A 72089-nucleotide genomic window follows, 5' to 3' on the forward strand; every position below is an offset into this window, starting at 1 on the left:
TACATACGTTGAGCTTTCTTGGCAAAGATGATGAACTCTCTATGGGTCTCGTCCTTAGACCTAAGAAGAAAGACCCAAGAGTATCTCGAGTAATCATCAACAATGACAAGTCCATACTTGCTTCCTCCAAGAGTATCATAATGTGATGGCCCAAAGAGATCCAAATGAAGGAGCTCCAAAGGCCTAGATGTGGTGACAATACTCTTGATAGGATGCTTCTTCTTGAGTTGCTTTCCGGCTACACATGCACTACAAACATGATCTTTCTCAAACGAAATGCCGGTTAGCCCCACAATGTGCTCACCCTTTAGGAGTTGTTTAAGATTTCTCATGTTAACATGACCAAGGCGGCGATGCCACAACCAACCTTCGTCATGCTTGGCCGCCATTAGGCATGTGGAGAGAGAGGGGCTCTCTTTCGAGAGGTCAACCACGTAAAGGTTGTTCTCTACATATCCAACAAGGACCAATTTGATATTGTCACTCCTAAAGACTTTCACACAATACTTAGTGAAATACGAATTGTAACCGGCATCAGCAAGATGATATATAGAAAGTAAGTTATAGCCTAGGGATTCAACAAGCATAACCGTCTCAAGGCACAAGTCCTTAGAGATTGCTACCTTGCCATACCCAAGTACCTTTCCCTTTGAGTTGTCACCAAAGGTGATGCTTGACTTCTTGTTGATATCTTCAATGAATTGATCAAGCACACCTCTTCCTCCGGTCATATGATTGGTGCATCCACTATCAAACACCCATTTTGGACCACCGGAGGAATACCCCTACAAAATCAAGTAGAGGATTTAGGAACCCATCGATTAATGGGTTCCCTTGCAATGGCAACAATATCTTTCGGTACCCAAATTGAGTACTCTCTATAAGCATAGCCATTAGGTGGGCCAACATAGTTAGCATAGACATCACCATAATAATCAACAAATAATGCATAGTGATCGTTTGGCCCCGTGCGGTCACCACTAGTGGCTTTGCCCTTAGAGGCTTTGCCATTATTAGTGACCTTCTTGTTCTTATCTTGAGCGGGTTTCTCCTTCTTGTAGTTGTTCTTCTTGTGGGACTTGGGAACATATCCAAGTCCAAACTTTTGATTGTTTGACCTTTGCTTACTCAAGAGGTCATCCAATCCCATCTTGTTCTTGGCGGTGGTGAACTTTGCAAGTTCCTTTGTTAACCTAACATTCTCCTCAAGAATAGATGCTTGCTCACAAGAAGATTCATTAGGGTGATAGTCGAGACCATATTTGGTCACCAAGGATTCAAGATATGCATTGGTCTCAACATGCAAAAAAAGTTCCTCTTGTAAACGAACATGTTCCTCAACAAGTTTAGCATGCTCACTAGTAAAGGAAGTGGAGAGACAAGGAAGCTTTTCAACATCAATGGGATCCTTCATTGATCCAAGAGCCCTTTTGTAGGATTCTTGGAGTAGATCATGGTTCTCTCCAAGTTTCTTGAGCTCATCCTTGACAAGCTTGTTAGCCTTTTCAAGGTGGTCAAGATCCCTAGTGAGAGAAGCATGAGCAACTTCAAGCTCCTCCTTTGAGGCATTGAGCTCTTGGGTCAATGATTGAGCCCTATCAATAGTTTCTAGGTCCTTAACTTTATCAAGTTCATAAGTTTCAATTTGTTGCTTAAGGCCTTGAGATATGCACCTTTCGGTTTTTAGCTCTTGTCTTAGGAGATTGAATCTCCGTTCCTTCTCATTCAAATGATATTCTAATTCCTCAATGGACTCATCCTTTTCTTTGAGTGAGTCCATCATGAAATCAAACTTGACAAGAGCTTCACCACAAAGGGTGCATCTAACATCATAGAGTTCCTTAAGCACAATTAATTCATCTTGATTTTCGTTTTCATCATCAAGAACACTAGATAGGGAAGGTGGAGGTTCCATTACCTTGGTTTCCCTTGCCATAAGACAAGAACCAACGATTGTAGATGAGGTAGAGTCATCGGAGTCATCATCTTGAGTTATCCTTGCCATGAAGGAAGATCCAACATCATTCTCCGTGGAGTAGTCCTTGGAGTAGTCATAGGTGAAGAGTGACCCGGGCTTAGAGAAAGCCAAACCGGCCACCCCGGCCTCTTCCTCATCTTCCTCTTCATCATCGGACAAGTACTCGGCTCCGACAAAGGCTCTTCCTTTGTTCTTCTTGTATCGATCATTGATTGGGTTTGGCTTCAATCTTGGCTTGACCCCTTTGATGAATCTTGGCTTGTCCACCCTTTTCTCATAAGGGCACTCATTTGCAAAGTGGCTATCTTCATCACAATTGTAGAAAGTTCTCTTCTTCTTCTTGTCATTGAGGAGCATAGGGAACTTTGCCTTGTACTTCTTGGCAAAGAAAGCAAAGTCGGTAGCCATGTCACTAGTTGAAGTCATCTCTTCATGTTCTTCTATTTCATAGTCTTCTTTGCTTCCATGATTGGCCCTAGCTTTGAGAGCAAGGTTGTGTGGCGCTTCATGGTTGTGTGAGGCTTCATCAACACGGTTCATTGCCATGAGCCTCTTTCCCGCTTTGGCCATGTTTTCATTGGCGGCCACATAGGAGACTAGATCATCGGAGTTGAGGTCGGCACTCTTGGTCATGATTTGCAAGTTGAGTGCAAGATTGGTGTCTTCTTGTTTGACGGCAATCATAGCAATGACCTTGGACTTTATGAATGCTTCATTCATCTCGAAGCCGTCATTGTACTTCTCAACACCAAGTCCCTTGACCCTTACTCTAAGAGCACCAAGTCTTGCATAAGCATCGGCCACGGACTCTCCTTCTCGAATCATGAATTGATGGGCCTCTTGCTTTGCGGTCTCATAAAGAGCGGATTGGATCAAATCGTTTCCCTCTTGGAGTACTATGATTCGATCCCACAACTCTTTAGCGGAGTCTATGTCATTGACTTGATCAAGGAGCTTGCGGTTGATGCCACTCCTAATCTTGTCACGTGCGGAGGCGTTGAGTTGACGGTTGTAGAATTCGGTGGAGGTCAACCGAATGGGATCTTGTGGCTCCCGGTATCCATGAACAATGATCTCCCACAACTCCACGCTGCAGCTGCGAATATGAGATTCCATAGAGGATTTCCAAAAAGGAAAGTGAGTTCCATCAAAATGGGGAACATTCCCACTATGGTTTATATGAGGCATGGGTGAAGTGTTTTTGGGATAGTCATGGTTGACTTCGCGATAGCTCCCTAGGGAGGCCGAAGCCATACTAGAAGGCCCACTAGTCAAGTTCTTAAGCATGGCAGACATCTCTGCCATTTGGCTTTGTAGCTCATCCTCCTTTTTCTTCTTCTCGGCATCATATGCCAAGAATCTAGATTTCATCTCTTTAACCGAAAGGTTAGAGTCTTCATCTAGACCCTCGAATAGTTTATCCATCTCACTCTTAAGGCGGTGAAGCCCTTAACAAGAGTCCAGGCTCTGATACCAATTGAAAGTATAGAGATGGTAAACCTAGAGGGGGGTGAATAGGTTTCTACAAATTTTAATTCTTTCTTTGCAATATTAGGCTTTGCGGAATATAAAGGTGAGCCTAATTCAAACTAGGTGAAGCAACCTATATGAGGATACAACTAACTCGAGCACGAAGGCTCTCTCAGGCAGTTAAATCACAAGTAAGGAGTTCGGTTAGAGATAACCGATAGCACGCGGAGACGAGGATGTATTCCCGTGTTCCCTTCCTTTGCAAGAAGGTACATCACGTTTGGAGGGGTGGAGGTCCCACGAAGGATTCCCCACGCCACGAAGGCTCACCCTATTCTCCGGAGCCTATCCCACGAAGGAATAGCTCACTCACTTGTGGTAGACTTTGAGGTAGCCTCCAAACCTTCACAATCTTGCCCGGAGCAAATCCACAGCCCGGATGCTTCCGGACTCCTCTTGCCCACCTAGGGTTTCCAAGGAACCCTAGGAAGAAAGCTTCTCGATGAATACAAGGGGGAATGAGATTTGGCTTGGTAGAACAGTAAATCGGGTCCTCCTCGAGTAATTCCCCGGAGGGATTTGAGTTTGGGTGGAGGAGGAGGGAGATCGGAGGCTTTTGGTGTTTCTAGAAATGGAGTAAGAGAGAGAGAGCTCAAGAACAGCTTGTAATGTAGTGCCTAAGTGTTCTGAGGTAGGAGAAGGTCTATTTATAGTGTACTTCGAAATATGGCCGTTGGTCACTTGCCACCTCAGCTTTCTTCTTGTCAAACCCGGTCAACCGGACCAGTGACCGGACTGTCCGGTCTGTCGTCCGGTCCGACTGGACCAGTGATCGGACCAGTCAGTTGTGACCGGATGCTGGGCCGGATCCTCCTTTTCTTCGTCCAGGGGCTCCTCCGGTTGGCGCCCGGTTGGCGCCCGGTCGACCGGACCGTACGCCGGACTCGCCGGTCTGGAGGCCGGCTGACCGGGCGGCAAACCGGATTCTTCCGTGTTGATTTGCAGCCCGGTTGGCGCCCGGTCGACCGGACCGTGCGCCGGACCAGCCGGTCTGTGGCCCGGTCCAACCGGGTGACCGACCGGATTTCTTCTGTAGACCCCTTTTCGATTGTTGTTGAAGTGGGGGGTCTCCTTTAGCCTTCTTGTTCCTTTGATACACCATTTATGCCTCATTGCCTAATACCTGAGATAATCCTTACAAACGTATTAGGTCAAATACTCTAGCACGGTGTCATTGTTACCAAAATAATGGATAAGGGTAAAATACCCTTACAGATCATCCTAGAGGTTTGTTAGCAAAGCTCCAAAGATAATCTAAGTATATGTCTAACCCTAGCAAATGAGGATACGTGGGCACATATAGCCAGATTCAAGTCAAGGATAGTTTGGGTAAATAGCTACTTAAGTTACAACCACATATCCGAGGATCAACAGCTCAGATTCGGAGAGGCTCAAGGGCGAGCGGAGGTAGCGCTCGAGGTACCGGGGAGAGGCAGCAATTTGGACGCAGCATTACTGGGGGTCGGGGCCTCTGAGCGGTACCACGGCCGGAGGTACCGGCCAGAGGTACCGGTAAGATGAAGTTTGCATCCAGGGGCCTTGGACCCCTCAGTAGTTCTTCGGTCTGGCCATTCCCCGCGCGGTCGAAATGGTGCCGCTGAGCACTGGCCGGTAGTACCGGCCAGGAGGGGCCGGTACTACCGGTCTCCCCTCCACGCGCGCGGCCAGTGCTGGCGCTGGCCTCCTCTTCCTTTCTTCTTCTTCTCTTCTCTTCCTTTCTTCTTCTCCTTTTCTCTTCCTTTCTTCTTCTTTCCTCTTTCTTCTTCTCTCTTCCTCTCTTCTAGTTCCTTGCACCATGGGAGTTCCTCCTCTCCGGCTACTTGACGAGTCTTGTACCTAATAACGCAAAGCACATCGGCATGAGGTAGCATTCCATCCAAGGGGTATTGGTTGTGATTTGGCGGAACATACCGTGGAGCTGGGTACGGTTGCGTGTTATATAGTAGGGCACAAAAGCCGTATAGTACATGATAGGTATCCGTATACAAAGCCATACGGTATACACAACTAACATCTAACACTCCCCCTTAATCTACACCTTTTGAAAGGCTGAGATTACGCTTAAACTCATCTAACCTCTTTACAGGGAGAGCTTTTGTGAAACCATCAACAACCTGATCCTTACTAGAGATAAACCTGATACCTAGAAGATTTTTAGCAACTCTCTCTCTTACAAAATGAAAATCAATCTCAATGTGTTTGGTTCTAGCATGAAACACTGGATTTACAGACAAATAGGTAGCACCTAAGTTGTCACACCAAAGGCATGGTTTTTCCCTTAACTTAACACCAAATTCAGCAAGAAGAGCTTCCACCCAAATTAACTCAGCAGTGGCATTGGCCAGTGCCTTATATTCAGCTTCAGTACTTGATCTAGACACAGTGTCTTGTTTTCTAGCACTCCAAGAAACTAAGTTTGGCCCAACAAATATAGCAAAACCTCATGTGGATCTCCTATCATCAAGAGAACCTGCCCAATCTGCATCTGAAAAGGCACTGAGAAATGTGGAGGAAGACCTTGCAAATGTAGTTCCAACTTTCAATGTATCAAACACATATCTAAGTATACGCTTAACTGCTGTCCAATGATCTGTAGTTGGAGCATGAAGAAACTGACATACTTTGTTAACAGAGAAAGCCAAATCCCGATCGTGTTAGAGTCAAATATTGCAAAGCTCCAACAATACTTCTATATTGTGTACTATCTTCAGGGCCTAGAGGCGTACCATCATAAAGAGATAGTTGTTCTGTAGAGGACAGAGGTGTAGGTGTAGCCTTGCATCCATTCATTCCCACTTTTGCAACTAAGTCACTTGCATATTTTTCTTGTGTCAAAATCAAACCATTAGGAGTTCGTTTTACTTCAATACCAAGAAAATAGTGTAGATCACCTAAGTCCTTGATAGCAAAATTCTCATTTAAATCTCGAAGCAAACAAGTAATAGCATGATCTGAGGAGCTTGTTACTATGATGTCATCAACATAAATAAGCATGTAGATGATGATACCTGACTTGTTGTAAAGAAACAATGAAGTATCAGCCTTTGAGGGAACAAACCCAAGAGCACACAACTTAGAACTGAGTCTTGAATACCATGCTCGAGGTGCTTGCTTCAACCCATAGAGAGCCTTGTCAAGTTTGCATATGTAGTGTGGTACAGAAGAACTTTCAAAACCTGGAGGTTGTTTCATATAAACTTCCTCTTCCAGAACACCATGAAGAAACGCGTTCTTGACATCTAGCTGCCGTAGACTCCATCCACGAGAAACATATATAGACAGAACAATTCTGATAGTAGCAATTTTGACTACAGGGCTGAAAGTATCTTCATAATCAATGCCATACCTCTGTTTGAAACCTTTTGCAACAAGACGTGCCTTATACCTATCAATAGTACCATCTGCCTTTTTCTTGATACGATACACCCATTTGCAATCAATTAAATTTCTGCTTTTACTTGGAGGAACAAGGTGCCAGGTCTTGTTGTCAATCAAAGCATCATATTCATCTTGCATTGCTTGTCGCCAATTGGGATCATTGAGAGCTTCCACAAGAGTGCATGGCTCACCTGTAGAAGACAACATGCCATATCTAACAGTTCCATCAGTATACTTTTTGGGATTTCTTATACCTTTCTGAAGACGAGTGCGTGGTTCAGCAGGTGGTGCAGTAATAATGGTCTCCCCCTGGCTGCAGCCACAGAAGATCCAGAGACAGCCCCAGATTCTGTGGCAGAGCCGCAGAGGAGACAGAAGGAGCAGTGCTGGCAGCGCCAGATGGCGAGACAGAACTGGTCGGGGGCGTGTGTTGGCCACGCGCTGACAGAGACAGCGGCGGGGACCGCTCTGGCGCTGCAGGCAAGGCGCCAGGTGGCGGGCTAGCAGAGGACGGAGGTGTGGCGGGAGAATCCTCCTCGGGATCGGAGTCCTCGGGATCAGAGGACGTCAGAGAATGTTCCTTTGCATTGTTTTCAGTGTCAGTTTCGTCATCTTCTGGCAGATCTTCATCTTCAATTTCTAAGCTGATTTCAGCTCCATTTTCAGCAGGATTTTCAGCAGTGCCTTCCGCATCCTGTAGAATATGAACAATAGGCACAATAGGAGACATATGGTTATCAAAATTACGTGCACCCTCATGCGATGATGATGAATCAATGGTGGATGGAAGGAGTAAAATTTCCTTTTTGAGAAGAGCACCGGCATTGGGATGTAGTGAGGCAAAAGAGAACACATTTTCATCAAAGACAACATCACGAGAGATGCAGATGCGACCAGTTGACACATCTAGACACTTAATGTCGTTGCTTAATCGACGGTACCTCGGAGGAGGGATCCTCACGAGGGGGAGAAGAAGTAGGGGCCATAGGGCGGAGTGCTCTCGGGACGGTGGTACGCGATTTACCCAGCTTCGGAACACCTGCACGATGACAGGGCCTACTGCTGCTTGTCTGGAATTATCTGGGCGCTTTCGCGTTGTTACAATGAGTTGTGGTTGTGCCTCTAGGGCTCCCAGGATCCGGCTTATATAGGCGCACGGATCTAGGGTTTACATGGAGAGTCCTAAACGGAATACAAGTTACCTAACTACGGTACAATATCTTGCCGTGTACGTCAAGGATCCGCCTTCCTTCTAGGCCGTGCTGGATCCGGATACTATATGGGCCTCCACGGATCCGGCCTCCTTCGTAGGTCGGTTAAGATCCGGCTCCTCGTTCCTGGGCTGGACTTCATCCTTCACGATCAACAGCAACTGGGCCGCCCGATGGGCCACATGCCTCACCACCAACTATGGGCCACCTGGGCTTGCCGGATCTAGGCCATGTCGTTGATATACCCATAAAGTATACCCACAACACTTAACACCCTTGTGAAGAGAACTGTAACCAAGAAAAACACATTGCTTGGAGCGGAAAGCAAGTTTGCGTTTGTTATAAGGGCGAAGATTTGGCCAGCAAGCACAACCAAAAACTCGGAGAGCATCATAATTTGGTGTAACATGAAGAAGACGTTCTGTGGGAGTCTCAAAGTTTAGAACTTTACTAGGGAGTAAATTAATGAGAAAGGTGGCAGTGAGAAAAGCTTCATCCCAAAACTTAAGAGGTAAAGCAAGACCAACTTCAACAATATGATGATGTTTTATTTTAGCGGAGCCATTTTGTTGATGGGCATGAGGACAGGAAACATGATGGGTAATGCCAACTTGCTGAAAAAATCCATTCAGTTTCTCATATTCACCACCCCAATCTGTTTGCATAGTAACTATTTTCCTATCAAACTTGCGCTCAACAAGCTGTTGATAATTGAGGAAAGCTTGATAAACATCAGAACGCTTCTTAAGCAAATATATCCAAGTAAATTTACTAAAATCATCAATAAAGCTTACATAGTATGCATGTTTGCCCACAGAGAGAGGAGCAGGACCCCATACATCAGAGAAAACTTGTTCTAGAGGAGCAGTGGAGACACTAGTAGATATAGAATATGGCAACTGATGACTCTTAGCTAACTGACAAGAATCACAAATATATGGGGTACTCTCATGGGTGTAAGCTATTTATTTTTCCTAAGAACTTGTTGAACCACAAAGGAAGATGGATGACCTAAACGACGATGCCATGTAGAGGATGAAGGCTTTATTGCGGCGAAGGCAAGCTTGGAGGTCTCATGAAACATAGGCACCAAGGGATAGAGACCACCATAGCAGGGGCCCCTAAACAGAATTCTTCGAGTTTCCTGGTCCTTGATTAAGAAGAAGAAAGGGTGAAACTCAATAAAGACATGATTATCAAGAGTGAACTTATGCACAGACAAAAGATTTTTGGATGCATTAGGGACATGGAGGATGTTGTTAAGACCAAAAGAACCATGAGGGGTACGCAAAATTGAATTACCAATATGACTAATGGGCATGCCGTTACCTTCAGCAGTGCGAACCCGATCTTGTCCATTGTACTTGTTGGCGATGTGAAGCTTGTTCAATTCACTGGTGATATGATCGGTGGCACCTGTATCAGTATACCAGCTTGTGTCCACTCCATAGGATGCAAGGTGTGCACCCTTATCTCCTTTTTCTCCCTTGTCTTTCTTGTCATCAGAGTAGTGCCACCAACAGTCCGAGGCAGGGTGACCATGGATCTTGCAAATTTGACATTCAGTATCAACATAAGGAGTGGGGGCACGGTCACGGCGTCCACCCCCGTCGCGACGCTTGTCGCGTCTATCATCACGGCGATCACGGTCGCCACGGCGGTCATCACTACGCCAGGATCCGCGATCATCACCACGTGCAGAGTAGCGGTCATCATCTCTAGGGTGGCGGTAGCCACCACCACCACTGCACCCGCCACGGTGAGGGCCACGGTCAGGGCTACGACCACGCGGAGAAGAGTAGCGGCGCTGAGGAGAGGTCCGGCCACGGAAGCGTTGCTCACGGTCACGACGGGCCAGATTTGCAGAGGATACAAAGGTGCCATTTTCTTCAACGCCATTACGCATGTCATAGGAGGACAGCTGATCATAAAATTCATCCAGGGTGGTGCCATGATTTCCATTGACTGTGGTGATGAGAGAATTGTACTCAGTCTTGTCAAGACCATGGAGTAGATAGCCAAGGAACTCATCGTCCTCAATGGGCTTTCCAAGAGCAGTAAGTTCAGATGCAAACCCTCTCATCTTTGTGTAGTACTGATCCGCAGTCATGGTGAGCTTCTTGGTGTCATTGAGCTGTTCGCGCAGGTGTTGGGCTTTGGTGCGGGAGGCAGTTTTGAACATGGCGTTGATGGTGGTCCAAGCTTCAGCGGTGGATTCAACGCCAAGAAGATGGGAGAGGATATCCGGGGACACCGTGTTCAAGAGAAACCGGAGAACCCGTTGATCCTTGGCCATCCAGGTGACATAGGCCGGGTTCTCCACGGTGACCTTCTTGTTGTCAGTATCGTCGACTTTAATGACCTTCGGTGGGGCGCGATCTGTCCCCTCGAGGAGAGACATCACATTGGCACCACGGAACGCGGGAAGGACAAGTGCCTTCCACAGCAGAAAATTGCCCCGAGTAAGTTGTTGTGCCGGAGGGGCTCCAAGGGCGGCGGCAAGACCGAGGGTTGTTGATGACGAACTCATGGCGGCGGCGGCAGATGGCAACGTCGACGCGGTGGGCTAGGGTTTTGGACTATTTTTGGTCGTGGGTTTTCTTGAGATCGGCGACGGGTAGGTGTATAGCGGCGGCCTGATTTGTTGTCGTAGGGCGGTGGCGGTGGCTTTAGGGTTAGCACACGGCGGCGGCAGGTTTTTTTTGGTGTAGGTTTTGATCGCGGTGACCGTAGGGAGAGAACTACGGCGACGGCGAGATGTAGAGGAGGCGGCGGCGGCTCGAGAGAGGAGCGGCGGCGGCGGCGGGTTTTGGATCGGCAGCTAGGTCAGGGAAGAGCCTGCTCTGATACCATATTGGTTGTGATTTGGCGGAACGTACCGTGGAGCTGGGTACGGTTGTGTGTTATATAGTAGGGCACAAAAGTCGTATAGTACATGATAGGTATCCGTATACAAAGCCATACGGTATACACAACTAACATCTAACAGGGGGTACCAAGGTCAAGTGTAGAGAGGATTGGGTTCACCTTGTCATGTATAGCTTTCACTCGGGCTCGTATCATCGGTCCACGTGGGGGACTATTTGATCTTGGTGTAGTGTCGCCCATGAACGGGGATACATCAGAAACGTAGGTCAATCGATCGCGGTCGCAACATCATAGCCCATGTCGCCCTTGCATGCTTTTCATTCCGTGATCATGACAAACTGATAACCACCATCTTTATGTTTTAGTACTACCATGAACTTCATCTTCTTATGCGGCAAGTGGACAATGGTAATCCCGATTGGTGCAGTGATGTCATGCATTGCACAATGGCACATTATTTCTGACCAACACTAGGAATGTGCAATCACATGTTTGATCGATTGCTCGTGAGAGATAGATTTAATTTAGCAATGCTATAAAATTTGTGCTGTTCAAAAATTACTCTGCTTATTATGAAAGGTAGCTCTCAGAAAATAAAAAAACCTAATTATATTTCTCGCTTCTCTGAAGATTTGTTGAATGCACGGAGGCAAACAGCGAGAGGCTAACGTAGGAATCTGATATTTGGTCATGAATCATTGCAGTTCTACTGCATATACGAAGAGTTGCATATATGAAAAGTCCAGTCTCCTAAATCGCACGCACCATGCTGTTGATTCGTGAAGAGCCAGATTGTATGGACTTTTATGTTCACGGGCCGTGGGCTGAACGACTGGAAGTTCAAATGCCCTTCAGAGGAGAGGTCTACTGAGGTCTTAGGGGTGCTAATGTGCTATGGGCCGATCTGGTCGGCACAGACCAAACGCCGCAAACCCCCAGTCAGATGTTTGGGCTGGCCCAGTCCTCCCACCTTTTTTATTGTTTTTGTTTTTCTTTTCTTGTTTTCTCTTTTGCTTTTCTGTTTTTTCCTTTTTACAATTTTCAAAAGCTGAAATATTTTTAAATTCAATTTTTATAAATGAGAGAATTTATATATTTGTTTTTCTAAAAAAACATCCGAATTTTTAAAATATCGATTTTTTTCTAAATATTTTAAAAAATTGAACATTTTTTCAATTTTCAAAATTTCTTTTTTTAAAATTTGTAATTTTTTTGAATATAAACATTTTATGAATATAAACACTTTTAAAATTTGAATATTTTTACATTTGAACATTTTTCAGATTTGTACTAATTTCAAATTTAAAATTTTCCAATTTTGAACAAATATAAAACAAAAAATAAAAATAAAAGAAAAACATACAAAAGAGAAAGAAAAAAAGAACCATAAAACCAAAAGAAATAAAACGGTGGTGCTTTGGCTTCTCGGTTGATGTATGTCTTGCCATCCACTTCCACGATGTTTGTTTTTTCCGAAAGAACTATGTGGCGCTTTGGCTCATCGGTTGATGTATTCTTTTGTTGATTTTTTTCTCGGTTTGCTAGACATGTCCTTCACGTAGAAAACTTGAGCCACATCGTTGGCTAGGATGAATGGCTCGTCCATGTACGCAAGATTGTTGAGATCCACTATTGTCATACCGTACTTATCGTCTACCTGTACCCCGATGAGTTTCACCCATTTGCACCGAAACAAACGAACCTTAAAAGTAGGTCCATAGTAAAGTTCTCTTATCTCCTCTATGTATCCATAATATGTGGTGGTCTGGCCATTCTCGTCTTTTGCATTAAAGCGAACACCACTGTTTTGGTTGGTGCTCTTTTTATCTTAGGCGATCGTGTAAAATGTATTCCTATTTATCTCGTACCTTTGGAATGTACATATGTTCGAAGATGGTAACCTGGCCAACAAGTACATCTGCTCTCCAATAGTGGTGTTACTCATGAGATGTGTCTGCAACCAACTGCCGAAGGTCTTCATGTGTTGACATGTAATCAAACACTCGGGCTGGCCCGGGTTTAGTTCTCGTACAATATTCTTGTGTTTCTCGATGTACGGAGCCACCAAGCTGGAATTGTATAGAACTGTGTAGTGTGCTTGATTGAAAGAAAACTTATCCCCGTTGCTTTCCTTCCTAGTGTGCCTTTCCAGTCAGTCTCCCCTCATACCGAAATTCAGGAACTCCAATCGGCTTAAGGTCAGGAAGAAAGTCAACACAAAACTCAATTACCTTCTATGTTCCATAGAGCTTTGAGATGCTTCCTTCTGGCCTAGCGTGATTATGAACATATTTCTTTAAAACTCCCATGAACCTCTTGAAGGGGAAGATATTGTGTAGAAATACAGGACCGAGAATTCTAATCTCATCGACTAGGTGAACTAGGAGGTGCGTCATAATATTGAAGAAGGATGTTGGGAACAACAACTCGAAGTTGACAAGACATTCGACCACATCAAGCTGTAACCCTGACAAACTTTCTGGATACATTAGCTTCTGAGAAATTGCATTCAGGAATGCACATACCTTCACAATAGCTTGTCGAACATTTTCTGGTAGAAGTCCCCTCAATGCAACCAGAAGCAATTGTGTCATAAGCACGTGGAAGTCATGAGAGTTCAGGTTCTTGAATTTTTTCTCTTTCATATTTGCTATACCCTTCATATTCGATTAGAAACCAGACGGAACCTTGATACTGAATATGGCTTCAAAAAATATTTCCTTCTCTTCTTTGGTAAGAGCGCAGCTGGCAGGCCTTCGAAACTGCCCTAGTTGATTGTTGTCTCGTCCTTTATGACGTTGCTGGTCCTCCCGTGCTTCTGATGTATCTTTCGTCTTCCTATACATGTCCAAGAAACCTAGAATAGTCACACAAAGATTCTTCGTCAGGTGCATCACGTCAATTGTAGAGCGGACTTCCAGGACTTTCCAATATTCTAGCTCCCAAAATATAGATATCTTCTTCCACATGGGCGCGTGTCCGTCAGCGTCATTCGGAACAGGTCGTCCGCTTGTACCCTTTCCAAAGATTACATTTAAATCCTTGACCAACTCAAATACATCAGCACCACTACGGAGAACAGGCTTCGAACGGGGTTCTTCCTCGCCATTGAAATGCTTGCCTGCGCGAAAGAAAATGGTGATTGTACGGGTACACATTTTTCTACATTTTTCCAAATATTTAATTTCAGTCTCATCTAAACTTTGTGTGCATGCATTGTATCCCTTGTTCTTTTATCCTGAAATATTAATAAGAGCAGGCAACTCATTGATGATTACGAATAGCAACGCTCGTAGGTCAAATTCTTGTTAGGTGTGCTCATCCCACACACGTACACCTGGTTCAACCCACAAGTCGAAAAGTTCATCAACTAAAGGCCTTAGGTACACATCAATGTCGTTGCCGGTTTGCTTTGGGCCTTGGATAAGCACTGACAACATGATGAACTTCCGCTTCATGCACAACCAAGGAGGAAGATTGTAGATACATAGAGTCACGGGCCAGGTGATGTGACTGCAGCTCTGCTCCCCAAAAAGATTCATGCCATCTGTACTTAGACCAAACCATAAGTTCCTTACCTCACTTGCAAAATCCGGAAACTCTCTCTCGATATTTCACCACTGTCGATCATTAGCGGGGTGCCTCAACATCGTGTCTTTCTTACGTTCTTCCATTTGCCATCACAACTGAAGGAGATATGCCCTAGAGGCAATAATAAAGTGGTTATTATTTATATCTTTATGTTTATGATAAATGTTTATATATCATGCTATAATTGTATTAACCGAAACATTAGTACATGTGTGATATGTAGACAACAAGAAGTCCCTAGTATGCCTCTTAAACTGGCTTGTTGATTAATGGATGATTAGTTTCATAATCATGAACATTGGATGTTATTAATAACAAGGTTATATCATTATATGAATGATGTAATGGACACACCCAATTAAGCGTAGCATAAGATCTCGTCATTAAGTTATTTGCTATAAGCTTTCGATACATAGTTACCTAGTCCTTATGACCATGAGATCATGTAAATCACTTATACCGGAAAGGTACTTTGATTACACCAAACGCCACTGCGTAAATGGGTGGTTATAAAGGTGGGATTAAGTATCCGGAAAGTATGAGTTGAGGCATATGGATCAACAGTGGGATTTGTCCATCCCGATGACGGATAGATATACTCTGGGCCCTCTCAGTGGAATGTCGTCTAATGTCTTGCAAGCATATGAATAAGTTCATAAGAGACCACATACCACGGTACGAGTAAAGAGTACTTGTCAGGAGACGAGGTTGAACAAGGTATAGAGTGATACCGAAGATCAAACCTCGGACAAGTAAAATATCGCGTGACAAAGGGAATTGGTATTGTATGTGAATGGTTCATTCGATCACTAAAGTCATCATTGAATATGTGGGAGCCATTATGGATCTCCAGATCCCGCTATTGGTTATTGGTCGGAGTGAGTACTCAACCATGTCCGCATAGTTCGCGAACCGTAGGGTGACACACTTAAAGTTGGATGTTGAAATGGTAGAACTTGAATATGGAATGGAGTTCGAATATTTGTTGGAAGTCCCGGATGAGATCCCGGACATCACGAGGAGTTCCGGAATGGTCCGGAGAATAAGATTCATATATAGGATGTCATTTTATGTGAATTAAAATGATGCGGAAGGTTCTATGGAAGGTTCTAGAAGGTTCTAGAAAAGTCCGGAAGAAACCACCAAGGAAGGTGGAGTCATATAATGAGGGACAAGGGGAGGGGGCCGGCCACCTCAAGAACCACCAAGGTGGCCGCACCCCTTAGTGGCCGGCGCCCCCTCTCCCCAAACCCTAGCCGCCCCGCTCCTCCACTTCCCGCACGCTTAGCGAAGCTCCGCCGGACTTCTCCACCACCACCGACACCACGCCGTCGTGCTGTCGGATTCAAGAGGAGCTACTACTTCCGCTGCCCGCTGGAATGGGGAGGTGGACGTCGTCTTCATCAACAACCGAACGTGTGACCGAGTACGGAGGTGCTGCCCGTTCGTGGCCGTGGAGGATCGTGATCAAGATCTTCTACGCGCTTTTGCAAGCGGCAAGTGAACGTCTACCGCAGCAACAAGAGCCTCATCTTGTAGGCTTTGGAATCTCTTCAAGGGTGAGACTCGATAATCCCCTCGTTGCTACCGTCTTCTAGATTGCATCTTGGCTTGGATTGCGTGTTCGCGGTAGGAAATTTTTTGTTTTCTATGCAATGTTATCCTACAGTGGTATCAGAGCCGTGTCTATGCATAGATGGTTGCACGAGTAGAACACAATGGTTTTGTGGGCGTTGATGCTCTTGTTATCTTTAGTTTGAGTACTTTGCATCTTTGTGGCATAGTGGGATGAAGCGGCTCGGACTAACTTTACATGACCGCGTTCATGAGACTTGTTCCTCGTTCGACATGCAACTTGTATTGCATAAGAGGCTTTGCGGGTGTCTGTCTCCCCTACTATAGTGAAGATTCAATTTACTCTTCTATTGAAAATATTAGTATCAATGTTGTGGTTCATGTTCGTAGGTAGATTAGATCTCTCTCGAAAACCCTAAACCACGTAAAATATGCAAACCAAATTAGAGACGTCTAACTTGTTTTTGCAGGGTTTGGTGATGTGATATGGCCATAATGTGATGATGAATATGTATGAGATGATCATTATTGTATTGTGGCAACCGGCAGGAGCCTTATGGTTGTCTTTAAATTTCATGTTGAGTAGTATTTCAAAGTAGTTGTAATAGTTGCTACATGGAGGACAATCATGAAGACGGCGCCATTGACCTTGACGCTACGCCGACGATGATGGAGATCATGCCCGAAGATGATGGAGATCATGTCCGTGCTTTGGAGATGAAGATCAAAGGCGCAAAGACAAAAGGGCCATATCATATCACATATGAACTGCATGTGATGTTAATCCTTTTATGCATCTTATTTTGCTTAGATCGCGACGGTAGCATTATAAGATGATCCCTCACTAAAATCTCAAGATAATAAAGTGTTCATCCTTAGTAGCACCGTTACCAAGTCTTGTCGGTTCGAAGCATCTCGTGATGATCGGGTGTGATAGAATCAACAAGTACATACAACGGGTGCAAGACAGTTTTGCACATGCGGATACTAAGGTGGCCTTGACGAGCCTAGCATGTACAGACATGGTCTCGGAACACGTGATACCGAAAGGTAGAACATGAATCATATGGTTGATATGATGAACACTTTGAGTGTTCGCCATTGAAATCACATCTTGTCTCGTGATGATCGGACTTAGGTGCGGTGGATTTGGTTCGTGTGATCACTAAGACAATGCGAGGGATATTGTTTTGAGTGGGAGTTCACCTAGATTTTTAATTATGTTGAATTAAAATTTGAACTCAATTTGTCATAAACTTAGTCTAAACTTTTGCAAATATAAGTTGTAGAGATGGCGCCCCCAATCAATTTTAACCAGTTCTTAGAGAAAGAAAAACTTAAGAGCAACGGTAGCAACTTCACCGACTGGTTCCGTCATGTGAGGATCTTCCTCTCTGGCGGAAATCTGCAATATGTGTTTGATGCACCGCTAGGTGACCCTCCTGCAGAAACTGAAACCGATGAAGTAAAAGCTGTTTACGAGACTCGGAAAATTCGGTACTCTCAAGTTCAGTGTGCCATCCTGTGCGATCTGGAATCCGATCTGCAACAACGTTGTGAGCACCACGATCCTCATGAGTTGATGAAAGAGCTGAAAGCTATTTTTGAGACTCATGCGGCCGTGGAATGCTATGAAGCATCGAAACAATTCTTCAGCTGCATGATGGAAGAAGGCAGCTCCGTTAGTGAGCACATGCTCGCCATGACCGGGCATGCGAAGAAACTCAGTGACTTGGGAATAGTGATTCCTAACAGGTAGGGATTAATCGTGTCCTTCAATCACTGCCACCAAGTTACAAGAACTTTGTGATGAACTACAATATGCAGAACATGAACAAGGAGTTACCTGAACTCTTTGGCATGCTAAAAGCTGCTGAGATTGAGATCAAGAAAGAGCACCAAGTGTTGATGGTCAACAAGACCACCAGTTTCAAGAAACAGGGCAAGTCTAAGGGAAAATTCAAGAAGGGTGGCAAGAAAGCTGCCACGCCTCCTGTGAAACCTAAGAACGGCCCTAAGCACGATCTTGAGTGCTATTATTGCAAGGAGAAGGGACAACTGGAAGCGTAATTGCTCCAAGTATCTCGGCTGATCTGAAGAGCGGCCTTGTCAAGAAGAAGAAAGAAGGTATATCGATATACATGTTATAGATGTTTATCTCTTTGGTTCTCGTTCTAGTACACGGGTTTTTGATCTTTAGTTCGGTTGCTCATATTTGTAACTCGAAACAAGAACTAAAGAATAAACGACAACTACTGAAAGATGAAGTGACGATGCGCGTTGGAAACGGATCCAAGGTCAATGTGATCGCTGTCGGCACACTTCCTCTACATCTACCTTCGGGATTAGTTTTAAGCCTAAATAATTGTTATTATGTACCTGCGTTGAGCATGAACATTATATCTGGATCTTGTTTAATGCAAGACGGTTATTCATTCAAGTCTGAGAATAATGGTTGTTCTATTTTTATGAATAATATCTTTTATGGTCGAGCACCACAAAAGAATGGCTTATTTCTGTTAGATCTCGATAGTAGTGATACGCATATACATAACGTTGATGCTAAGCGAATTAAATTGAATGATAATTCTACTTATATGTGGCACTGTCGTCTTGGTCATATTGGAGTGAAACGCATGAAGAAACTCCATACTGATGGATTACTTGAATCACTTGACTTTGAGTCACTTGATAGATGCGAAGCATGTCTAATGGGTAAAATGACTAAGACTCCATTTTCTGGTATGATGGAGCGAGCTACTGACTTATTGGAAATTATACATACCGATGTGTGCGGACCAATGAGCGTAGCATCGCGCGGTGGTTATCGTTATGTTCTAACCTTCACAGATGATCTAAGTAGATATGGGTATATCTATTTCATGAAACATAAATCCGAAACTTTCGAGAAGTTTAAGGAATTTCAAAGTGAAGTAGAAAATCAACGTAACAAGAAGATTAAATTTTTACGATCTGATCGTGGAGGTGAATATCTGAGTTATGAGTTTGGCATGCATTTAAAGAAATGCGGAATACTTTCACAATTGACACCGCCGGGAACACCACAACGAAACGGTGTGTCCGAACGTCATAATCGAACTCTCTTAGATATGGTTCGTTCTATGATGTCTCTTACTGATTTGCCGTTATCATTTTGGAGTTATGCATTAGAAACAGCCGCATTCACTTCAAATAGAGCACCATCAAAATCCGTAGAAACGACACCGTATGAATTATGGTTTAATAAGAAACCTAAGCTGTCGTTCCTAAAAGTTTGGGGTTGCGAAGCCTATGTAAAGAAGTTACAACCGGACAAGCTAGAACCCAAAGCGGATAAATGCGTCTTCATAGGATACCCTAAGGAAACTATAGGGTACACTTTCTATCACAGATCCGAAGGCAAAATCTTTGTTGCTAAGAACGGAACCTTTCTTGAGAAAGAATTTCTCACTAAAGAAGTGACTGGAAGAAAAGTAGAACTTGATGAGATTGATGAATCTATACTCGTTGATCAGAGTAGCGCAGTACCAGAAGTTGTACCTGTCAGCCTACTACAGCAACGAGAGGAAGCTAATGATAATGATCATGAAACTTCGAACGAGGAAACTCTTGAACCTCGCAGATCGACAAGGGAACGTGCCACTCGATTGGTACGATCCTTGTCCAAATGTCATGATTGTGGATAACAATGATGAGGACCTGCGACGTATGAAGAAGCGATGATGAGCCCGATTCCAACAAATGGCAAGAAGCCATGAAATCCGAAATGGGATCCATGTATGATAACAAAGTATGGACTTTGGTAGACTTACCTGATAGCCGAAAGGCTGTCGAGAATAAATGGATCTTCAAGAGAAAAACATATGCTGATGGTAATACTACTGTCTATAAAGCTCGACTTGTCGCAAAGAGTTTCCGACAAATTCAAGGAGTTGACTACGATGAGACTTTCTCACCTGTAGCGAAGCTAAAATCTGTGAGGATTTTGTTAGCAATAGCTGCATTTTTCGATTATGAGATTTGGCAGATGGATGTCAAAACGGCGTTCCTTAATGGAGACATTGAGGAAGAGTTGTATATGGTACAACCCAAAGGTTTTGTCGATCCTAAAAATGCTGACAAAGTATGCAAACTTCAGCGTTCAATCTATGGTGAAGCAAGCATCAAGAAGTTGGAACCGACGCTTTGATAAGGTGATCAAAGACTTCGGGTTTATACAGTGTCATGGAGAGGCCTGTATTTACAAGAAAGTGAGTGGGAGCTCTGTAGCATTCCTGATATTATATGTAGATGACATATTATTGATCGGGAATGATATAGAACTATTAAGCAGTGTTAAAGGTTATTTGAATAATAGTTTTTCAATGAAAGACCTTGGTGAAGCATAGTATATATTAGGCATCAAGATTTATAGAGATAGATCAAGACGCCTAATAGGGCTATCACAGAGTACATATCTGGACAAGATTCTAAAGAAGTTTAGAATGGACGAAAGTAAGAAAGGGTTCTTACCTATGTTACCAGGCAAGGTCTTGAGTAAGACTCAAGGACCGGCTACGGCAGAAGAAGAAAGAGAAAGGATGAGTAATATCCCTATGCCTCGGCGATGGGATCTATCATGTATGCCATGCTATGTACTAGACCGGATATAGCACATGCTGTTAGTTTGACTAGCAGATATCAAAGTGATCCAGGAATGGAACACTGGACAGCGGTCAAGAATATCCTGAAGTACTTGAAAAGAACTAAGGATATGTTTCTTTGTTATGGAGGTGACCAAGAGCTCGTTGTAAGTGGTTACACCGATGCAAGTTGGAACACTGATCCTGATGACTCTAAGTCACAATCTGGGTACGTGTTTATATTGAATGGTGCTGCGATGGCTGGGCAAGCTCGAAGCGGTTGCACGGTGGCGAAGTCTTCAACAGAATCAGAGTACATAGCGGCTTCAGAGGCTTCATCAGAAGCGTATGGATGAAGAGGTTCATTGTAGAGCTCGGTGTGGTTCCTAGTGCATTGGACCCATTAATCATATACTGTGATAACATGGGTGCCATCGCCAATGCACAAGAGCCAAGGTCACACAAGAGGCTGAAGCATATCAAGCTGCGTTACCACTCGATTCGCGAGTACATCGAAGATGGAGAAGTAAAGATTTGCAAAGTACACACTGATCTGAATGTAGCAGATCCGTTGACTAAAGCTCTCCCTAGGGCAAAGCATGACCAACACCAGAATGCCATGTGTGTTAGGTATATTACAATGTAATCTAGATTATTGACTCTAGTGCAAGTGGGAGACTGAAGGAGATATGCCCTAGAGGCAATAATAAAGTGGTTATTATTTATATCTTTATGTTTATGATAAATGTTTATATATCATGCTATAATTGTATTAACCGAAACATTAGTACATGTGTGATATGTAGACAACAAGAAGTCCCTAGTATGCCTCTTAAACTAGCTTGTTGATTAATGGATGATTAGTTTCATAATCATGAACATTGGATGTTATTAATAACAAGGTTATATCATTATATGAGTGATGTAATGGACACACCCAATTAAGCGTAGCATAAGATCTCGTCATTAAGTTATTTGCTATAAGCTTTCGATACATAGTTACCTAGTCCTTATGACCATGAGATCATGTAAATCACTTATACCGGAAAGGTACTTTGATTACACCAAACGTCACTGCGTAAATGGGTGGTTATAAAGGTGGGATTAAGTATCCGGAAAGTATGAGTTGAGGCATATGGATCAACAGTGGGATTTGTCCATCCCGATGACGGATAGATATACTCTGGGCCCTCTCGGTGGAATGTCGTCTAATGTCTTGCAAGCATATGAATAAGTTCATAAGAGACCACATACCCCGGTACGAGTAAAGAGTACTTGTCAGGAGACGAGGTTGAACAAGGTATAGAGTGATACCGAAGATCAAACCTCGGACAAGTAAAATATCGCGTGACAAAGGGAATTGGTATTGTATGTGAATGGTTCATTCGATCACTAAAGTCATCGTTGAATATGTGGGAGCCATTATGGATCTCCAGATCCCGCTATTGGTTATTGGTCGGAGTGAGTACTCAACCATGTCCGCATAGTTCGCGAACCGTAGGGTGACACACTTAAAGTTGGATGTTGAAATGGTAGAACTTGAATATGGAATGGAGTTCGAATATTTGTTGGAAGTCCCGGATGAGATCCCGGACATCACGAGGAGTTCCGGAATGGTCCGGAGAATAAGATTCATATATAGTATGTCATTTTATGTGAATTAAAATGATGCGGAAGGTTCTATGGAAGGTTCTAGAAGGTTCAAGAAAAGTCCGGAAGAAACCACCAAGGAAGGTGGAGTCCCGGAGGGACTCCACCTCCATGGCCGGCCAACCCTAGAGGGGGAGGAGTCCCAAGTGGACTCCCCCAAAGGGGGCCGGCCACCCCCTCCATGGAAGGTGGAACTCCCACCTCTAGTGGGAGTCCTAGCTTGGGTAGGTTTCCCTATCATATGGAAGGTTTTGGGTTCGGGTCTTATTCGGAGACTTGTAGTCCAACCCTTGGGGCTTCCACCTTTATAATGAGGGACAAGGGGAGGGGGCCGGCCACCTCAAGAACCACCAAGGTGGCCGCACCCCTTAGTGGCCGGCGCCCCCCTCTCCCCAAACCCTAGCCGCCCCGCTCCTCCACTTCCCGCACGCTTAGCGAAGCTCCGCCGGACTTCTCCACCACCACCGACACCACGCCGTCGTGCTGTCGGATTCAAGAGGAGCTACTACTTCCGCTGCCCGCTGGAACGGGGAGGTGGACGTCGTCTTCATCAACAACCGAACGTGTGACCGAGTACGGAGGTGCTGCCCGTTCGTGGCGCCGGAGGGATCGTGATCAAGATCTTCTACGCGCTTTTGCAAGCGGCAAGTGAACGTCTACCGCAGCAACAAGAGCCTCATCTTGTAGGCTTTGAATCTCTTCAAGGGTGAGACTCGATAATCCCCTCGTTGCTACCGTCTTCTAGATTGCATCTTGGCTTGGATTGCGTGTTTGCGGTAGGAAATTTTTTGTTTTCTATGCAACGTTATCCTACAACAACTTGGCATGCTCTTTGTTTCTGAAAAAACGTTTCAACCGTGGTATTATGGGAGCATACCACATCACCTTCGCAGGAACCCTCTTCCTGGGTGGCTCGCCCTCAACATCACCAGGGCCATCTCTTCTGATCTTATACCGCAATGCACCTCATATCGGGTATTTAGTCTCATTCTCGTATTTCTCACTCTAGTAGAGGATGCAGTCATTAGGACATGCATGTATCTTCTGCACATCTAATCCTAGAGGGTAGACAAGGTTCTTTGCTTCATACGTACTAGCAGGCAATTCATTCTTTCTTGGAAGCAGCTTCTTTAATATTATCAACAACTTTTCAAATCCCGAGTCAGTCACACCGGCCTCTGCTTTCTATTTCAGCAATTCCAATATGCTACCCAGCTTTTTCTGCCCATCTTCGCAACTTGGGTACAACAATTTTTGGTGGTCCTCTAACATCTTGTCGAACTGCAACCTCTCTTTATCTGTGCCACACTCTCTCATTGCATAAGAAATGGCCCGATGAAGATCATCATCACCAGGCTCATCTGGTGCCCGTTCTTCACCTCCTCCTTCTTCTTCATTGCCTTCCAATGTGGTATCACCGTATTCAGGGAACATAGATCGGTAGTTGTCATTGTTATCTTCTTCATTGCCGTCTTCCATCATAACCCCTTCTTCCCCGTGCTTAGTCCAAACATTATAGCCGGACATGAATTCGTGCTGAAGCAGGTGGCTCTGAATGTCTCTTGAGCAAGAGTAATCCTTCTCATTCCAACATTTCAGACATGGACAACAAATAAGACCTTCCTTCCCCTTGTTGCTCCAGACTGGGCCGGGACAAAAGGCCTGGACGGAAGGTCCGTTTTCTACTAGTGTCGACTCATCAGTAGATATGGATGGTGTGCTTGGCTCCAACAAAGTGTGTATAGATATTGATCAACTGCTCGATTAGCTAGTAAGAGACGGTGTTCTTAAGTGATGTGCCTAACATGATCCAGGACACCAACATACATACTCGCGAACTTCCCAGAGATGAACGAATAGCAAATACTACCTCCATGAAGAACTGTAAGATGTTTTAGTCCCTTTATAGGTTCAATCATTTTTGTTTGTGTCTAGTCTATTTTTAATGTGTAGGTTAGCCTATTTGAAAATTATCTAAAACATCTTACATTAGTGCACGGAGGGAGTATATAGCATGACACTTTCTCCGGTTCCTGTTTACGACCAGTTTCTTTACAGTGGTGTTTGGTGTCTTTGCTAAAATAGGAGTGATTTTTTCTGCCACCCAAAGTTAGGATGTCATTTTTGAAACCATTTGTGAAGAAGTAATACAAGTATGTGCTTTTGGAATTTGATTCACCCTTACTGTCAATCCATCAGGTTGACGTCTAGCTGATATATACCACTTGCATGGCATGGCACCACCATCATAACCTTTGCACTTGGCATAGAATTTCTTTGTATCTGTCCATAAAGTCTTGGTTTCAAACTCACATTTAACTGCATAAGTCCTGAAACACATCCTGAACTCATCCGTGCTTGGAAATAATCTACCTACTTCAATAAATGGATTTTCTTTGTCATAAACACATATAAGATCATCATCATGTCCATCACCCACTTCAATTGAGCATCATGCATCAACTTTGAATCTATATCTGCATTTGCAGTCCTTGAATGTATGTTACCATCATCTGCAGCTTGATCTTTCTCCTTTTCCTTGTCTTTCTCATCTATAGGAATACCAAACATAGTTGCCATTTGAATGTCAGACATTGGAGCAATGACCAAATTTGTTCGGTCACTTATGTCAGTTGTATTCCAATCAATAGATACAACCTCCTCAACATGATTATCTGCCTCTTCTGCACCTGCCTGCCCTGATAACAGTGCCAATTCAGTAACTAAAGGAATTACCTGCATTTGTGTAGCCCAATCATCCTCAACAATCTAACAAGCCAACTTCGATGCCACATATCAAACCCTAGATGTAGGGTTCAGATCAGTGAGTTGTGCCAAAAACAGAACACTTCTGCTTGTCCAGCTGTCTCGCCGATCGATTTCTTCTACCGTTTCTTCCCCTGTTTCAATCCTAACATACTTTTGCTTTCAAACATCAAACGCTAACAAAGATACTTCTTGCTATGGCCCCCAAACCACACTCTCCCCAATTTTGTCCACCACTTTCCTCACCGCCTCCTCTTCCATTCTTTCTAGTTCTTGTGGATCAAAGTCTTCAATAGGTACATCCCATTCAACCAACATGTCTCTCTCAATCACCCGCATGCTTCCATCAATTAACAATGCCTTGGAGGGAAAGATGATGCAAATTTTAAATGTATCCCTTCCCCTATTTTTGGCAGGCAATGTGAGCTACGATTCGAGGAAGTAAGCAAATAGAATGGAAATTGAGTTTCCACATGGGATGAATTACCGATTACTTGTCCCCTCTACCGCCTACATATCGTTCCCCTCCCGCAGCAGGGCGCCGCCGGCCACAAACTAAGCTCAGCCCAATCCAGCCCTCAGATCTAATGGGGTGAGAATGATGGAAGAGGAATTAGGGTTTCGAATGGCACTCACCACGTCCACAGTAGAACGAAAGCGCCGCCGTCCTCTGAGCAAGCTCCGCCGCCATCGATAAGGATGGTGAGCTCCGCCGCTGCCGCCAGAAAATGTGCGCGCGCTCGGTCGGAAGGGTGCGGTTTGGTTGGTTGGTTTGACTTGGGCCAACACTAACTTAACCTAACCGTTAACTAACCTAACTGTCTCCTTAACGCGTTTTATGGCACGGGTGACCCTGAACCATTTCCACGAACAACGTCGCTTCTCATCCAATTCCATGCAAAAAAAAACATACTTAGCGGTTCATGAGATTTGAACTCACTACCTCTTTTCCATGTGAGTAGAACATAACCAGTACAACACGTAACTAGTTGTGTAGAACTCACAAATATTGGTTATACATTTTATCAATTTTAATTTCATTTTTTTCCACTCCTTTCTACATTTTTATTTTTATTTTCACTTCAGAAGGTTATCGTCCACATCACAGTTTCTAACTCCTATCGGTACGAACCGATCGCCGAATACACCGGCTCACACGATAGACGACTAGGAAGCCTGGGCTTCCGTCATGGCCTCTTTTCTCTTCTTGGTGGCTTGGGCGTCGGTGTATGCGTCGCAGGAGTAGGAGTCCAGGCGAGGCCTGAAAGGAAGAGCTAGCACGAGGGTGACAGCTTTCTGGTTGCTGAACTTCTCACGGAGGAAGCCGAGAGCCAGCACCTTGGTCACCGGGATGAAGGCAGCGATGATGATGCCCATGAGGAGAGTGAGGAACTTCTAGAAATTGTCCATTGTTTAATAGATTAAAGTGTTCCACATCATAGAAAAATTCGCGATCCAAGAAATACATTCGTTCATGTCAACTAACATGTCTAATCATATCAAATAAAATCTTACGTAACTTCGGGAAAAAATCAAAATAAAATAATGCTATATCAGAAAAGTAGAATTTTATCTCACCGTGTATATATTATGTTTATCTGGGTTGTGTTTTCTCACATAAATATATGTTATCAAAAGGAAATGTATACACCGGTAAAGAAAAAAATGAAAAGGAAAAAAAGGAAAATGCGCCCAAAACTGCCAATGGCCGGCTTGTCAAATAAGAGAGTAGGTGTTTTGGGAGATTTCTTGGCTCCCGCGATGAGATGGAGCTACCCAAACTAGTTGCACCTGTTATCAAATTGCGGCCTAACTAACAGTGTATTTCTTTTTTTCGCTTGGTTCATTTCAGATTTCTAGAAAAGTAGAGAATCGTCATAGCAATCTACATCAGCTACAAATATAGATGAACTGTAGCGCATCCCCTGTCTTCTATGTCTCGAGCTACCTCTATCTTCCCAGCTGGATCGTGATTAATTCGTCACCATGAGATAAGATAAGATCTCCGCTATATTCTAGGGGAATGGAGTTTGATTCTGATCGTGTCATATTTACATGCATATCGAAGGTATAGAAGGAATATATGCTAGGAGCCTAGTTAGAACTAGGAAGAGCCTGGGGTTCGGACGAGGTCGTTTTCTTCTTGTTGGCCTGGGCGTCGACATACTCGCCGTAGGAGTAGGAGGCGAGGCCCCAGAGGGAGAGCACGAGGGCGATGGCCTTCTCGCTGCTGAACTTCTCGTGGAGGAAGACAACGGCGAGCACCTCGGTGACGGGGATGAAGGCGGCGATGATGATCCCGGTGAGAAGGGTGTGGACGCAGAAGATGACGCCAACGCTGCCGAGGAAGTAGAACTGCCACAGGATGGCGCTCCACACCAGCACCGTGTAGTAGCGCGCCTCCCCCAGCTCGAACGCCCGCGCCTCCCGTGCGATCGCCTGCACCCAGCAAACACATCCATCCATAAGTGATCAGTCGATGTTGCTCTATGCATAGTGTTGTAGGCGTGGTCTGCGACGTACAGAAATAAGGAGAAAAAGTAGAAAAGCGTGCGACCGAAAGCATGATCTGAATCTTGCTACCAGTGTATCTTGTGTCGCTGGTGCTTGTTACTGTGTGAGCTACTAGCTTGTGAGTGCCTTGGTAGGATGGAAGAGTCAAAGATGACGATCGAGAAAGTAGGAGCACGGTGACACACTTCTCTACCTCTATCTATCTCTTTGTGCTTAAAAAGCCTAATCTGCCTCTCCATCCAAAGACGAATCCACGACTGTTTTTCACGCATGCGCAAGGTGGGGTTAAATCCTTTTTCTTATGGTTAGTGACGGGGCACATTTTGGGTGCCGAATTGTGCCGTCCAGAAACCATGTGATCATGCTGCCCCTAGCTTCGCAGTACCACGGTACTCCTACCTTAAGCAGCCAAATAAGGCTTCTTTCTAAATGGGCCTAGACGGCTAGGGAAAGAAAGTCCATGGGCAGAAGCCATCGAGCGCTGCCCACACCCATTCCATTGTAGTGCATTTTCTTCACTGAAAATCCTGTGTTTCCACTTAAGGAAAATGCCATTTGCCAAATGCATCGCATCATACAAGGGGATAACGTGTCTAGGAATCTAGGTCTCTAGCTAGGAGGTTCGGTGGTGGCTGACGATGGTTTTCATGCATGAATGATCGATCATGGGAGCAAGCAAGGAAACTTGGCAAGGAGGAGGAGGCTGACTCACAAGCAGGCCTGTCCCGGGCGGGGGAAGAAGAGAAAGAAGGAAATGTGGTCCTGCACTCCTGCAGCCTGCAGCTACGCGTTGGAAGCTGCCTCCATTTTATTCCCGCGGGTCGCAGCAGATATTTCATCACGGTTTTGCTAATTTTCAGCTTTAGCTTAGGGCTCAGTCACATCTTTCCACCGTTAGATCAATGTGTCATGATTCGTGCAGTGGCTATTTCCCCGAAGCACCTGTCTAGCATGGAGGCGGTCGATGGGAGCAAATAAACTTATAGTGGGGTCAGCGTGCCACGGCTTCTGAGAGGATATAAGAGCATCTCCACCAACGCCCCGATAACGACCTCGATAGTAATTTAGGGGCCATGAGCGAAAATGGGCTCGCACCGGTGCGCGCCATACGGCGCCGGCCAATTTTAGAGTCCAATAGAATCGCCGGCAACCCCGTGCCGGTCCCTTCGCCAAGAGTGCGAATCGGGCGCGCCGGCGCCTCGCGAGGCTGAAATTTTTGGGTGTGGGAGCCGCCTGTCAGCCACACATCCCAAAAGTCGACGCTAGCGGGGAGTGGCGGGGCCGACGCGTCAGCGGCTCATTCAATTTTAACCTAATTGTCGCCTACCTCGCGACGGGAGTTATTGGGGCGCAGCGGCGGTGCAGTTTCCGCAGACGCGCAGCGAACCGTCCCGTCGCGCGCGCCTTGCTCTTCGTGCCGCTGTTAATGAGCGTCGCCGCTCCCCCGCCTCCCTCCGGCCTATAAAAAGGGCAGCCTCTCATCGTTCCTCCCACACACAAACCCTAGCGCCTCTCTCCCCAACCCTAGCCGCCACCATCTAAAAAGACGACGCCATGTCTGGTCGAGGCGGAGGTCGCGGCCGTGGTCGTGGCCGTGGCCGCGGCAGAGGTGCACGCACGCCATCGCCTGCGACGTCGTCGTCTTCATCGTCGGAGATGGACGTGGAGGGGCCCGTGCTGTTCGAGTTCGTCCTTGTCCTCAAGGGCGACCCACGTGGCATCCAGAGGCTGCCGGACACCTTCGCCTACTTCATCGCCGGCGACGACCACCCAGGCACGCTGCATCTGCGGGAGGATTCATGCGGCTACTACCGGTGGATCGTGGACGTGATCTACGACGCGCGCGGCAAGATGTACCTCCACATCGGCTGGAAGAAGTTCGCGCGCCACCACAGCTTCCAAGCCGGCTTCGTGCTCGTGTTCTCCTACTTTGACAAAAGGGACATGAGCGTCAAGGTCTTCGACGAGACGCGTTGCCACCGGAACTACCACGTAGACAGCGCCGAGGAGGACGACGACTGACGAGTGTTGTTTCTTCGCAGCGAATATCGGCTCGCATGTTTTTGGATGTTCTTCCTCGAAAGAACCAACAAGGGTACCCTCGGCAGCTGGATTTTCCAGTTTGGGTGACTGGGTGTGCCCTTGAGTGTTCTTTCTTGGCAGCGAACACACGAAACCTGCGATGACCGGCCTAGTTAGGTTTAGTTTTGTTTGCAATGTTTTATATTTGTGTCAACCATGGTTCAAACTATGTATTAGTTTGTGGAAAACTATGTTCCAAACTATATCTTCATGTGAACCACATTCCCAATTATGTATTAGTTTGTGGAATAAAATATTTCTTATTCAATTTTCTATGCATTTATTTATGATTTTAATTCAAAACATCTATCGGGGCCGCCGTTTTGGGGACGCTGGTGTGGCAACAGCTCCCCCAACTAGAGGCTGCAGTGTCGGCGCCCCCAAACAAGGTGCCAACGCCCCTACCGACGTCTATTTAGGGGCTACCGGTGGAGATGCTCTAACCACTCACTGGACTTAGAGGGATGGCCGGTACGGTGCTTGACCGACGGAGGGAAGCTTGGGGCAAAGGTGGAGCGCCGTGATTCATGTATTTCGCTCCCTCTCTCCACACACACACACATGTATACCAGCGTGTCTTCTAAGCTGCACAAAACTTGTGCAGATTTGGATTTTACCACGGCCGTGAGGTTGAAATGGTCGCGGCACCATTATCATCGTTTGGACGGTACAGAGACGATCACACAAAAGTGTGAACCGAGTCGACCCCACCGCAAGTGGGCAATATTCTAAATTCGTTATCTTTGGGCTGCTCGCCTCGTCTAGGCTTGGATCTTTGTTGACATGCAGAGGAGCAAGGAGATTTGACGTCCCATGCCACTGTTGCCACAATTGCACCGACCCGGCAAATACAGTACGCGCGAGAAAATGGCAGTTGGCGCCCACTCCACGCAAACGCTACGACAACACCGCTAGCTAGCTAGCTAGCTAGCTAACGTCGACGCAAGCTAATTGGATGTGCTCGAGCCCCCATCTTTTCACCATCATGTTTGTTGAGACCTGACATCATCTCTTTAATCGTGATGTTTGTTGAGATCTCAAATCATCACCAGCGGCCTCTCCTAAACTGCGCATGGCAAAAGCGGAAAATTGCTCGAATGAGGGAGCCCGCGCTTGTTGCCCCGTTTGGAGACGACCCTCGCAGCCTCATCCCCCATATGAATTTACAAAAAAAATCAATTCAATTTTTCAAATTTGGAGATATTTTGTATAGTTTGAACAGAATTTGAACTAAATCTAAACCTAATCATCGTCATGACTGTCCTCCCGGCGCGTGCCACCAGAACCGCTCATAGTCCTCCTCGTTTGACTCCCCCTCCTTGACTGCGTAGGTGCTCATTCCTTCTCCATCGATCAGTGCCGATAGGACCTGCTTCACTGCCGCCCGTGAGGTCGAAGAAGCAGCCGATGTCGCACATTGGTGGGTCATGTCAACGAGCAGGGCCTTGGGCAGCCACGATTACTGGTGGATCTGAGCGTTGGTTGCGTCTGACATGCGCCCGCCATCAGCGGCTGCTTCTTCGGGCAGCGAAGGTACAACTTTTCGTGAGGCGGTTGCAAAAATGTCTGTCGCATAGGTTGTCAGAAGAGAATGTCATCGCCTCGCACAGTCAAGCGCTTCCTTGGTGGCAAGGAAGACTTCACCTCGACCTCGCCCTTTCCAGCAAGGTGGCCCAAGGAGCAGCGAGGCCGCTAGACAACGGAAGTGAGGAGTAGACCGCGAGGACGACGATCGCGACATCATCCTTAGTTCCCGCCATGGTGGTGGTGACGGTGGTGGCATCTGCAGGCACAATCGCCCCACTCGATGTGGACGAGGACGTTGCCCATGTTGCCCATGTCGCAGCCTGACACAGCCTAGCTAGAAGCATTCCCACCGAAACTAGTTCTTGTACGCTGGGGTCACGATATCGTCTTCGCCTCTCACAACGTGTTTGGTAGCTCGGGCTCGTGGAGAAAAACGAGTTGTGGGTTCGTTTGGTAGCTCGGGCTGGATGTGGTGGTTTTTGAAAAGATTCTGTGTTGGGTGTTCAGTTGTGGATGTGTCATGCATGCCACGGGAGACACAACACCACATTAAAAAAATAAGGAAAATCTTCAAGGACTCGGGTGCCACACACTTCCTGAAAACCAAAGATGATCAAATTTGTAATCGTAAAAAAAAGTTTAGAAAATAAATAATTTCCATGGTTTTCAGGGCAACAAAAAAAATTATGACGAATATAAAGTGAATAGTACCTAATTATGGGGTGTTTCGAGTTTGTTTTTTTACCCAGAATACAATGAAAGTATTTCCTAGAGAAACATTTTATACAGATACAATACCTGATCATCTTTGATTTAAAAAAAATCATTTTTTTAACCTTTTTTTCACTTTTCTAGTATAGTGGTGTGTGGCACCCGAGAGCCACTCTGCATTTCCCAAATCTTGAAAAGAACAAGCGAATCTTTAGTAGAAGTGGAGCCTACCAAAAAAATTGGACCCCCATTATTTAGTAGCCCTTAAGAGCATCTCCACCCGCGTCCCCCAAAACGTCCCCCAAACCGCGCCGAATTGAATGTTTGGGGGACGTGTTTTGTTCGTGCCGCCTTTGGGGGACGTCGCTCCCCAGCCGCGTCCCCCAAACGCCGCCCCCAATCAAGAATTTAAATTTTGCATTCAAAAGAGATCGTTCCCGCCGATCAGAGTAGCGGCGATCAGAGTAGCGCGATCAGAGTAGCGGCGATCATATTACAGACCATATAGTGCATGCTAAATTAGAAGAAGGAGTTGATCGACGGCGACGTATACTGAGTCGACGCAGGCCCGTCGATCACGACGACCTCGTCGCGATCTGCCTGGTGCTGTGCATACTCCGTCTCCTCCGCCGCCGTCGCGTAGGCCGACGATGGTGTAGCAGTCGAAGACGCTGCAGCCGGCTCTTGCGCCGCAGTTGCTGCCGCTGCCGCTTCCTGGGCTGCCGCGTCGGCCGCCGCCATTTTGGCTTCGATGTCGTCGAGGATCTGGCCTTTGAAGAAGTTGTGCGCTGCCCGCGTCCGGGGAGACATTCCCTCTGTCGACGCTCTCAGCAGGGACATGTCGTCCCTGCGTTTCTTGAGCTCCAACTTCTCCTCTTGCCTCTTGAGCAGCTCCACCCACCTTTCGTCGTTCTTTTTGGCGCGGGAGTGATCGATGCCTGCGTCTTCTCACCCGACGCGGCGTCGGCCAAGGCGGCCTTGGCAGCCTTGTTGCCAGTAGGACGCCCTGCCGATGTTGCCGACGTCGCGTCCAGATCATTGGCGTCCTTCCCCTTGGACAGCGACAGGCGCGTCAACCGCCATTTCTCATTCCCTTTGAGCTTGCTATAGCAATGCATCAGCGCGAACGGCTTATGCCCATCCGAGTTCCTCGCGTAAACCTCCATGGCCCTATCAAACTAGCCAAAGGAAGCGGAATCATTTCATCGAACACAATGTAGGCGCTACAGATTATGGAAGAAAGAGGCGTACCATTTGGGAGAGGTCGGCGCCGCTCTCGGCTCTGGTCAGTAATTCCTGATGGTATCCATGGAAGGAGTTCACCGACGCCTGGATGATGGCCCATCGCGTCGACATTGCCTTTTGGCTCCTCTTCATTGTCACTTTCTTGTACTCGCTGTTGATGAGCTTGCGCTCATCGAACTCGGCCTTGATTCTCGTCCAATACTTCCCGTGTTTTTGGTTGGCGCCGATGATGGAGTCATGGCTCACCGTTGCCCACGACTCGCACAGACAAAGATCCTCCAAAGCCGTCCACTTGGGGCCTCGTGTGCTCGACGCCTTCTTCTTCTTTTTCTTCGTCACGCCGTCCACGTCGACCTCCACGAGATCATCGTCACCGGCACCCTCCTCGTCTTCTTCCTCGCCGTCCTCGTCGTCGTCCTCGTCCTCCACCCCGTCCTCTTCATCGTCCTCCTCTTCCTCAGCACCCTCAGCACCGGCGCCCTCGAATTCGAGCGGCCCCCAGCGGCCAGTGAAAGGGTCGCCGTCCGCACCGGGTCCTGGCTCGCGCTGCTCGTACGCCGGGGAGTAGAGGTTGTTGGGGTTGAAGCCGTCGTGCGGCAGCGCATCCTGGTAGTGCGGCGACAAGTTAGGCGTCACGCACCCGGGAGTGGGGGCGTCGTTGTAGAAGGCGGATGACGACGGAGAGAAGACTCCCGGAACGTACACCGGCACGTTCATACTATATGGGCTCGCGTTGGTGGCGGCGATACACCCGGCCATTGTGTGGTGGTGCTGGCGCGCCGCCAGAGCCTTCTTCTCCTGCTCCGCCGCCCTCCGCCCTTTCCGCTCCGCCGTCGACATCTTCCGGCGCAGACAGTTTTCATGCCACTGATCATCGGTCCATCCTTCCGGCTTCTTCTTCGGTGCAGGCGCCTTCCGCGGCTTCGCGAACGGCGCTTTCGCCCCTTTCGTCGCATTGCCCGGTGGCTTCTTGGCCGCTTTCTTGGCCATCTTCTTGGGGGCTACCGGCGGCGTCATGGAATGGGGAGAAGGTAGCGGCGGCGGGTGGACGGCGGGAGGGAGAAACGAATTGGCGGGGGAAAGGAGAAATGAATCGGCGGCGGGGAAAGGATAAATGAATTGGCGGCGGGGGAGGCCAGAAATGTGCGGCGGGATAGGCGCGATATGGCGGGAGGGGCGGGATTTGGCGGGAGTGGGAGACGATTTTTCACTGAGCCGCTGACGAGTCGGCCCCGCCACTCCCCGCCTCGCTTTTCGTTGTGTCCGGCGTCCCCGGTGCGTCTCCTGTGGGACGGGGACGGGCTCGGGGCGCCGGACACTGTATCGGGCCGCGCCGGACAAAAATGGGCTTTGGGGGACGCGGCTGGAACGCATTTTTTGTCCGGCGCGCCCCAAATCCCTTTGGGGGACGCTTTGGGGGACGCGGTTGGAGATGCTCTAACAAATGCATATTTATCAGCTCATACTCTATGTCGTGCGAGATACCAAACACGCCCTATTGTTGTTGATGTGGTTGCCGTCCCACAGCTCAAGCTCTAGTAAACCAGGGAGAGAGACGGAACGAGGGCGGTTCACGCCACCACAAAGATATGCATGTTGGAGAAAGAGATCCTCTTGCTCGCCCTTGACCTCTTCTTCCTTTACAGAATCCCCGGTGCCTCCTCTCCTCTTCTCCGCCGGCTTTGCCGGCCGGAGTGGGATTGGAGAGGGGCCCGGCACCGCCTCCCCCTGTGAATATAGTCTCATGACGTGTCCTGGTGTTGCAGCGTGGTCTGCTTCATAGTAGCCAGGTTCGGGGTCGGTGCCCCGTTCCACGATCCAGGATCGATCGATCCGGAACGGGATCGGGAACGTCGAGTGGAACGACCTGGTTTAGCGCGGGATCACGATCCCGTTTCCTTGTTGCTGCCTTCCAAATTAAAACCTAAAAGTATGGAAATTGCTTTTAAAGACAAACTTAAAAAGGTAATTCCAGGAGGTTATATCTGGGCTAATTAATAGGCTTGATTCCAGGCCTCTTCGTCTCTTCTTTCCTAAAAAACACGGATATAATTCTCAGCTTATTCGTCTCTACTTCGATCCAGAATAAAGTGGATCGCGATTCCCGACCCAAAATTCCGTACCAAAGATGTATACCCCTCATCGATCCCTGTTCGCTGAGATTCCGATCCTCGACCCTCGATCCCGTACCTCAAACCGCACGACCCAGAATTCTGGCAACTATGGTCTGCTTTCCCTTTTCAGAGCCTAACGTCAGTGGATCTGGGTGCCCATCGGCGCGCCGTTCGCCTGCTTGCTTTACTTGTCGTGTCTATCGGCCTGCTGGTCGTTGGATTCTGCGGTAAGCAGCAACCGCCCGGCCGCTCCACCAATAATCCCATGGCAAATCCCCTTCGCAAGGTTGATTTTGCCCCCTTTTGTCTCCTAATAAATCACTGTCTTCTAGTGCTTATCTCGCCGGATTTTCTTGCCCAAATCTTTCTATTCCGGCGAATTGATTTCAATCCTCTCTCTTGGAGTCTTGAGCGGATCGGTTTGGGGTGTCTGCATGTTTTCTTGGTTGTTTTAATGGCGGTGCCCTTGGCTTTTCCCAGTGATGTTTTCTTCCATATCCATGCACTAGGATTAGGCCGATCTACAGCTGGTTCTTGGCCTCCATGTGCCTTCCCTTTACCTCCTGTTGGAGGCCCGCTTGCGGTCCCGGGAAGGGCTTATCGATGGCATGTTTCTTGCTGGTGCGTACGTCTCCGGTGGGGGAGCTCTGCCCGAGTCAGCGGGCATGACTCGTCGGCGATTCAATCTCTCCAGTTTTTGCTGCGCCGACGATGACCTGTTTTTTTCCTGTGCCTTGTTGTTGGACTGGTTTCATCTGCTCCACCGGTGACTTGGTGTCGTTTGCGAGGCGAGCGGAGGTTCAGCGGCGTCTCCTCCCTGGTGGCAGCTGGACTGGCTGACCGTCGGTGAGTCAACTCCTGTTCAGCGGAGGAGACATGTGGAGACAACACATGATGTCGACGATGCAACCCAGAAGCGGTCAGACATGTGGAGACAACACATGATGCCTAATAAAACGGTGCTGTTGATGCCAAACGCCGTCTGCCAGGACGTATGGGTCATGGCCAATGTTTTCGATGGCCGCCAAACCATTCGGGGAATTGAAGCGCTGATGCCTTTGCGCCCAGCTGACTACAGGGTGGGCACAGTTCGCCGGACTACAGGTCTACTCCGTTACTCTCTGCCCGCCAAGAAAAAAAAATACTGTCACTCGTAAAACGACGCAAAATTCTATCCCTGCCGCGCTCGTATCCTACAGTGCCGGCCTGGAAATTTACAAGGTTTGTTTGGGAAAGCGTGCGTTACAGTAATTAACTGTACTGAATGTTTAGTGCAATCCTTTGTTGGAACCTGGAAATTAATGGAGACGAGATCGAGACGTAGAAGAGAGTGCAGGGGACAGGAGGGACGCGCGTGGGGGCACTTGCCTGGAAATCCTTGTTGACGACCATGCCGACGGTGCCGAACGCGGTGGCGACGAAGGTCATGACGAGCTGCACCTCGATCACCAGCGCGTACGTGAGCACGCGGCCGCCGGCCGCGGCGCGCTTGTAGGTGAGCTCGACGAGCGGCAGCATGAGGCCGTAGAGCGCCGCGGCGCCGAGGGTGAGGACGAAGCCCAGCCAGTACTGGCCCCTGCTCACCCCGGCGGGGCGGTCCGAGGAGGCGTGCAGGCCCAGCACCACGGCGCCGATGGTGAGCAGCGCCACGGCGTTCAGGGAGGAGGCAGTGAGGCGCTGCCGCACGATGAGGAACGCGAAGAAGACGGTGAAGGCGAGCTGCGTGGAGATGAGGATGGCGGAGGTGGACACCGGCAGGTACGAGAGGCCGAAGGCGTAGAGGAAGTTGTCCGCGCCCATGGCCAGCCCCAGCGGCACCGCGGCGAGCAGGATCCGCGGCCGGGTCAGCAGCAGCGACGCGCTGGGGTCGCGCGCCCGCCGGGTGATGTAGGACGCCACCACGATGACCAGCAGCAGCGGCCAGGCGGCGGTCTCGATCCACGACGAGAGCCACTGCCGGTGGCCGCCCTTGCTGTAGTAGAGGCGGGTGATGAGCGGCCCGCCCGTGGTTCCCACCGTGAGCATCCCGCAGTTGATCACCACGACGAGCCAGTGCATCCCCTTCTTGCGCGGCGCCGGCGACGGCTCCGTCGCCGGCGCGGGGAGCGTGTCCTTGAGCGCTTCTACGTCCATGCCTACTCCGTTACTGAGTGCGGGTGCGTGTCCGAGTGCTGATCCTGTTTGTGCGCGCTTGAGGCTGGCTGCCGTCTGTCTATTTGGAAGCTAGCACGCACACTGCGCTCTGGATATGAACTGATCAAGTGTTTGGTTACCAGCTTGGTGGCCACTTATTGCACCGAGTCCGGTAGCATACTGAGCACACTTTAATTGTGTGGCATGGTTCCGGAGTAATTTCACATCTGTGCCATCGTTTCGAAGTACTGAGTCGGCAGCAGTGATGGTCCTTGGGGAGAAATTTGACACGTAGGACATCGTAGCAGCCGTGATAGTCGGATGAGACGTTGATGACTGAGCACTTCAAGGCTTCAATGGTAGTACAATGCGCTACCACGAAGGTGGCCGACAGACGTCAATGGATAGCTGGTACTACCTGCAGTTTAGAAAAGTGATTTGCCGTGATATCCTATCGTGGGGTTTTCCTCTCTTTATAGACATACAAAGGTACAGAGCAAAGAACATAAGGATCATAAACCGATCGTACCAATAAATAGGAGATGTACACAATTTCTACACAATAGGAAACCAATCAACTAAACCAAATCTATCCTTAACATTTTCCCTAAATCTAAATCATTGGCGCGAAGGGGATGTACAAAATCTACTAGCACTAGTAGAAACAAGGGTTTTGGCTTTTTCTCCAAAGAGTTTTTGCACCGGATTTGGCACGAACTGGTGCTAAAGGGGTCATTAGCACCGGTTCGTGCGGTCTGGACGTCCAGGGGCCCAGCCGCGGTATTAGCACCGGTTCGTAACACGAACCGGTGCAAAAGGGTTGGCGTCAGCCGCAAACTCTTTTGCACCGGTTCGTGTTACGAACCGGTGCACACGCACCTCCACCCTCCCTCCCGTGGATCGCCTTTTTTAACACTGTAAAATAGAAAATAAAATGATAGAAAATTCAAAAAAATAAAATCTGTTCAAATTTTTAGGTTTTAGGTTTGGCAAAAAAAATTAAAAAATTAAAATTTTGAAAATAATTAAAAATAATACAAATTATAAAGTTAATGTTTATTTATTTATTCAAGATTATTATTACAACATTACTTTGGTTTATTAAAATAATTATTTAAAATTTGAACAATAAAGAAATATGACATCGACCGACATGTTAATAGGATTGATATGATACTAGTATCACATACATGCGCGCGAAGCACTTGGATGCGGGATAGAAAGGAACTTGGAAGTTAAGCGTGCTAGTGCTAGAGTAGTGGGAGGATGGGTGACCGAGCGAGAAGTTTGAGCACGAGTAAGTAATTGGACTAGAGAGAAGGGTAGTTAGAGACTAAACTTGTGAAATAACTAAAATATTAGAAAATCTTAAAAAGGGAAAGAAAAGAGGGAGTAGAAAATAATTCAAATTTTTTTACGATAGCGGAGTTCTACCATGGCAGCGTTTTGGGCCGTTTTTCTGCCGCACCCATCAGCTCATCAGCGTTTTGGTGCTAAAGGTCCTCCCGCTCGGACGCCCGACAGCCGCCACGTGGTGCACCCTTTAGCACCGGTTCGTAACTAAACCGGTGCAAAAGGGGGGCCTTTTGCACCGGATTGTTTGCACTGGTTGGGCATCCGGTGCATATAGCCCTTACTAACCGGTGCAAAAGGCCTGTTTTCCACTAGTGTAGGCGTGTTTGGTTACCTAGACCGATTTCTTCCACCACTGCGTAGTGAGATTAGAAGTGATCAACCGCACAAGTAAGAACACAATGCAAGCACAAGGAAACTTAGTCGATACTAATTCACGAGACACCATTGTTCATGGATGATCATAGTTTAGGGCACACCATTGTTCACACACGATCATAGTTCAGGACAAGACACGAACATCAAACAAACACCATTAGACACTAGACACGACATGGTAGCAGTGACATAGTACCATGTAAGATTCAGACATATTTTCGAAGACAACACACCTGGTGGCATCGCCATGGTACGGGCACCTGGTTATCACCTCAGTGTAGGTGTGGGTGAAGATGAAAACACTGTACTCGAAGGAGGACACCTTCTTGAAGGTGAGAAACTGGCCTACCTTGAGCTGATGGGCGATGACGAAGCCCCCCCCCCCCCCCCGCCCCTGGTCGATGTATGCGTCATCGTATTCTCTCATCGTAGTCATCCTCTAGTTGCAGCCAGTGTTGGTGCGGACGATGATGTCGGAAGGGATTTCTCTGAACCACTTGACAAATCTTGAGGAATCAGGAGCCAAACGAAGGTGGGCCTGAAGACGATGCACGAAAACTGGTCCGGTCCTACCTCGTCCTAGAAGTGGCCGACATTAGCTGCCCTTCGCTTCTTTGACGGTCCCTCATCGGTGGTCTCAGCATGTGACCCAAGCATGATCTTCTCAGTCTGCCGCAAGAACACATGCCATTAGAGGTGTGCCTACTCACAAATATTGATGAAAACGGGCATTGAAAACATTTGTAAGGCCTCATACATTGGCCCACACGGTAGCTCAAGGGACTTCCCTCAAACTAAGTCTAGTGTGCAAGTAATGTGACACACACGACTAAGTTTGAGGGCAGCACCTTGCCTTCCGTTGTGCCTTTGTTGAATCACAGGCCAATGCAAAAGTGAAGAAGCACACAAGGCCTCATACATTGGGTCAGAAAGCAGGCATAGGGAGTGGCCACAAACTAAGTGTAGTGTGCAACGACTATGGCACACATGACTAAGTTTGAGGCCACCACCTATCCTTCCATGGTGCTATATTTGAATCATTGGTGAACACAAAAGAGGCCTCATACATTTGGTCACACGCCAGGCGAAGGGACTGTCCCCAAACAAAGTCTAGTGTGCAGGGAAAACTGGCACACACAACTAAGTTTAAAGGCAACACCTTGCCTTCCATTGTGACATTATTCAATCATTGGCTGATGCACTAGACAAACAAAAAGATGCCTCATATATAGGATCACACGACTAGTAAAGGGATTGTCCGCAAACTAAGTCTAGTGTGCAAGTAATATGGCACACATGACTAAGTTTGAGGTAAGCACCCTTCCTTCCGTTGTGCCATTGTTGAATCATTGGCCAATGCACCAGACAAACTAAAGGGAAGACTCATGTTGGATCACATGGCAGATAGAGGGACCGTCTAAAAACTAAGTCCAGTGTGCATCAAATATGGCACACATGACTTAATTAGTTTGAGGGCAACACCTTACCTTCCATTTTGCCATTGTTGAATTATTGTCCAATGCAGAACTGAAGAAGAAGAAACATGCAAAGCAAGGTACCATAGGCCTCATAATATGACGACATATGGAGGAGATGTTTGATCAGAACCAATGACATGGTCATGTTCAGTCATGTCATATGTTCTTATCAATCATCTCCTCACACTATGATCCCAAGTTATAATCATCTGCCTAGTTCAATCAGAAACAACACAAGTAGAAGTTCAAATAGAGTACATTACGAGTGGTACTTAGGGTACATTACAAATTCTACCTAGGGTACATTACAAACTCTCCCTAGCTCAACCGTTTGCAGCATGTCCTACAGTACATCTACAACACATTCATCACTCCTCACAAATCGCTCTGATCCTCTTGAGCTTATATGTGACATGATTGCGAAGTTCACTTGGAACAGATCGTATATGTCATACTCTAGCTTTCTATTTTCAGCGTCCAAAGCCTTTCTTTCTGCCTCACATTCCTGTTTCTTAGCCCTCATCACTTGTGGTTGGGTTCTCTGCAGATTCTTAAGCACATCAACTTCGTTCTTCAAGTCCACTATCTCCTCTTCCGACTGAACAAACTAGTGTGACTCAGCTTAATCTTTCGCACATCAATCACAAGTTCACAACATGCTAAACCCCATTAAAAACATCCCCCTCTTTGCATGCATAGTAAAATCTAACAGTTTGACCAATTTTCAGTTTGATCTATAAAGGATCTACCGCGATTGGAGATTACACTAACAGATCTAAGCAGATCGTGACCATGAACACCAATAACTCCACAAGAACAACAAGCAATCACAACGAACATCTAGCAAACTGGTACGTCCAAAACGTATCTACTTTCCCGAACACTTTTGCTATTTTTTGCCTCTAATTTGTGTATTTTGGATACAACTAACACGGATTAACGCTGTTTTCAGCAGAATTGCCCTGGTGTCTTATTTTTGTGCAGAAAATCAACTTTCAGGAAAATCCCCGGAAATAATTACAATGGGCCTATTTTCACAGAAGACTTACGGAGCCAGAAGACGAGACGGAGGGGGGCCACGAGGTGCGCACACCACATGGCGGCATGGTGGGCCCCAGGGCCACACCGCCCTATGGTGGCGCCACCTCGGCCAGCCCCCGACGCTCCCCTCTGGACTACTTAAATCCCTTGACCTAAAAACGCACGGGAGGTTCGACCAATTTTCCAGAAGACATCCAGAACTCCGCCGCCGTCGCGAAACCCAATCTCGGGATCAGAAACTCCGTTCTGGCACCCTGCCGGGACGGGGAATTGGAGGAGATCATCGCCATCATCGCCACCAACGCGTCTCCATCAACCATCCATCACTACAAGAAAAGTTGCCATGGCCGACGAAGTTGAAGTCGCGCCGTGGTTGCTGGTGTACCATGGCCGACGATTTTGGGTCCCTCCGTGGTGCATGTCAAAACTTTTTTTTTCTCGTTTTTGAGGCCACCTAGCCCGACGAAAGCGGCCAAAACGTCGCGTATGGTGGCCCGGGACGTGGTGCATCTCGAAATCTCGGGTTCGCCGGCCGAGTCAACGCAAATCCGCACCGCCGAGGGATGTAGGGCCCAGATGGCAGCCTCTCGGGCATTGTTTTTTTTCTCGATCGCGCCATCTCGTTCAACGTTCTCCGATCGAGCCGTTTACGATGCAGGATCATGGGTCCCGCATGTCATCCTCTATGAACCAAAATTCTTTCTATTCTTGGATTTTTTTTGACACCCTGATTTACGGCTACTTCCTTTTTCTTTTGATCCCTTGCCGCCTTGGAAACGTTGAGACCTTCTTTGCTAAATGGGACCCGCATGTCATCCTCTATGTGCAATCAACTTTCTTTTCTTGGATTTTTTTTGGCACCTCATATTTGGTCACTTGCCATTTTCGATCCCTGCCGCCTCTCAAACGGTGATACCATTTCTTTGCTAAATGGGACCCGCATGTCATCCTCTATGTACTATAAAACTTTCTTTTCTTGTATTTTTTTGGCTCCTGATATTTGGTCACTTGCCTTTTTCTTTCGATCCCCTGCCGCCTCTCAAACGGTGATACCGCTGCTGCTAAATGGGACCCGCATGTCATCCTCTATGTACTATAATACTTTCTTTTCTTGGATTTTTTTTTGGCACCTCATATTTGGTCACTTGCCTTTTTCTTTCGATCCCCTGCCGCCTCTCAAACGGTGATACCGCTGCTGCTAAATGGGACCCGCATGTCATCCTCTATGGACTATAAAACTTTCTTTTCTTGAATTATTTTTGGCTCCTGATATTTGGTCACTTGCCTTTTTCTTTCGATCCCCTGCCGCCTCTCAAACAGTGAGACCGCTGCAGCTAAATGGGACCCACATGTCATCCTCTATGAGCAATCAACTTTCTTTTCTTGGAGTTTTTTTTGGCACCTCATATTTGGTCACTTGCCTTTTTCTTTCGATCTCATGCCACGTTTGAAACGTTGAGGAACCTGCTGGCATCCTCTATGTGCTATAAAAGTTTCCTTTGTTGGATTTTTTTTCACCCTCTGATTTTTGGCTTGCCTTTTTATTTTGATCCCCTGCCCCCTTTGAAACGTTGAGTAAGCTGTTGGCTAAAGGGACCCGCATGTCATCCTCTATGTCCATCAACTTTCTTTTCTTGGATTTTTTTCACCCCCTAATTACTAGCTACTTTCTTTTTCTTTTGATCTCAAGCCGCATTACAAACATTGAGACCGCTGCTGCAAAATGGGACCCACATGTCATCCTCTATGTACAATAAATCTTGGATTACTTTTGGCTCCTGATATTTGGTCACTTGCCTTTTTCTTTCGATCTCATGCCACCTTTGAAACGTTGAGTAAGCTGCTGGCTCATGGGTCCCGCATGTCATCCTCTACGAACAATAAAAGTTTCCTTTCTTGGAGTTATTTTTGACCCCTAATTTCTGGCTATTTGCCTTTTTCTTTTGATCCCTGCCCCCTTTGAAACGATGAGGACGTTTGTTGGCAGGTCGGTCCCACATGTCATCCTCTATGAACAATAAAAGTTTCCTTTGGTGGATTTATTTTTGACCCCTAATAAATTTACGGCTATTTCCTTTTTTTCTTTTGATCCTGCCGCCTTGGAATTGTTGAGAATGCTGCTGCCTCATTTTTCTTTTGGTCTGTGCCGCCTTGGAAACGTTGAGACCGTTGCTACAAAATGGGACCCGCATGTCATCCTCTATGTACAATAAAGTTTCTTTTCTTGGATTATTTTTGGCTCCTGATATTATGTCACTTAGCTTTTTCTTTCGATCTCATGCCGACTTTGAAACGTTGAGGATGCTGCTGCCTCATGGGTCCCGCATGTGATCCTCTCAGAACGATAAATGTTTTCTTTTCTTGTATTTTTTTACCAACTGATTTTTGGCTTTTTTTAATTTTCGGTCCCCTGCCGCCTTTGAAACGTTGACGACGCTTCTTGGCTCATGGGTCCCCGATGTCAGCCCTCCCGTACAAGAAACATGTGATATTTTATTTTGCAGACAATAAACATTGTATTTCGCTACGAGCTATTGCAAACGGATAAATTAAATCTTTATATCTACATAAACAAACTTATATGTTGAATCTCCTTGTTTTTTGTTTTTGCGAAGCATAGGACTTTCCTGTTTTTTTTGAGAAAAATCCGACCTTTCCTGTTTTGGAGTGGGCTGAAATTGTACGAGTCAAAAGGCCCGGCGAGATAGTTCGAAGGCCCGATGTCCAAATACGGCCCAATTGAAATCTTTCTTTTCTTGGATTTTTTTTCACACCACGATTTACGCTACTTCATTTTTCTTTCGGTCTGTGCCGCCTTGGAAGCATTGAGACCGCTGCTACAAAATGGGACCCGCATGTCATCCTCTATGTACAATAAAGTTTCTTTTCTTGGATTATTTTTAGCTCTGATATTATGTCACTTGCCTTTTTCTTTCAATCTCATGCCGACTTTGAAACGTTGAGGAAGGCTGTGGCTCATGGGTCCCGCATGTCATCCTCTATGAACAATAAAAGTTTCCTTTGTTGGATTTATTTTTTCCCCCTAATTTACGGCTATTTGCCTTTTTCTTTTGATCCCACTGCCCCCTTTGAAACGATGACGACGCAATTGGTGGCAAGTCGGTCCCACATGTCATCCTCTATGAACAATAAAAGTTTCCTTTGATGGATTTATTTTTGACCCTAATTAATTTCTGGCTATTTCCTTTTTTCTTTTGATCCCCTGCCGCCTTGAAATAGTTGAGGATGCTGCTGCCTCATGGGTCCCGCATGTCATCCTCTCAGAAAGGTAAATGTTTCTTTTCTTGAATTTGTTTACCAACTGAGTTTTGGCTTATTTTTTCTTTCGATCTCCTGCCACCTTTAAAACGTTGACGACGCCATTGGCTCATGGGTCCCCAATGTCAGCCTCCCCATACTGCAAATCCTCTTTTCGCAAAGGTTGTATTTCTAGATAGATAAGGTGGATTCGAATCTGCCATGGTTCAAAGCTCGGGTAAGCCTTCTTGCACTGATTAATGGAAGTAGTGTATAGCAAGGTCAAGACATGTGGCTCGGTGTAATGAATCTATTTGAATCATGTTGTGGGTTCAATCTGAGAGTTCTCTAACAGGTCAGCCAAAATAGAAATTAAGTTTTTTTCTAAAACGGAAATGCAAATTAAGGTGAACACAAACATTATTTATCATAATAGCTGATCATACATACATACTTGCTAAGAGCAAAAGCTTGCCAGAGTTTTACCACCCATACAATTAATTAGCAGTTCAGATAAGATAACCTTATATAAGTATAACTACAAATGCATTTGCTAAGGGCTCATGGGGCAACAGAACTAGACAACCGCGAACTTTATGACCAGCATGTCACAGCGGCATCGAAAGATCTTGACCTTCAACTTTGATCCAATGCGAAGTTTGGCACCGTCAATGAACTTTTTCCACCTGGAAGTAACAGCCAAGCGGCCATCTGTGGGACTGACGGAGTACCGTCCCTCCACGGTGAGACCTTCACTCTCCATGACGAGGGATATCTTGCCCATTCGGCCAGCATTGAGATCCTTGGAGATACTTTTAGGCAATTTCTGATTCAAAGCAAGAGATACCACCAAAATTAGTCAATGGCACCAATGCACTGAACCATGTGAGACTTTGAGCAGAGAAGACATCAAGATAAGAGCAGTTATGCTGTCATATACTCACGAACATAGCCTTCAGATGCGTCCTGGTCACCACACGGGTGGCCACAGCAATGAGCTGAGACCTCGGTGATCTGGCTGGGGCAGGTGCGAGCTGGGGCTGGTACACGAGCTGGTGGCGATGCAGGAGACTGCGGGCGGTGCGAAACGGTGCCTCTAGAGGAACCGGTGCTGATGCAGGAAGCTGTTAGGCAGGTGCGATAAACGGTGCAGCTAGAGGAACCGGTGCGGATGCAGGAGCTTCTTGGGCGGTGTAGTATATGGGGCCTCTACAGGGAACCAATGCTTGATATAGGGGACTGCTTGGGTAGATGCGAAGAAACGGAGCTGGTACAGGAACCGGTGCTGATGTAGGAGAGTGGGAAGCCGGTGCCGGTGCTGGTGTGGTTGCCCTTTGTGACATCCGCTCATGTTCCATCAGGGGATCTGCAGCTTTGATCATGTTAAACCCAGCAAGCTAGAACAGAGGGAATGGTTTAGAACAACTGCTCGTAAACGGTTATCAAAAGATATGAGTAGAAAAAAGTTACATATTATATATTTGGAAGTGTCTCCAACTCTGTAAGCAGTTACGTATATCTGCCCATTTGAGTTTCTGATCCTCAGCTCATCGCCCTTCTTCAGACCGTAGTCAAAAGCAAACTTTCTCCAATCATGTCCATACAAATATGTGATGGCCTACGTCTTGTAGACATACACCTCATAGACCGTGTAGGTGTTCATCAATTTGCCATTGCCATGCATAGTGAAAGACCCTTCATGCGGACACATCTGGTTAATCATTGGACGAAGTTCACAAGGTACAGTCTGCATGTGAAAATTGATACAAATGTAAGAAGCGAGAAGACTAAAAACAAGACTTTACTATATGCCAATTCATGCTAAACCACTGAGAATACATACCTGTAACTCTGTGAAGGAGCTACTAGAAAGGTAGATAGAGCCATAGGAGGTGTTATATGCGGGGTATGTACATGGGCCCGCCATATTCCCGCAAGCTCGGCATCGGGATGGTGAAGGAAACATGGGAGGTACTGCGGGTGCGTAGCGCTGAATGTAAGTGGAAGAATTAGGTTGTGTAAAGTGCATAGTTCAGAGCAATGCAAATGTTGACAAGCGAGTGCATAACACTATGTTACAACCTTGAGCAGTGAAAAATTAGTGTATGATGAATATAAGCATGCTAATTTGGTGTTTCCGAATTCCAAAAAGCATTAGACAGAGCCGGTGATAATATCAGACATAAATCATGGCATGTATATGTGGCTTAAGAAAATATACCCGAACCCTTGGATGGTTACGGCCCGGCTGGTCCTTGGACTTGAGCTTATATAAGCATCCAGGAAGGTGGGGCCGACAAGAACTTGGTGGCAGCCTCTGCAGAGATGCCTCATCGGCAGCGATTGCAATCCTTTTGACCAATGAAGGGTTAGCAGTTTCGATGCATATGAAAATTGAAGAGCAACAGACATCGGCGATGATATATAAAATGAATCTATGAGACAACGATGCATATAGTGCTGGATGTAAGTGTAAGAATAGGTGTGTGTGTTTGAACTATTGGTAAGCATTAGACAAAGCCGGCAATAAGCAGACAAAAATCAAATCATGTATGAGGATTAAGAAAATATACACTTCTTGAAAAGGGTACCACCAGTGGCCCGTGGCCTTGTGCTTGAGGAGGTTTTCAGAAGATGGTGGCGGCACCATCGTCATCACAGCAGCCACATCGGATTATTTTTTATCCATTTGAGTAGAGGCACGAAGTTTCATCCTGCATATGAATAGCAACAGAACTCATCATTGATATTTAATAAATCTATGAGATAGACTGATGCAAATAGTGCGGGTGTAAGTGGAAGAATAGGGTTGTGCATAGAGAACAGTCGACAACAATGCAAATGATTACAAAAGAAGCCGATGGAAATCAACAGTTTATATACTGGATGAGACAGACTAAAAAGTGAAAAATTAGTGTATGATGATTGTAAGCAAACGCAGTGTTTTTGAACTTTTGGTAAGCATTAGACAAAGCCAACAGTAATTAAACAGATAATAATGAAATCATGTATGTGGATTAAGAAAATATACCAGATTCATTAAAAGGTCACCACCCAGCTGGCCCATGGCCTTGTGCTTGTAGAGGTTTTCGGAAGATGGTGCCGGCACCATCGTCCTCACAAAGACCTCATTAGCCTCATTTTGCATCCACTTGAGTAAAGGCGCAGCGATTTCAGCCTGCATAAGAATGGGAACAGATATCGGCGGTGATATTGAATGACTACGAGACAGTGATGCATATAGTGCTGGATGTAAGTGGAAGGGTATGGCCGTGTATGGACAACAGTTCACAATAATGCAAGGGTGTGTTCGGTTCTGAAACAGCGTGGAATGGAATGGAATGGTTCCATTTCAGAGGAATGGAATGGTTAAATTTTTGTTCGGTTGGGATAAATGGAGAGCAGAAGAGATCGAGGTTAAACTAACCATTTGTCTCAAAATTGTAATTAACAATTGCAAATGACATTTTAATCTCAAAGTCGTAATTAACAGCGCCTAATGGTGCTCTTTTCATCTAAAAATCGTAATTAACATCATTTTTTGTTGGGTTAGGGGAACTGGAGTAGATGAACATTACTGTATGATGATTGTAAGCAAACGAATTTGGTGTTTCTAAACTTTTGGCTTCGAGATCTTATGGGTTTCAACTCTAGCCTACCCCAACTTGTTTGGGACTGAAAGGCTTGGTTGTTGTTGTTGTTGTAAACTTTTGGCAAGCATAGAAAAAACTGACAATAAACAGAGAAAAATCAAGGCATGTTTTGTGGATTAAGAAAATATACCATATTCATTAAAAGATCACCACCAGTGGCGCGTGGCCTTGTGCTTGTAGAGGCATTTAGAAGATGGGGCGGCATCAACATACCGGCAGCCTGATCACCGCAGTTTTGATCTTCCTTTTGAGTAAAGGCCCTAAAGTTTCGATCTGCATATGAATAGCAAAACAAAAGGCGGACCTCGGCGGTGATATTGAATTACCGTATGAGATAGTGATGCATATAGTGGATGCTCTTAGCCTTTTGCAGCGTGAACACTAGCTATGGACAGACAAAAAACTAGTTAACTCAGCTTTGTCTAGATATGAATGTACTACCACCATCCAAAAGCTTAAGCCTTATTTATTTTTGAGAAATCAAAACAAGCAAAGTTTGACCAAAATTTTAGAACATTCTATCAACAAATATAATACGTGTAGATACCGTAGGAAAATATATTTTATTATCTATTTAATGATATTAATTTTGTATTTTGCATATTCTTGATTTTTGGTAAAAGCTTAGTCAAACATGGTATAGTTTGACTTTCTAAAAATAATATAAGCCCAAAGCTTTGGGATGGAGGCGAGTAGTATCTAGAGCTAAAACACATCTAGATACATCCGTATCTACGAGATAGTTGAGTCAATTAATTTGGATGCGAGGGAGTATCGATTCAGAGACTACATCATGGTAAGTTGGTTAAAAAAATTACCTGGGCGGTCCTGCCCGGCTCGGCGATGGCATTTCGCTTCTTGTCTGCAGATCGGGCCATGCTCCTGCAGCGGGTGGGCGCTATTCTCGTTCCCCATAGCCTCGGCCACGGAACCTGGAGGTACCAACACGATACGAGAGAATATAGAGCATGGTGTCACGAGGCTTTACGCACAAACACACGAAGACATGTGCTACTTTAAGCATATTCCGAACAGGAACAGATTGAGGATGCGAGAGAGACACTTAAAAGGTAAAGAGTGGATAAGCAAATGGAGTACGCTTCGCGGGGCTGGGGACGCAGCTCGAGGCTCAGCCAACTGCCCACATGCGTGGTGGCCTTACGCTCCATTGCCCCCACCGCCGAGGTCTTACCTTTCTGTACAAGGCGACAAAAGATACGGTGAGGATCAGCGAAACTACAAAGGTTGCAAATGTCGACAAATAAAGGAAGAACACCCCAATCCAAGCAAAGGTAGCCCCCGCCCCCACCCCCATCAATCACTCCCAGCTCGAGGGTGACCAGAAAGACACCCCTTCGCCCAGAATAGGAAAGAGATGCGCAAGATATCGAGGAGAGGAAAAAAGAACCGATCTCGAGAAAGGAAAGAACATTACTAGTCCTACCTAATCCGCTTGGTCTAGATGCAGCTTGCCCCTCCAAGCTGGATGCCTGGACGGTGGAGGCGAAAGGAGGGGATCGAGCTAGCGGCTTGCATCCGTCGGCAATCGGCACTCGATAGGGAGAGAAGGGGTGCTACATAAAGGGGAGGGGTAACATATTTTATTACACAGTGAACTTACTGATGTGACTATAGTCATTACATGTCTCACTGAAACTAGGGCCCATAGCGTGGCACCCCAAATTCACTTGAAGCTGCCCGGCGGGAGACATTGGCGCGTCAAGAAACCCCCGAATTGTAGCGGGGAAATGAAACATTTCACAAAAATTCGAAATTCAAGCACACCGCCACGCGCCAAGCACGCGGCTGTTCCTTCCTCTTCCTCGGTTCCTCCTCCCCTATCCGAAAAAACCCCAAATCCCAAGCTCAAACCAAAAAAAAAAAACAAATCCCCTGGCCGCCATGCATGTCCTCGTTAACCCGCTGGAGCCCGGACGATGCGGACCCCCCGCCCTGAGATCCAGAATTCCGTCCACCTCGAGGCACTGCGTGCTGTCTCGCAGCAGCGGCTTGAGGGCGCTGAAGAGGAAGTTCCGCCGGAAAGTGCTCATGGCAACCGTGCAAGCTCACCGGCGTGCTGCATCCCGAGAGGAACTGGTCAAAGCTTTGCTATTCGCCACACACAAAAAATTGCGGGCCAAGATCTGGTCAAAGCTTCGTCGATGGCTTGCCGCGAGAGGCTTGGAGTCCGAGTCAATAAACTAGCTGCTCGAGGATCAAGGCGGTTTACACGGATTCATATTAACTGACTCAAGTTTGTTAGTCTAGTTAACAAATGCATCTAGATACATCCATATCTAGACAGAATTGAGTCAATTAATATGAATCAGAGGGGAGTACCTGAAAGTGTTTCATGCTACCAACTAATGCGCTGGCAGGAATCGCTGTAGAAGTAATTGTGCTACTACTCATACGATGAACTGATTGTGCGGGTGTCGAATTTTGCAACGCGATCATCCACTGAATGCTTAATCTAGCGCCAAAGGCGTACAAATCATAACATACTACAGCACCAGAACATAAGAGTACGAATCATAAAGTAGCTCAACATTTTGCATCAGGGCTGGGTGGTCCTGAGACTACCGGGACGCCCCTGATGATCTCCGGGTGTGCATCCTCTTCAGCGCAAAGCTGTGTACTCGGTCCACGGCCTCCTTCGTAGGCTGGATAATCTCGAGTGCGGGACCTTCGTCTATGAGAGGCTCGTCATCAGTACCATCCACAGGTGCATCAGGGCTGGGTGGTCTTGAGACTACCCGGACGCCCCTGATGATCTCCGGGCGTGCATCCACTTCAACGCAAAGCTGTGTACTCGGTCCACGGCCTCCTTTTGTAGGCTGGATAATCTCAGGTGCAGGACCTTCGTCTATGAAAGGCTCGTCATTAGTACCATCCACAGGTGCATCAAACTGAGATTCATCTTCAAATCTCCCATCAAACTGAGAGACCTCTTCAACTCTATGCTTCGGCAATTAGAACATCATCCGATTAGACAAACATCTAAGGGATGCAACTTTGAACAAATGCCGTTTTACATATTTACCTTCTCATCCGGCACAGCACATGTCCCCGAGCTGAAACCCGTTTCTGAAGCAAGCGCTTTTTCTCTCCTTCCCGTCCATCCATACGCAACAAGTTAAATTTGAGTACGAGAACCTTGCACGGCAATGCAAACTATTGATTGAAACGGCGGCAGCATCAATATAAATAATTAACTACATATGCCAAAGGCACACATACGGTGTGAGCAAGATCTGCTTCTCTGCTAAAGGATCATTATATGGTTCACCATGCTAAACCCGCCTAACATATGTGCGGTCCATCCCAAAAATGTGTAAATGATCTGCCACTACGGGGTGAGGCCTCTTCTCACCATTCATACATGTGCAGCGCGGGCAATACACGTCCAGGTTGTGACCTTCATGAGCTCTAATAAACCCCATAAAGGGTTGAACACCATTTATATATGAAGGGGGACATAAGTGTCCATGCAGTATCCAAGTTATGTCCATCTGTTTAATTATGAGATACAGTGGTTGGTGATTAATTTAAGGCGAAGTAGGAAATGTATATCCATCGAGTACAAAACTATACTACATGATTATGCATTTCAGCAATCATGTCGAGTACAAAACAAAAAATGCCCATCGACATTTTAGCAAACAGATCGTGTACAAAACTACTGCCATGGCATTTCAGCAAATTAACGGATCGAGTGAGAGCTGACTCTATATGCCCACACAAATGAACAAATTGATCGATGACAAATCGAGCGGAAAACTATAAAGTGCCAATTAGTTCGAGCATCTTGGCGAATTTTTTAGCAGCATCAAGAAAATATAAATCGTTAGGCCGTCTTGCCCGATAAATGATTGATAAAGAGATAGTAGCCCTACCGTGGATCAACTTGACCGCCGGTGCGTCTCGAGAAGAACGACGGGGAGGAAGCTTCTTCTTCGCACGGACGGGACGGGGAGGGAAGCTCTTCGCACGGACGGGGATAAGTTGTGTAGGGGTGGGTGGGGGGTCATGCGGCCGGGCCGCCGGGGTGATAATTAAGGTCGGTAGGTGGCGTTTAATGGAGTTGCGTGTGTAATTTGCCGTGCACAAGGTTGAGGAATAGGCGGTTCCCTTTGCCGCGCGCACAATTCAAACTATCCCACCCATGTAGTTTAAATTCGCCATATTTTCGTTAAATCGACATAAAGTCATGTGAGTGGGGGAAAATTAGCAAAGTTGCTTGAAAAATAGTAAAACTCTGGAATTATCCTTTAAATATGCTCTACTTCGTGTGGAAATCGGGGTGTGGAAGCATGTTGAGCTGTTTTATTTGTACTTTCTTCATTAAAACTCCCATTTTATGCACTTTGGATGGAAAGAAATCATTTGTACATAAATTTTGACAACGCCATTTGCAAACACTAATTGTTTTACATGCCAAGATGCACCCATCCACCAAATATATATGGGGCAAAAGTTTATCACAATCTAGCAGATATGCACAATTAGTGAGGGACCCCTTTTGATTTTGTGCAATTTCCACTAATTAGGTAGAGAGAAGGGGTTAATTAATTAGGCCATGTTAGGGGTTATGTGTTTTAGATTAGATTGTGTGGATTCAAATACAACTTCTTTATTTGTGTGCTATGATTAATCAAAACTAGATTGATCGACTGCGCACACATTATTAGAGGCGCATGCCTTTGCGCGCAAAGTGCATGTGTGTGTTGTTGGCCACCAATTAACGAGAGAGAGAGAGAGACAGAGAGAGAGAGAGGTAGAGAGAGATCTACATACGAGAGAGCGATTGAAATCCCCAAATTAAACACATATATATATGCATGGCACATTTAATTTAATTAGAGGACCGCGAGCTAAGGCACCCCTGGCCTGCTTGATGCACAATTAAGTGTCATTGGCCTATATATAGGGTTTAATTAGGGTTTAGGGTTTAGGGTTAGGAGGTTAGGGTTTAGGGTCTAGGGTCTAGGGTTTAATGTTTATGGTGTTTAGGGGTTTAGGGATTAGGGATTAGGGTTTATTTAATTAGGGTTTAAGGTTTATGGATCATCGATCGAGTGCGCACACACACATTATTAGAGGCACACGCGCCTTTGCGCATAAAGTGCATGTGTATATGTGTGTGTTTTTTTGGCCAAAAATGATATATAGATGATCGAGAGAGAGAGAGAGATTGAAATCCCCAAGAATATGTTCGATCAAATATATATTAAAATATATGCACGAATGCATGCATGGTAGGCCATGCATGCACACTAATTATATATATATATTATGAGGAAACTTAATCAAATGTGTTTTCATTCGAGAGAACTTGTCAAAATTCAAGTTAATTAATTTATCATCGATAATTATATAATTAATTAATGAATCTCAGGGAGATGTTATACAACATATGATCGATATAGGCCATGTCGTATATATTAATTGGTGTTAATCTACCGTTTAATTTGCTAGCTAGATGCTATATATAGATCGAGCATGTTTTTATTAGATCGGGTTATAGCTAGCTAGTATAGTTTAGGGTTATGTGTTTTAATGAACTAGGGTTTGATTAGCTAGGGGTTAGTTATATATATGGTTTAGGGTTAATGCATGTCACATTTAATTTAACTAGAGGACCGCGAGCTAGGCACCCCTGGCCTGCTTGATGCACAATTAAGTGTCGTTGGCCTATATATAGGGTTTAATTAGGGTTTAGGGTTAGCTAGGGTTTAGGGTTTAGGGTTTAGTGTTTAGGGTGTTTAGCTAGGGTCTAGGGTTTAGTTTAGGGTGTTTAGGGTCTAGGGTTTAGGGTTTAATTAGTGTTTAGGGTGTTTAGGGTTTAGGGTTTAGGGTTTAGTGTTTACGGTGTTTAGGGTCTAGGGTTTAGGGTTTAGTGTTTAGGGTGTTTAGGGTCTAGGGTTTAGTGTTTAGGGTGTTTAGGGTTTAGGGGAGTTTTAGGGTTGTTTAAGGTTTAGGGATCATCGATCGAGTGCGCACACTAATTATATATATATTATGAGGAAACTTAATCAAATGTGTTTTCATTCGAGAGAACTTGTCAAAATTCAAGTTAATTAATTTATCATCGATAATTATATAATTAATTAATGAATCTCAGGGAGATGTACGTTATACAACATATGATCGATATAGGCCATGTCGTATATATTAATTGGTGTTAATCTACCGTTTAATTTGCTAGCTAGCTGCTATATATAGATCGAGCATGTTTTTATTAGATCGGGTTATAGCTAGCTAGTACAGTTTAGGGTTATGTGTTTTAATTAAGTAGGGTTGATTAGCTAGGGTTAGTTATTACATATATATGGTTTAGGGTTAATGCATGGCGCATTTAATTTAATTAGAGGACCGCGAGGCACCCCCTGGCCTGCTCGATGTACAATTAAGTGTCGTTGGCCTATACATAGGGTTTAATTAGGGTTTAGGGTTAGCTAGGGTTTAGGGTTAGGGTTAGGGTTAGGGTTAGGTTAGGGTTTAGGGTCTAGGGTGGTTTAGGGTCTAGGGTTTAGGGTTTAGGGTTAGCTAGGGTTTAGGGTTAGGGTTAGGGTTAGGGTTTAGGGTCTAGGGTTTAGGGTTTAGTGTTTAGGGTGTTTAGGGTTTAGGGATTAGGGATTATTAGGGATTAGGGATTTAAGGTTTTAGGGGTTGTTAAGTTTAAGGTTTAGGGATCATCGATCGAGTGCGCACACACATTATTAGAGGCACCCGCGCCTTTACGCATAAAGTGCATGCGTATATATGTGTGTTTTTTGGGCCACCAACGATATATAGATGATCGAGAGAGAGAGATCGAGACTGAAATCCCCAAGAATATATATGTTCAAATATACATTAAAATATATGCACGAATGCATTGTAGGCCATGCATGCACACTAATTATATATATATTATGAGGCGACTTAATCAAATGTGTTTTCATTCGAGAGAACTTGTCAAAATTCAAGTTAATTAATTTATCACGATAATTATATAATTAATTAATGAATCTCAGGGATATGTTATACAACATGATCGATATAGGCCATGTATATTTTAATTGGTGTTAATCTACGGTTTGCTAGCTAGCTGCTACATATAGAGCATGTTTTTATTAGATCGGGTTATAGCTAGCTAGTATAGTTTAGGGTTATGTGTTTTAATTAAGTAGGGTTGATTAGCTAGCTAGGGTTAGTTACATATATATGGTTTAGGGTTAATGCATGGCACATTTAATTTAATTAGAGGACCGCGAGGCACCCCCTGGCCTGCTCGATGCACGTACAATTAAGTGTCGTTGGCCTATACATAGGGTTTAATTAGGGTTTTAGGGTTAGCTAGGGTTTAGGGTTAGGGTTAGGGTTAGGGTTAGGGTTAGGGTTTAGGGTCTAGGGTTTAGGGTCTAGGGTTTAGGGTTTAGGGTTAGCTAGGGTTTAGGGTTAGGGTTAGGGTTAGGGTTAGGGTTTGGGTTAGGGTTAGGGTTTAGGGTTTAGTGTTTAGGGTGTTTAGGGTTTAGGGATTAGGGATTATTAGGGATTAGGGATTTAAGGTTTTAGGGGTTGTTTAAGGTTTAGGGATCATAGATCGAGTGCGCACACACATTATTAGAGCCACCCGCGCGCGCCTTTACGCATAAAGTGCATGCGTATATATGTGTGTTTTTTGGGCCACCAACGATATATAGATGATCGAGAGAGAGAGATCGAGATTGAAATCCCCAAGAATATATATGTTCAAATATACATTAAAATATATGCACGAATGCATTGTAGGCCATGCATGCACACTAATTATATATATATTATGAGGCAACTTAATCAAATGTGTTTTCATTCGAGAGAACTTGTCAAAATTCAAGTTAATTAATTTATCACGATAATTATATAATTAATTAATGAATCTCAGGGATATGTTATACAACATGATCGATATAGGCCATGTATATTTTAATTGGCGTTAATCTACGGTTTGCTAGCTAGCTGCTATATATAGAGCATGTTTTTATTAGATCGGGTTATATCTAGTATAGTTTAGGGTTATGTGTTTTAATTAAGTAGGGTTGACTAGCTAGGGTTATTTACATATATATGGTTTAGGGTTAATGCATGGCGCAGTTAATTAATTTAATTAGAGGACCGTGAGGCACCCCTGGGCTGCTCGATGCACAATTAAGTGTCGTTGGCCTATACATAGGGTTTAATTAGGGTTTAGGGTTAGCTAGGGCAGATGGTTAGGGTTAGGGTTAGGGTTTAGGGTCTAGGGTCTAGGGTTTAGTGTTTAGGGTGTTTAGGGTTTAGGGATTAGGGATTTAGGGTTTTAGGGTTGTTTAAGGTTTAGGGATCATCGATCGAGTGCGCACACACATTATTAGATCGAGGCACCCGCGCCTTTACGCATAAAGTGCATGCGTATATATGTGTGTTTTTTGGGCCACCAACGATATATAGATGATCGAGAGAGATTGAAATCCCCAAGAATATGTTCAAATATACATTAAAATATATGCACGAATGCATTGTAGGCTATGCATGCACACTAATTATATATATATTATGAGGCAACTTAATCAAATGTGTTTTCATTCGAGAGAACTTGTCAAAATTCAAGTTAATTAATTTATCACGATAATTATATAATTAATTAATGAATCTCAGTGATATGTTATACAACATGATCGATATAGGCCATGTATATTTTAATTGGTGTTAATCTACGGTTTGCTAGCTAGCTGCTATATATAGAGCATGTTTTTATTAGATCGGGTTATAGCTAGCTAGTATAGTTTAGGGTTATGTGTTTTAATTAAGTAGGGTTGATTAGCTAGGGTTAGTTACATATATATGGTTTAGGGTTAATGCATGGCACATTTAATTTAATTAGAGGACCGCGAGGCACCCCTGGCCTGCTCGATGCACAATTAAAGTGTCGTTGGCCTATACATAGGGTTTAATTAGGGTTTAGGGTTAGCTAGGGTTTAGGGTTAGGGTTAGGGTTTAGGGTCTAGTGTTTAGGGTGTTTAGGTTTAGGGATTAGGGATTAGAGATTTAAGGTTTTAGGGTTCTTTAAGGTTTAGGGATCATCGATCGAGTGCGCACACACATTATTAGAGGCACCCGCGCCTTTACGCATAAATTGCATGCATATATATGTGTGTTTTTTTGGCTACCAACGATATATAGATGATCGAGAGAGAGAGATTGAAATCCCCAAGAATATGTTCAAATATACACTAAAATATATGCACGAATGCATGGTAGGCCATGCATGCACACTAATTATATATATATTATGAGGCAACTTAATCAAATGTGTTTTCATTCGAGAGAACTTGTCAAAATTAGAGTTAATTAATTTATCACGATAATTATATAATTAATTAATGAATCTCAGGGATATGTTATACAACATGATCGATATAGGCCATGTATATATTAATTGGTGTTAATCTAAGGTTTGCTAGCTAGCTGCTATATATAGAGCATGTTTTTATTAGATCGGGTTATAGCTAGTATACTTTAGGGTTATGTGTTTTCATTAAGTAGGGTTGATTAGCTATGGTTAGTTACATATATATGGTTTAGGGTTAATGCATGGCACATTTAATTTAATTAGAGGACCGCGAGGCACCCCTGGCCTGCTTGATGCGCAATTAAGTGTCGTTGGCCTATATATAGGGTTTAATTAGGGTTTAGGGTTAGGGTTTAGGGTATAGGGTTTAGTGTTTAGGGTGTTTAGGGTTTAGGGATTAGGGATTAGGGTTTCAGGGTTGTATAAGGTTTAGGGATCATCGATCGAGTGCGCACACACATTATTAGAGGCACCCGCGCCTATGCGCATAAAGTGCATGCGTATAGTTTAGGGTTATTTGTTTTAATTAAGTTGGGTTTGATCAGCTAGGGTTAGTTACATATATATGGTTTAGGGTTAATGCATGGCACATTACATATAGTTTGAATCTCAAGAATGTTTATACATGATAGGCCATATGTGCAAAGGAATTTTTTTCCCTGTGAACTTGTCAAAATTCAAGTTTATCAGTGCCAATGGAAACTAGTCCAAAAAATTACATAGAGGACCAAAAGTACTAGACAATAACTAATAGAACCTGCAACTTTACAAAAAGGACCCCAAAACATATAGAAGAAAATCAATCGAGTCCGTCTGGACCGCACATCAGATCTCAGCTCCGCATCCTTTCCAGCAACTCCGTCGCCGGGACGCACCACTTGGGCCGGGGTCGCCGGTAGTCGCCAGGACGAAGGAGAAGAAGGGCCTCAGCCACGGCATATTGGCTCTGAGAAGGGCATTGAAAGGCCAAGATGTGCACGGGCAAGATGGATGACTCCGTCGTATGCCCGAGCTTGTGAACTTTAGCGACTTGACTTCCCCATTGACCAGATCTGAAACCTTGACCAAAGCAAGCCTCACCGTTAGCGCCATCACATTGATGGCACCAGATCGGGGTTTGGCCGGCAAGATCCGCCGATTCACCATAGGCCAGATCTGAAGCCGATGACGAGATCCCCGACTCCATTGCGCCATTCTGCTCATGGGAAACACTGGATCTAAGCTTACAACAACACTAACTCCCTCGGATCCAAATTAGCTGACTCAACTTTGCTTATCTAAATATGGATGTATCCACACATGTTTTTACTCTAGATACATACACGTCTAAGGAAAGTTGAATCAATTAATTTAGTTCGGAGGGTGTACAATATACAGAGAGAAGTCGGCCTCGTCTCCGGCCGGCGAGGCCGCCGGAGAGAAGGGGGAGAGGAGCCGGGGGAGTGGGAGAGACTCGAGAGAGAATAAGAAGAGGAAGAAATGAGAGCTCCCTGGGGAAGAACATTATTTTTGTCGTTCTGCTCGTAGCTTGAAACTGAAAATTTCGGCCGCGCGCCAAATCATCCCGCCGCATCCATTCGAAAATCCCGTGACCAGTTTTACCCTTTTAACCCTGGTCCGGAAGCTACAACCCACCGACCATGGAGGGCTCATTCGGTAACAATGAAATATCTTGCCTAGATCCCGAACCCTCCCCACAGGCCCACACCCACCCACCAACCATTCGCCCCATTAGCTCAAAAATACTCTCACACGCCAAAGCTCTGACTCTCTACAGTACTAGATCTGCTTCGCCGCCGGCATACTCCTCCACGGCGTAGCCTTGATCGTGTTGGCTGTCCACCCACCTGATCCGCTCCCCCGCCGCCCTCGTCACCGATGGATCTGCTTCACCGCCGAACTCGCCACCGACGGATCTGCTTCACCGCCGACCTCGCCACCGACTACCTCGGCGCAGCGGCTGTATCAACTTCACCGAATCCCTTGCCAGCCAACCAGATCTGCTTCACTAACGCCCGCTACTACTGAAACAGGGTCGATTCATCGTCTCCCGCGTTCGCCACCGCTGGAATGCAAGTTGCCGCCCCCGTCCACCCCGCCGCAGCTTGGTTAGTACGCTGGCCCGTTAGATCGCGGTGTTTATTTAGCCATGTTTTGTGTAGTTATTTGCAGATCTCATATGCCGTTAACTTTCTTGATGTGTTGCTTCGCATGAAGTTTGTTTAAATATTGTACAGTACAAAAGCATTATCCGGTCGCTACCATCCTGTTCATTCTACTGACACTGTGTGCATCCACATATTTATAGCCTTATACCCATTCATTTGCTGCCCTCTTTTTGTATCTTGCATGCTATTGTCGCACTGCTTTTATAGTCATGCTATGGGCATTTCCAATCTGCTTGTTCTTATACCACGTCATTAGCTCACCGCTATCTGCTAGCTGTTTTCTCGTGTCTGCTATTCTCACACTGCTTTTATAATCATGCTATGTGCATTTCCAATCTGCTTGCTCTTATACCTCGTCTTTAGCTTATATAGTTATTGCTGCGTGCATGTCTGGTCTTTGTATTATCGTAGACTGACTTGTCAATGTTATTTTTCCTAGGGATTGATCATGCGAACCACTTATTAGAACATCCAACATTAACAGCGGGGACGCTAGGGAAGGTTGGAATCTGAGTTCTTGGTTGGTAATTTTGGCAGTTTACTTCCGTTATTATCTATAACCTATATGCATTGTTCCTTATGCAAGAGATTAACACTTGGAACCCTGCCATAGCAATGCCATTCATGCTTTACTATGTTTACGCCTATTTGATATGCTTGTCTTGGAGAAAGCTGCGAAGGTGATTTGAACACGACATTTGGTCATTCTTAATGCCGGTTTACTTTATGTGGAAAACCTTGGCATTACCCTACTCTAAATCTGAATGTCTGAAATTCGTATCTCATGCAAAGCAACATCTAGTTGGTTTTAATCGATATCACGGTAAATATTGGCTTATTCATTTGGCAGCTCAAGTTTTTTGTTATTTGAAACCAGTGACTTGGTCTTATTTGTGCTATCGAAACACCGCTTAAGGACACTGGAGCAGGAGGATTCGCCGTGCACTTGATGGCTGACCCTCAAATGTCAGGCAGGTTGACCACGACTAGTGCACGCAAGAGAAGGACTGCAATGACGAGTATGTGCTTAGTACATGCATCTTATCTTATCTTGTGCTTATTTCTGCTACATGTCGTTATCTCGATCTCTACAGTGCGTCATACATGTTTGAATAGTTAATGGGTGGAACTATGTTTGCACTGTTACCCGAATGCAGTTTTAATGAAGCAGTCATCATTAGAAGATAGTCGCCAAAAAAGGATCTGTAGCGACCCTGTGCAACATTATGATGTAAGTTTGTGCTTAGTACAAGTTCCATACATTGTCTTATTTATGCAACTTGTTATTATCTTATATCTACATTGCATAATAAATGTTTGCATAGTTCATCGTTTAACTATTTTTGCATTATTATCAGAATGGAGTTGTGATGAAGCAATCTTCATTAGAAGTGAGGCCCACAAAAAGTTCGATATTTCTTCTCGATGCATCTTCTCATAGCCGTCAACCTAGACCATTGCTTTCATCAAGCATTAAATATCTCAAGGTTTGTACTTTATAAAAGACATGGTATTGCTGCTTTAAGATCTGTAGCTGATATGTTGACAAAGAGTACACAAGATTCAATCAAGGCAATTGCCAAATGTCAACGTGTTATTGATGATGCTAATAGAAGTCCTCAATGATTCTATGTAATTTTTTTGTTTGGGCACATTAATTGCCTTGTAATTTTCCTACCTGTTTTATTTGTGTATGTAATTGTGTGTATCATTGATATCAGATTTTAGGCTCATGAAATGTAATGCAAGTTGACTAGTCAAACAAGTAGGGCACTACAACAGATTGGGCCGGCCCACTTACCGTAGTGTGGGACCCACTTTCATTTTGGGCCAGCCCACTTCTTTAGTAGGCCCGGTTACACGATAGTGGGATCCACATGCTTATTGGGCCGGCCCACTATCTTGTTGGGCCAGCCTATTTGCTATATGGTGGTCCCACATGGTAAATGGGCGGCCCTTTAACAGAAGGTGGGACCCAGCTGTGGTTTTGGCCCGGCCCACTTTCTTGTTGGGCCGACCCCCTGGCTATTTGGTGGAGCGCACATACTAAATGGGCCGCCTTTTAAGCTGGAAAGTGGGACCCATCTGTGTTTATGGGCCGGCACACTATCTTGTTGGGCCGGCCCATTTTCTATATGGTGGACCCCACATACTAAATGGGCCGCCTTTTAACGGGAAGGTGGGACCCACTGTGCTTTTGGCCGGCCCACCATCTGGTTGGGCCGGCCCACTTGCTATATGGTGGACCCCACACACCAAATGGGTCGGCCCTTTAACAGGAAAGTGGGACCCACCTATGTTTTTGGCCCGGCCCACTATCTTGTTGGGCCGGCCCACTTGCTATATGGTGGACCCCACATACTAAATGGGCCGACCCTTTAACTGGAAAGTGGGACCCACCTGTGTTTTTGGCCCGGCCCACTTGCTATGTGGTGGACCCCACACACTAAATGGGCAGGCCCTTGTAACGGAAAGTGGGACCCACTGTGTTTTGGCCCGGCCCACTTGCTTCTTGGGCGGCCCGATTCTTTGTAAGGTGGACCCCACATGTTAAATGGGCCGGCCCATTTAAGTTTTGACCAGTCAACCTTAGAGGTTAGGCCCGGCCCACGTAACTAATGGACCAGCCCAGCTATATAGTTGACCGGTCAAACTATGTCAGCTGGCCCGGCCCGCTTAAGACGTGGCAGGCCTCGTGTGGGCCTACCATCTACCACGGGGTTTCAGCCGGTTAACGCCGTTAATCGCGCTAACGGCGTACGCCACGTGTCGGTTGCATGACGTCGGCGATCAACGGGCTCCCGGAAACACTTGGGCAACGGTCCGATTTTCCGTGGCGGAAGGGCGCCCAAGCGCGACGGACCGAAAAAATCGTCGTAGGACTTTGCCTGACGCAGTTTCCACAACAGAACCCATATCGTCGGGTTAGGCCCATAGGCGACGAAAAATACCCCTTAGCGGACGATTTTGAGACGTTGTCTATCAGAACTTTTCTTGTAGTGCATGCTTCCCCCATCCATGTGTGAGTAAATCCCTCGCTGTAGGCTGAAGGGGATGGTAGGGATTGGATGAGATTGTTCATGTAATAGCCATAAGATTGTTAGGGCATGGTGCCTAGTATCCGTTGTTGGTACTTTTATGATATTGTTGCAACTTGTTATGCTTAATGCTTGTCACTAGGGCCCGAGTGCCATGATTTCATATTTGAACATGTTATTGATTCATGATGATATTCATTGTTTTATGATCTTACCTGCAAGTTGGATACACATATTGCTGTCCGGAACCCGAGGCTCCAAAGTGACAGAAATTGGGACAACCGGATGGGAAGGCTGTGATATGAGGATCACATGTGTTCACGGAGTGTTAATGCTTTGCTCCAGTACTCTATTAAAAGGAGTACCTTAATTACCAGTAGTTTCCCTAGAGGCCCGGCTGCCACCAGCTGGTAGGACAAAAGATGTTGTGCAAGTTTCTCATCGTGAGCACGTACGACTATATACGGAACACATGCCTACGATTATTTAGTACTTGGATACTGTTTTATTATTATCTGCAAATGCCTAGTGAATGGATCGTAGCGAACAAGAGGGGGGGTGAATGGCGCTACGACAAGTTTTAGCCGTTTTCAAGTTTTAGTGCAACGGAAGGTGACACGCGTACAACACGCGACCGTTGGGAACCCCAAGTGGAAGGTGTGATGCGTACAGCAGTAAGTTTCCCTCAGTTAGAAATCAAGGTTTATCGAACCAGTAGGAGTCAAGAAGCACGTTGAAGGTTGATGGTGGCGAGATGTAGTGCGGCGCAACACCAGGGATTCCGGCGCCAACGTGGAACCTGCACAACACAACCAAAGTACTTTGCCCCAACGAAACAGTGAGGTTGTCAATCTCACCGGCTTGCTGTAACAAAGGATTAGATGTATAGTGTGGATGATGATTGTTTGCAGAAAACAGTAGAACAAGTATTGCAGTAGATTGTATTCGATTAAAAAGAATGGACCGAGGTCCACAGTTCACAAGAGGTGTCTCTCCCATAAGATAAATAGCATGTTGGGTGAACAAATTACAGTTGGGCAATTGACAAATAAAGAGGGCATGACCATGCACATACATGATATGATGAGTATAGTGAGATTTAATTGGGCATTACGACAAAGTACATAGACCGCTATCCAGCATGCATCTATGCCTAAAAAGTCCACCTTCAGGTTATCATCCGAACCCCTTCCAGTATTAAGTTGCAAACAACAGACAATTGCATTAATTATGGTGCGTAATGTAATCAATAACTACATCCTCGGACATAGCATCGATGTTTTATCCCTAGTGGCAACAGCACATCCACAACCTTAGAACTTTCTGTCACTGTCTCAGATTTAATGGAGGCATGAACCCACTATCGAGCATAAATACTCCCTCTTGGAGTTACTAGCAAAAACTTGGCCAGAGCCCCTACTAATAACGGAGAGCATGCAAGATCATAAACAACACATAGGTAATAGATTGATAATCAACATAGCATAGTATTCTCTATCCATCGGATCCCAACAAACACAACATATAGCATTACAGATAGATGATCTTGATCATGTTAGGCAGCTCACAAGACCAGACAATGAAGCACAATTAGGAGAAGACGACCATCTAGCTACTGCTATGGACCCATAGTCCAGGGGTGAACTACTCACTCATCACTCCGGAGGCGACCATGGCGGTGAAGAGTCCTCTGGGAGATGATTCCCCTCTCCGGCAGGGTGCCGGAGGCGATCTCCTGAATGCCCCGAGATGGGATTGGCGGCGGCGGCGGCGTCTCTGGAAGGTTTTCCGTATTGTGGCTCTCGGTACTGGGGTTTCGCGACGAAGGCTTTAAGTAGGCGGAGGAGATAGGTCAGGGGGCCACACGAGGGCCCCACACGACAGGCCGGCGCGGCCAGGGCTTGGGCCGCGCCGCCCTGGTGTCTGGGCACCTCGTGGCCCCACTTCGTGACTCCTTCGGTCTTCTGGAAGCTTCGTGTGAAAATAGGCCCCTGGGCGTTGATTTCGTCCAATTCCGAGAATATTTCCTTACTAGGATTTCCGAAACCAAAAACAGCAGAAACAAAGAATCGGCTCTTCGGCATCTCGTTAATAGGTTAGTGCCGGAAAATGCATAAATATGACATAAAGTATGCATAAAACATGTAGATATCATCAATAATGTGGCATGGAACATAAGAAATTATCGATACGTCGGAGACGTATCAGCATCCCCAAGCTTAGTTCCTGCTCGTCCCGAGTAGGTAAACGATAACAAAGATAATTTCTGGAGTGACATGTCATCATAATCTTGATCATACTATTGTAAGCACATGTAATGAATGCAGCGATCCAAGACAATGGTAAATGACATGAGTAAACAAATGAATCATAAAGCAAAGACTTTTCATGAATAGTACTTTCAAGACAAGCATCAATATGTCTTGCATAAGAGTTAACTCATAAAGCAATAATTCAAAGTAAAGGCATTGAAGCAACACAAAGGAAGATTAAGTTTCAGCGGTTGCTTTCAACTTGTAACATGTATATCTCATGGATATTGTCAATGTATGGTAATATAACAAGTGCAATATGCAAGTATGTAGGAATCAATGCACAGTTCACACAAGTGTTTGCTTCTTGAGGTGGAGAGAAATAGGTGAACTGACTCAACATAAAAAGTAAAACAAAGGCCCTTCGCAGAGGGAAGTATTGATTGCTATATTTGTGCTAGAGCTTTGGTTTTGAAAACAAGAAACAATTTTGTCAACGGTAGTAATAAGGCATATGTGTTATGTAAATTATATCCTACAAGTTGAAGGCCTCATGCATAGTATACTAATAGTGCCCGCACCTTGTCCTAATTAGCTCGGATTACCTGGATTATCACCGCAATGCATATGTTTTAACCAAGTGTCACAAAGGGGTACCTCTATGCCGCCTGTACAAAGGTCTAAGGAGAAAGCTCGCATTGGATTTCTCGCTTTTGATTATTCTCAACTTAGACATCCATACCGGGACAACATAGACAACAGATAATGGACTCCTCTTTTATGCATAAGCATTCAATAATTATTAATTTTCTCATATGAGATTGAGGATATTTGTCCAAAACTGAAACTTCCACCATGGATCATGGCTTTAGTTAGCGGCCCAATGTTCTTCTCTAACATTATGCATGCTCTAACCATTCTAGTGGTAAATCTCCCTTACTTCAGACAAGACGGACATGCATAGCAACTCACATGATATTCAACAAAGAGTAGTTGATGGCGTCCCCAGGAACATGGTTATCGCTCAACAAGCAACTTAATAAGAGATAAAGTGCATAAGTACATATTCAATACCACAATAGTTTTTTAGGCTATTTGTCCCATGAACTATGTATTGTAAAGATGAAGAATGGAAATTTTAAAGGTAGCACTCAAGAAATTTACTTTGGAATGGCGGAGAAATACCATGTAGTAGGTAGGTATGGTGGACACAAATGGCATAGTGGTTGGCTCAAGGATTTTGGATGCATGAGAAGTATTCCCTCTCGATACAAGGTTTAGGCTAGCAAGGTTTATTTGAAACAAACACAAATATGAAGCGGTACAGCAAAACTCACATAAAAGACATATTGTAAACATTATAAGACTCTACACCGTCTTCCTTGTTGTTCAAACACTCTACTAGAAATTATCTAGACCTTAGAGAGACCAATTATGCAAACCAAATTTTAGCAAGCTCTATGTATTTCTTCATTAATAGGTGCAAAGTATATGATGCAAGAGCTTAAACATGAGCACAACAATTGCCAAGTATCAAATTATCCATGACATTTTACCAATTACTACATGTAGCATTTCCCGATTCCAACCATATAAACATTTAACGAAGAAGATTCAACCTTCGCTATGAACATTATGAGTAAAGCCTAAGGACATATTTGTCTATATGCAACAGCGGAGCGTGTCTCTCTCCCACACAAAGAATGCTAGGATCCATTTTATTCAAACAAAACAAAAACAAAAACAAACAGACGCTCCAAGCAAAGTGCATAAGATGTGATGGAATAAAAATATAGTTTCACTAGAGGAACCTGATAATGTTGTCGATGAAGAAGGGGATGCCTTGGGCATCCCCAAGCTTAGACGCTTGAATCTTCTTGAAATATGCAGGGGTGAACCACCGGGGCATCCCCAAGCTTAGAGCTTTCACTCTCCTTGATCATGTTGTATCATCTCCCTCTCTTGATCCTTGAAAACTTCCTCCACACCAAACTCAAAACAACTCATTAGAGGGTTAGTGCACAATCAAAATTTACATGTTCAGAGGTGACATAATCATTCTTAACACTTCTGGACATTGCACAAAGCTACTGAAAGTTAATGGAATCGAAAAATCTATCAAGCATAGCAAAACAGGCAATGCGAAATAAAAGGCAGAATCTGTCAAAACAGAACAGTTCGTAAAGATAAATTTCTAAGAGGCACCAGACTTGCTCAAATGAAAATGCTCAAATTGAATGAAAGTTGCGTACATATCTGTGGATCACTCACGTAAATTGGCATAATTTTCTGAGGTACCTACAGAGAATTAGGCCCAGATTCGTAACAGCAAAGAAATCTGTTTCTGCGCAGTAATCCAAATCTAGTATGAACCTTACTATCAAAGACTTTACTTGGCACAACAATGCACAAAACTAAGATAAGGAGAGGTTGCTACAGTAGTAACAACTTCCAAGACTCAAATATGAAATAAAAGTGCTGTAGTAAAAAACATGGGTTGTCTCCCATAAGCGCTTTTCTTTAACGCCTTTCAGCTAGGCGCAGAAAGTGTGTATCAAGTGTTATCAAGAGGTGGTGCACCAACATTACCTTGGGTTTTACACCTACCTTTCTTGTTCTTTTTCTTACTCTTTGATTTAGGGAATACAGGTCTACCCCCCGGTGTAGAGGTGAATTTTAGGGTGCCTTCTCCAACATCTATGACTGCTCCCAATAGTTTCAGCAGGGATCTTCCGAGTGTGATTTGTCCTGTTCCTACACATTCAATAACAAGATAATCAATGGATATTGTTATTCCAAGAATGGTTGTATGCACACCCGCGGCTATTCCCTTAGGAATTACTAGGAAAAACGTTGCCCGTGCGTTGCAACGGAAGCCACCTCATCCTCCAAGGATCTCATGTTATTATGATGTGCAACTTCAGATTCTTTACCATTATAAGCAAAGTGTTTGCTTCATCTAATTTCTCCATTAGTGAATCTAAAGACTTGCCTTTTGGAATGATAGACTTCCAACTCGAACTCAAACAGCTGCTCCTTCCATTGATTGGTTTCTAAGAAATTTTAGACTGTCACATACATGGTCGTCGAGACTATCCCGCCACCATCGCCGCTTGCAAGCTCTACATAGGGAACTGTCAACATGCTAGACATCCTCACCCACGCATCGCCTCTTCCCAAAAGAGACGGTATGAAACTGTGTCTTTTAATTTCCACCTCTGCCAACATCTCGTTGTATAATCTGCCTAACCGATTGTGCTGTCGTTTCCTTGTTTCTGGATCCCACGAGGCATTGTTTTTTGTATTTTTGTAAGCAGTTTTGCACACTGCACGTCTTCACGCCCCACGCGAAGAAGCAATTTAAACTTTTATCTTACGGACTCATCGGGAATTCGGGATGCTCGGCTCAGGAAAGGAGCGCTTGACAGTGGGGAACGCGCGAGAAGTGGAAATCGGATAGAGCGCTGGGGCTGGAGGACCGCCGCTGCTACACGGGAGGATGACGCCCGGGGCGCTGGATCTTGACGCCCGGTGTTTGCCTTTGCGTTTGCTGGAGAACATGTGGCCGCGTATCACAGAGCCGCCATAGTAGGTCTTCGGTCGATGTATATAGGAGATGGAAACTGGCTCACGACCTCGTCTCAACGACGGCATATCACCACCGTATTTTCTTCCTTGATATCTCATCGAATCGCTCTGCATCAAAGGCTTGATTCCCGCCGGATAAAAGTAACGGAGCGCCGCCGCCTGGCGCTTGTCGTCTGAGAGCTCTCCTAACCCACGATCTCGTCTAGTCGAATTTGCTTTCGCTTCGTCCATCATGATCGCTACCGTGGTTCTTGCTTATTGTACTCGAAAAGTCGATAAGAGGACGTCGCAGGTGATGAGTGCTAGGCCAGAGACGGCTTGAGGCGTGCGGCTGTGCAGCTTTTATAGGAGCGATCGAGGGCCCGTGATCGATATGAATTTTGTGAGGGATTCGGCAGCAGACGCTGCACGCAGACGTGCGTGTTTAGGTCTCTATCTGTTAGGTCAGCTTTTGTATATGGACCGTACATCCTAAGACAAATTGGATATCGTAGGTGAAACGGATTTCTAGCCGACGGACGAAACTTAAATTGGCTACGGACCAACATGACGGACCGAACCACGGAAACGTTAGCTCCTTTATTATTAGGTATAGATAACAGAGTTATCAATAAGAGTTATTCCTTCTCCCCCTTCAACGAGTCCCCAAGGTGTCAAAGATTCATAAATACTCTTAGGCATAAGGCAAAATTCAGACATAATATCACAATTGGCATGAAAACTTTGATCACCGATAACAACTTTAATAGTAGGATCCCATAATGAAGGTTCAGAGTTCACTAAAACTTGATCAAGACGGTTACGAACATAGCTATAATTTTCGTGCAAGCGAGATGCACTTGTCTCAAGAGTGTTTAATCTATTATAAATGCTAATAAGGGCTGAATCAAAGTTATTAGCTGAATCATGTGATGCAACCAATTTCTTTATGGCATTAAAAGCTTGATCCCCATTGCAATGAAGGAAATCTCCTCCCACTACAGCATCCAAGGCATATCTATAGCGAATCATAAGCCCAAAATAAAAATTACTAAGGAGCAAACTTAGAGTCATTTGAGGTTCAGCTTTACGATAAGAATAAAAAATTCTGGAACAAGCATCTTTAAAACTCTACTCATCCCCTTGTTTAAAAGTGAAGACTAATTCCTCAGGTGTAGAAGTAACATGTGCAGAACTAGACATGGTAACAAAAGTAAAATGCAAGTAACTAAGTAAAATGCAAGTAACTAATTTTTTTTGTGTTTTTAATATGGAGAATGCAAACAAGACAGTAAATAAAGTAAAACTAGCAACTAATTTTTTTGTATTTTGATTTAATGCAGCAAACAAAGTAGTAAATAAAATAAAGCAAGACAAAAACAAAGTAAAGAGATTGGAAGTGGAGACTCCCCTTGCAGCGTGTCTTGATCTCCCCGGCAACGGCGCCAGAAATTTAGCTTGACACGCGTACAACACGCGACCGTTGGGAACCCCAAGTGGAAGGTGTGATGCGTACAGCAGTAAGTTTCCCTCAGTTAGAAACCAAGGTTTATCGAACCAGTAGGAGTCAAGAAGCACGTTGAAGGTTGATGGCGGCGAGATGTAGTGCGGCGCAACACCAGGGATTCCGGCGCCAACGTGGAACCTGCACAACACAACCAAAGTACTTTGCCCCAACGAAACAGTGAGGTTGTCAATCTCACCGGCTTGCTGTAACAAAGGATTAGTTGTATAGTGTGGATGATGATTGTTTGCAGAAAACAGTAGAACAAGTATTGCAGTAGATTGTATTCGATTAAAAAGAATGGACAGGGGTCCATAGTTCACTAGTGGTGTCTCTCCCATAAGATAAATAGCATGTTGGGTGAACAAATTACAGTTGGGCAATTGACAAATAAAGAGGGCATGACCATGCACATACATGATATGATGAGTATAGTGAGATTTAATTGGGCATTACGACAAAGTACATAGACCGCTATCCAGCATGCATCTATGCCTAAAAAGTCCACCTTCAGGTTATCATCCGAACCCCTTCCAGTATTAAGTTGCAAACAACAGACAATTGCATTAAGTATGGTGCGTAATGTAATCAATAACTACATCCTCAGACATAACATCGATGTTTTATCCCTAGTGGCAACAACACATCCACAACCTTAGAACTTTCTCACACCGTCCTGCATTTAATGGAGGCATGAACCCACTATCGAGCATAAATACTCCCTCTTGGAGTTACTAGCAAAAACTTGGCCAGAGCCCCTACTAATAATGGAGAGCATGCAAGATCATAAACAACACATAGGTAATAGATTGATAATCAACATAGCATAGTATTCTCTATCCATTGGATCCCAACAAACACAACATATAGCATTACAGATAGATGATCTTGATCATGTTAGGAAGCTCACAAAACCCGACAATGAAGCACAATTAGGAGAAGACGACCATCTAGCTACTGCTATGGAACCATAGTCCAGGGGTGAACTACTCACTCATCACTCCAGAGGCGACCATGGCGGTGAAGAGTCCTCCGGGAGATGATTCCCCTCTCCGGCAGGGTACCGGAGGTGATCTCCTGAATCCCCCGAGATGGGATTGGCGGCGGCGGCGTCTCTGGAAGGTTTTCCATATCGTGGCTCTCGGTACTGGGGGTTTCGCGGTGAAGGCTTTAAGTAGGCGGAGGAGATAGGTCAGGGGGCCACACGAGGGCCCCACACGACAGGCCGGCGCGGCCAGGGCTTGGGTCGCGCCGCCCTGGTGTCTGGGCACCTCGTGGCCCCACTTCGTGACTCCTTCGGTCTTCTGGAAGCTTCGTGTGAAAATAGGCCCCTGGGCATTGATTTCGTTCAATTCCGAGAATATTTCCTTACTAGGATTTCTGAAACCAAAAACAGCAGAAAACTTGACAAGCGGCTCTTCGGCATCTCGTTAATAGGTTAGTGCCGGAAAATGCATAAATATGACATAAAGTATGCATAAAACATGTAGATATCATCAATAATGTGGCATGGAACATAAGAAATTATCGATACGTCGGATACGTATCGGAA

The 72089-nt window shown here is 45.4% G+C and overlaps 2 protein-coding genes across 2 annotated transcripts; both read right to left on the minus strand.

The window, feature by feature from the left end:
• Window positions 1–27161: 27161 nt before the first annotated feature.
• LOC127301923 (purine permease 3) lies at window positions 27162–37666 on the minus strand. Its single transcript, XM_051332222.2, has 2 exons — window positions 36731–37666; window positions 27162–27608 (listed from the first exon to the last, which is right to left on the minus strand). The coding sequence occupies exons 1-2, from the start codon at window positions 37493–37495 to the stop codon at window positions 27264–27266; spliced, it is 1110 nt and encodes a 369-aa protein (XP_051188182.1). The 5' UTR covers window positions 37496–37666; the 3' UTR covers window positions 27162–27263.
• Window positions 30926–36723, minus strand: LOC139831087 (uncharacterized). The gene is made up of 2 exons (XM_071820303.1): window positions 33255–36723; window positions 30926–33181 (listed from the first exon to the last, which is right to left on the minus strand). The coding sequence occupies exons 1-2, from the start codon at window positions 34620–34622 to the stop codon at window positions 32831–32833; spliced, it is 1719 nt and encodes a 572-aa protein (XP_071676404.1). The 5' UTR covers window positions 34623–36723; the 3' UTR covers window positions 30926–32830.
• Window positions 37667–72089: the final 34423 nt, after the last annotated feature.

This window comes from Lolium perenne, chromosome 5 (genome assembly GCF_019359855.2).
Source record: "Lolium perenne isolate Kyuss_39 chromosome 5, Kyuss_2.0, whole genome shotgun sequence".
Taxonomy (NCBI): Eukaryota; Viridiplantae; Streptophyta; class Magnoliopsida; order Poales; family Poaceae; genus Lolium; species Lolium perenne.

Excerpts from the sequence above, each read along its gene's own strand:
- LOC139831087 (XM_071820303.1), bottom strand. The coding sequence starts at position 34,622 with ATGCGTTCCAGCCGCGTCCCCCAAAGCCCATTTTTGTCCGGCGCGGCC. Across the intron at positions 33,182-33,254 it reads GCGCCGACCTCTCCCAAATG|TTTGATAGGGCCATGGAGGT; the intron begins GTACGCCTCTTT and ends TCCTTTGGCTAG.
- LOC127301923 (XM_051332222.2), bottom strand. The coding sequence starts at position 37,495 with ATGGACGTAGAAGCGCTCAAGGACACGCTCCCCGCGCCGGCGACGGAG. Across the intron at positions 27,609-36,730 it reads TCGTCAACAAGGATTTCCAG|GCGATCGCACGGGAGGCGCG; the intron begins GCAAGTGCCCCC and ends TGCTGGGTGCAG.